At 53.1% G+C, this 67,494-nt stretch overlaps 4 protein-coding genes across 10 annotated transcripts; all 4 read right to left on the reverse strand.

The window, feature by feature from the left end:
* Positions 1 to 27,925: 27,925 nt before the first annotated feature.
* On the reverse strand, positions 27,926 to 31,994 carry LOC111162219 (linker for activation of T-cells). Of its 3 annotated transcripts, XM_022526464.1 has the most exons (12): positions 31,530 to 31,994; positions 31,355 to 31,382; positions 31,214 to 31,248; positions 30,865 to 30,952; positions 30,666 to 30,718; positions 30,536 to 30,565; positions 30,391 to 30,451; positions 30,212 to 30,306; positions 28,724 to 28,786; positions 28,537 to 28,599; positions 28,321 to 28,416; positions 27,926 to 28,197 (listed from the first exon to the last, which is right to left on the reverse strand). In XM_022526464.1, the coding sequence occupies exons 1-11, from the start codon at positions 31,621 to 31,623 to the stop codon at positions 28,328 to 28,330; spliced, it is 699 nt and encodes a 232-aa protein (XP_022382172.1). In that variant the 5' UTR covers positions 31,624 to 31,994; the 3' UTR covers positions 27,926 to 28,197; positions 28,321 to 28,327. The 3 variants fall into 3 exon arrangements, with proteins under 3 accessions (XP_022382172.1, XP_022382171.1, XP_022382173.1); XM_022526463.1 differs by having other exon boundaries at positions 30,391 to 30,565; XM_022526465.1 differs by lacking the exons at positions 27,926 to 28,197; positions 28,321 to 28,416 and having other exon boundaries at positions 28,724 to 28,829; positions 30,391 to 30,565.
* A 531-nt stretch (positions 31,995 to 32,525) lies between these two features.
* On the reverse strand, positions 32,526 to 40,090 carry LOC111162218 (sphingolipid transporter 1 (putative)). Of its 3 annotated transcripts, XM_022526459.1 has the most exons (12): positions 39,736 to 40,090; positions 39,572 to 39,637; positions 37,845 to 37,981; positions 36,526 to 36,677; positions 36,339 to 36,405; positions 35,378 to 35,523; positions 34,929 to 35,084; positions 34,462 to 34,651; positions 34,018 to 34,083; positions 33,661 to 33,759; positions 33,157 to 33,328; positions 32,526 to 32,875 (listed from the first exon to the last, which is right to left on the reverse strand). In XM_022526459.1, the coding sequence occupies exons 1-12, from the start codon at positions 39,974 to 39,976 to the stop codon at positions 32,781 to 32,783; spliced, it is 1,587 nt and encodes a 528-aa protein (XP_022382167.1). In that variant the 5' UTR covers positions 39,977 to 40,090; the 3' UTR covers positions 32,526 to 32,780. The 3 variants fall into 3 exon arrangements, with proteins under 3 accessions (XP_022382167.1, XP_022382168.1, XP_022382170.1); XM_022526460.1 differs by lacking the exon at positions 34,929 to 35,084; XM_022526462.1 differs by lacking the exons at positions 34,929 to 35,084; positions 39,572 to 39,637.
* Positions 40,091 to 43,465: 3,375 nt separating this feature from the next.
* LOC111162341 (nuclear factor of activated T-cells 2 interacting protein) lies at positions 43,466 to 53,405 on the reverse strand. The gene is made up of 8 exons (XM_022526706.1): positions 52,975 to 53,405; positions 52,274 to 52,346; positions 49,941 to 50,058; positions 49,143 to 49,223; positions 48,866 to 49,052; positions 47,628 to 47,772; positions 47,401 to 47,510; positions 43,466 to 45,554 (listed from the first exon to the last, which is right to left on the reverse strand). The coding sequence occupies exons 1-8, from the start codon at positions 53,359 to 53,361 to the stop codon at positions 45,396 to 45,398; spliced, it is 1,260 nt and encodes a 419-aa protein (XP_022382414.1). The 5' UTR covers positions 53,362 to 53,405; the 3' UTR covers positions 43,466 to 45,395.
* A 6,258-nt stretch (positions 53,406 to 59,663) lies between these two features.
* LOC111162308 (CD19 molecule) lies at positions 59,664 to 65,674 on the reverse strand. 3 transcript variants are annotated; one of them, XM_022526638.1, is made up of 15 exons: positions 65,551 to 65,674; positions 65,052 to 65,306; positions 64,551 to 64,754; positions 64,128 to 64,421; positions 62,995 to 63,105; positions 62,715 to 62,763; positions 62,366 to 62,454; positions 61,799 to 61,912; positions 61,560 to 61,664; positions 61,403 to 61,471; positions 61,237 to 61,296; positions 61,085 to 61,141; positions 60,228 to 60,320; positions 60,019 to 60,126; positions 59,664 to 59,862 (listed from the first exon to the last, which is right to left on the reverse strand). In XM_022526638.1, the coding sequence occupies exons 1-14, from the start codon at positions 65,636 to 65,638 to the stop codon at positions 60,029 to 60,031; spliced, it is 1,686 nt and encodes a 561-aa protein (XP_022382346.1). In that variant the 5' UTR covers positions 65,639 to 65,674; the 3' UTR covers positions 59,664 to 59,862; positions 60,019 to 60,028. The 3 variants fall into 3 exon arrangements, with proteins under 3 accessions (XP_022382346.1, XP_022382345.1, XP_022382347.1); XM_022526637.1 differs by having other exon boundaries at positions 64,128 to 64,442; XM_022526639.1 differs by lacking the exon at positions 60,228 to 60,320 and having other exon boundaries at positions 64,128 to 64,442.
* Between the last annotated feature and the right edge of the window lie 1,820 nt (positions 65,675 to 67,494).

Here is a 67,494-nt window from a genome sequence, read left to right on the forward strand (position 1 = left end):
CATGATTCCACATATATTCAGCAAGAAATGTATTACCTTCTCATGGATAAGACCCTTTGCTCTGTTCCAGACCCTTCAGTAGCTCCTTATACCAGTTAAGGTGGAAGTCCTTACAGTGGCCTCCAAGGTCCCACTCCATCCCCTCCCCCGCTCCCCCATGCTGCCTCGGAGCCACACTGGCCTGGCTGCTAGGACCACCCAGCATGCTCTCCCCTTGGGGCCTGTACCTTTGCCCAGGACTCTCCCAAATCTCTTGCTTCCCATCCTTCAGGTCCCTGCTCAAATATCAGGCGATCAGAGAAAACTTCCTGGAGCAGAAGCCCCTTACTCTGCTTCGTTGGGCGCTGAGCGCTCACCACCACTCCTGATTCCATGTTCTTGTTTGTCCCCATCTCTGCCTGCTAGCACAGAAATTCTGTAAGAACAGAGTCAGTGTTTGGCCAACTGCTATCCCCTCCAGACCCCAATGCCTAGGGGAGGGCCCGCCACAGGACAGATGCTCCCGAACAATTTGTCAGCTTAATAAATGAATGCCCAATACTATTTCAGGGGCTGAGGATACAGCAACAAACAAGACAGATAATCCTGGGGCACCTGGGTCACTCAGTTGGGCGTCTGCCTTTAGTTCAGGTCACGACCTGGGATCGAGCCCCACAATGGGCTTCCTGCTCTGTGGGGAGCCTGTTCTCCCTCTGCCTCTTGCTCCCCCACTTGTGTGTGCGTGCTCTCTCTCTCTCTCTCTCTCTGTCAAATAAATGAATGGACTATTTGGGGAATGGGGGACACAATCCCTAGCCCCTGAAGCTTACTTGCTAAAGAGGAAAACAGATATTAATTAGATTACACACTTATCTATGAAATGGGGGTGGGGGGGTAAAAGAAAAATAGGAAAAGAAAATAAGAAATGAGAAAAAAAAATCTACCCAAGCTAGATCAGAGGGGAAAGGACTCGTCCCCAAGCATTTTATCTAGGATACGTTAGAGAAAAACCCTGTCATTTCAAAACATCTACCACTTCTCTGCAATGATGAGGGTGCACACCCAGAGGCTTCACAGAACACTTTGGTGGATTATTAAGGGGTGGAGGGGAAATCTACAAATGCCAACAGTATCCGTGGTTTGCCAGCCTTTGTGTACAAACACCTAAAATTTAAAATATAAATTAAATAAAATAAATAAATAAAATAAAAATAAACTTAAAATAAATATGATAAATAAAATATATATATAAATAAAATAATAAAATTAATAAAATAAAAATTAAATTAAAAATCAAATAAAATAAAAATTTGAACTACCAATGAGACAGAGAATGCCAGGACTTACCACCAGGGGGCCTTGGTTTTCTGCCGACGTTGCTTCTGTCTGCCGCTTAGGGTCACTCCTGAACTTCCCTGCCAACCGGCTCTGTCATGAACCAGGGGCTTGACCAGAGGGGTTTCCAGCCCCTTCTACACACTATATCAGAACCAGACCAACCCTTATAACCCCTTAGGTCCTTCCATTTAGCCTAGGTCACCTACCCTTGCTCTTGGCAAGTGCCTTCTCAAGGGCACTTAGTGGTTTCTCCTGCCCATAGTCTTCAGGCTAGACTCAGTCCATCAAAAAGGCTCCAGTAACATTGAACTTCAGAAAGGAAGGGATTGTATACTTCATATTCTCCCTTTTCTCCCAACATGCTCCTTGAGTTCTATGCAGGTTTTCCTAGCTACTTGCCAGTGAAAGCTAAGCGTGCCAAGACACGGCATATCGAAATGGCAGCCTGGCCTTTCAGCTCAGGTTATGATCCCTGGGTCCTGGGATAGAGCCCCTAGTTGGGCTCCGACCTCAGCAGGGAATCTGCTTCTCCCTCTTCCTCTGCTCCTCCCCCACCCCCCACTCATGCTCCCCCACCGCAACCTGCACTCTCTCTTTCTCTAACAAATAAAATAATTTTTTTTTTTTAAAGGGCAGCCTCAAAGTCCCATTACACCCTTCAGGCAAGGCAGAAGATGACAACTCAACCTACTTACATCGTTGAGGGAGAGAGTTCCCAAGCAGCATTTCTCTCTCAAAAATGTAGAACCTTACCCCCCACCCCCATCTAGTCCTATTTCGGGGTGGAAATGTGGGGGATAGTTCCAGTTATTTCCTGGCAGGTGAGGAGAGGAGAATGTTCGTCAACCCAGCCTTGGTTTTTGGAGAGAGAGGGCAATGGAGAAATTCATGGGTTTTCATCTGGAACCAAAGAAGGGGAGAAGCATATGGTGGTTCCAGAGGCCGGGAGTGTACAGGGACAGTCAAATAAGCAATCTGTGTAATCAACAATAGCGTATTGTACACTTGAAATTTACTAAGAGAGCATATGTTAGGTGTTCTCACCACACACACACACACACACACACACACACTGTGTGAGACAATACATACCTTAGCTTGTGGTGACCATTTCACACTGTACACCTATTTCAAAACATCAAGTTATACAACCTTAAGCATATACAGTTTTTATTTGTCAATGATACCTCAATAAAGACAAGAAGAATAAAAAGAAGTAGGCTGATCATGGCCTGACTCGGGAGACCATGAGCCCCAACTTGGAAATCCTCGGAAAGATCAAGGAGGGGCCTGGTTGTCCCTAATATATGGGAAGGGGGCTCTTTTGATATCAGAGGAAAACAGAGGGTGCCTCCAGAAGGTGGACGCTTTTGGGTTATATATATATTTTTAGAGATTTTATTTATTTGACAGAGATCACAAGTAGGCAGAGAGGCAGGCAGAGAGAGAGAGGAGGAAGCAGGCTCCCCGCTGATCAGAGAGCCCGATGTGGGGCTCAATCCCAGGATCCTGGGATTATGACCTGAGCTGAAGGCAGAGGCTTTAACCCACTGAGCCACCCAGGTGCCCCTGGGTTATATTTAATTACAGCTCTAATAAGGACCCTGGGACGCAAAGAATAGTGTAAGAGGGAGTAGACATCTGCTATTTTTGCCCATTTTGACCCATTCATCCCCCCCTTTTAGTTGCCAGCACCCCAAATTTCCCTTCCATGTTCTCTATCCATGTGGTTCAGGTGGGACTGATTCCTCCCCACCCCACCCCATGGGTTCCATGGTGTGGCCACATGACCCAAGTCTGGTCAACTAGCACATTCCATCCCCTGAGCCACAGCAGTTGGCTCAGACAAGGACATACCCAAGTGAAGCAGCTCCTGGCCTTTTATTACACCTATCCTAACACAAAAGTGTTCTCTTTTCATTAGATTTTTCTAAGTCTGTGGCATGTAAGGCTGGACATGGCCACCACGTGGGGAGATTCTGTCCAAGCACGAATATGCTCATAAATCCATTTGAATCTGGTGACTGTAGCCGGCAAATAAAGGAGTTCTGACTGATATCCAGAGAAACTTTCTCCACAAGACCCCTGAAACACCCGTATCTGCCTTACAGCTACAGTCCTGACCAACAAATGACCTTGATCACAAGAAGCCACTGAGCCCTTCCAGGGGACGGATGCTCACTTCTGAAGCCGAGATTACCAGAGTATTTGCCAGCACCCATTTGGCCCAAAACAACAGAAAACCCAACTCAAAGTCGCTGATGTGAAAACAAATAAGTAAAAGTCCCTAAATAGAACCAACTTCAGGTGAAGCTTAATGCAAAGGCTTCAACTGTGACACCAGGATAGGTTTCTTTCCCCAGTTGCTCTATTTCTTCCGGGAAGACTCAGTCCTGGACTTCGCCCTCTCTCCTCCCGGCGCAGAATGGCTGCCAGCCACCACAACCTCCATCCTCTCCAGAACGATGCCCAGCGGGAAAGAGTGTGAGTCCCGGTCCCAGGCAGGCTGTCCCGGTTGGTGCGGTCCCTGTGTTTGCCTGATTCTGATTGGATCCTGTCCCCATCGCTGATCCAATCACATGGACAGGGCAATGGGGTCTCTGACTGGCCGAGGCCTTGTCACATGCTTCCCTCCCCCAGCTGGGAGTGGAGCCCCACCCAAAGTAATTGACTTTGATAGTGGTTTGGGGGTGAGGCGGGAGGGTGCGGGGGGGGGGGGGGGGGGAGTAGAGGTAGAGGGCAATGGAGGTAGAGGGGGGGATAGACATATCATTTGGCCCCAACTCAGCCTGCCTCCGTGTGTGCCACGTTATTTTGCAGTGTGATATTAGTGTAGCTCCTTCAACCGTCGCCTGGGTGGACGTTCATTTTGTTTCTGCTGGAAATCTCCTACATAATCATCCTTTAAAAAAACCTACAGGGACAGGAGATAAATTATGAAGAACAATGGCTGAAAACTTCCTGAATTTGTTTAAGTTTTTGCTTATTTATTTGAGAGAAAGAATGAGCAGGGGAGGTGCAGAGGGTGAGTGAGAAGCAGGCTCCCCGCTGAGCAGGGTGCCCCATGCTTCGCTGCATCCCAGGACCCCAAGATCATGACCTGAGCCGAAGACGGCCTCTTAACTGACTGAGTCACCCAGGCGCCCCTGAAAACTTATGGAATTTGATGGAAAACATGGATGTGTCCATCCAAGAATCTTATTGAATATTATTTTTCGTTATTTATTATTATATTAGCTGAGGCTTGTAGTAAATTAGGATTACCTTTCCTTTCTGCACAACCTTTATTTTCTAAGCGTTGGTAATTTTCATTTTTTATTTGTGTGGAATCAGCTATGTACTTACTATGAATCCAACCCCAATCTCTTGTTTCTCAAGAGGTTTGGTTTGATTAAATGGTTTCCAAATTTAATCTTCCAGGAAAGGGTTAGAGGGACCCCCCCCACCCCCGCTCCAAGATGAGCCCACTAATCTTCACACCTGTTGCAGGATTGTCCCAGAGTCTGTCTCCTCTCATCATTTCCCGCGGAAAAGTCTCTCTCCCTCTTTTCTACTGGAGGGCCTACTCCTGTATTGAATAACGTTTCTCAAACTTGATTTACTCTTTCGTTTTGGTGGATCACATTCCCCCATAGCCCAATAAAGTAAATTTTTAAAGATCTTCCAAATGAGTAGTATGGGATATTGCCAGATTTCTTTCTAAAAGACCAATTAAGAGTTTGTCTCTCCATCAGCAAAAATGACAGTGTGTGTCCCCTAAAACCCACAGACACTCATTGTTGCCTACCGCTCAGTATAAAGTGCTAACTCATCCGAACTTTAATTTTCCCTTTGGATTTTGCCATTTTTATTTTGCTGTCTGTCTGTATGGGCTGGTTCATTCACCTGCCGGGTTTGCAAATGGAAATCATCCTTTAACTTAGCTTGGGTACCTTTCTCATAATCTTCCCTCCTGAGTTTAACATAGATTCATCTGGAAGATTTTCGCTGGCCTTTGGGCTTAGTTGCTGGGTTTGAAAATTACCCCCAATCCGTAGATTTTAAGTATAGTTCCCTAAGTGTTCTCCTAAGACTTTTATGAAGGGTTCATTCACTTTTTTTTTTAAGATTTTGTTTATTTATTTGACACAGAGAGAGAGAGAGTGCACAAGCAGGGGAAATGTCAGGGAGAGGGAGAAGCAGGATCCCCGCCCAGCAAGAAAGGAGCCTGATGCAGGACTCGATCCCAGGACCCTGGGTTCATGACCTGAACCGAAGGCAGATGCTTACCCCACTGAGCCACCCAGCCATCCCAAGTGCTAATTCATCTTTAACCTACTTTTTGCTGGAATGAGGTATTGATCCGATTTTATTTATTTATTTTATTTATTTCTTCCAATGGACAGCCGGTTGTGTTGCCCCAGTTACTAAGTAAACTGGCCTCTTCTGACCGAATTGAATTTCCAATTTTGTCATGATTTTGACTCCCATAAGATACCGGGTTCCATTTCTGGGTTGTTTATTTAGTTGCCTTGGTTGTGGATTTGTGGCATTTTCCGTGTGCAATGTCATGTAGGGTTATCTGATTTTTTTGAAGGCCCCGTTGGTATTTTGATTGGAATGACACATGGGGACATACGTGCTTTTCTGATGTTTTTAACTTGCTCCAGGTCCTGTTGTGAGCGCTTCTTTATCCTTCAACACGGTTTTCTCCTCATGGAGCTTCTACCCCTTCTCTGTTAGATGTGTTCCCCTAATAATAGAAATTTTATTTGGATGAAATCTTTTCCTTTTCCTTTTTTTTTTAAAGATTTTATTTGTTTGACAGAGAGAGAGAGAGAGAGATCACAAGTTGGCAGAGAAGCAGGCAGAGAGAGGGGGAAGCAGTCTCCTGCTGAGCAGAGAGCCCGATTCAGGGCTCGATCCCTGGACCCTGGGATCATGACCTGAGCCGAAGGCAGAGGCTTAACCCACTGAGCCACCCAGGCGCCCTCTTTTCCTTTTTCTATTTCTAGCCAACGATTTCTTAAAATATCAAGTTGCCTTATCTCTTCTTTCTCAGAAGTGAGCATTTCATTGTTTTTTTATCCTGGTGTCTTTGATTGAACCTCCAAAAACTGTTTTGTTTTGATTCTAAGGGAAATGGCTTTTGTATCTAGAAAGGTGTTTGGTGTTAGTTTGGTCGAAGAACCTCTATGATACTTAAGTAGTTTCTTCTTTTTTTTTTTTTAAGATTTTACTTGTTTATTTGACAGAGAGAGAGAGAGTGAGCACAAGTAGGGGGAGCAGCAGGGCAGAGGGAGAGGGAGAAGCAGGCTCCCTGTTGAGCAGGGAGCCCCGACCTAGGCCTCGATCCCAGGACCCTGAGACCATGACCTGAGCTGAAGGCAGACACTTAAGTGACTGAGCCACCCAGGGGCCCCTTTGTAGTAGTTTTTCTTAAAAGAAAGCAATTGAATTTTTTCAGCATCCATTGATATGATCCCAATGTTACTCTCTTTCAGTGTGATGTAAAGAATTATGTTGATGAATTACTCGATATGGAACCTGTCTTGCATTCTTGAGATAATAAGCTCTATTTGCTCAAACTATGGTATTCTTTTGATATTGAATTTAACCAACTGAGCTAGCGAGGCACCCCCCCTAATAAATAAATACTCTTAAAAAAATAAAAATAGGGGCACCTGGGTGGCTCAGTCAGTTAAGCATCTGCCTTTGGCTCAGCTCATGATTTGGGGTCCTGGGATCAAGCCCCGTACCAGGGTCCCTGCTCAGCAGGGAGTCTGCTTCTCCTTCTCCCACTCCCCTTGCTCAGGCTCTCCATCTCTTTCTCTCTCAAATAAATAAATAAAATCTTAAAAAATAAAGTGGAGGGTTTCTATCTTTTTCTATGTCGTGGAATGGTTTAAGTAACACTAGAATTACCTTTGCTTATGTCAGTTTAAATTTTTGGAAGATCAGCTAAATTCTTCTTTGAAATCATCAAGGCCTGGTACCTTTATAAATAAGTTGATGCACACAAGAAAGGTATGGGGCACCACCACCAACAAACCCGCCATGTAACAGAAATGTAAGTTATTACTTATCTGGGTCACCAAGGTTCAGCTTGGCTAAAAGGGGGTGGGGGGCTCCCCACTGCGTTTTCCTAGTGGCGGTGCCGCAGCGGGCCGGACTGGCTGGAAAGTTACTTGGGAGTTGGTGGACCCTGCGGTGTGATTTCTGGGTTTCTCTCCTCCCTTCCTTTCTTCTCTGTAATAACCCCATACCTGCTTTGAAGTCCTGCCATTTTGTTAACAGGACAAGGCTAGGTAGCCAACAGAGAGAGGGATTCTGGGCAGAGAAGGACACTTGAAGGTTTGAAACCCACCCCTGCCCTGGGCAACTTGGACATCTGTGTGGGGCTGGTTTCTTGGCTGTGAAACAGATTTGTGTGAGGTTTAAAAAAGATAAAGGGTGCACTGAGTCTGCACATATTCCACAAATGTGTCTCCTCCTTACCTACCCCCCACCAAGCCCCTGGCCGACTTCTGGCAGAAGAAGGCTATGCTTCGTTGAGTAGGGGGAGCCACGACAGGTCCTTGAGGTAGGGAGTCACTAACATCCAAGAAGGCACGATAGGAAGGGTTTAGCGCCAGGAGGTGGATTTAATTAGCCTAATGTTACAGGAGAGGACACTGAGGCCCAGAGAGGGGAAGACCCTTGCCCAAGATCACACAGCTACAAAGTAGCAGTGCTGGTATCTGAACCCGGGTCCTTCTGACTCCAGGCCTCTCAGGCATCCGTTCCCCAACCCTAGAATCTGGGAGACACCCCCAGCCCTCCACAGCCCACTGTGCAACCAGCCTCTTGGGAGGGATGAGCATCTCGCCCGGCGCCCTAGAACCTTCCGTACCTGCCCCCGCATGAGTCACTCACCGGAGCCAGAATGAAAGAACCCACCTCCTGGGGGAGTTCTCTGTGTGAGTGCATTTCAGGTTCCTGTCTTAGTCACCACTTCTCTTGGTTCCCACCCCTCCCCCCATCCCCGACTGCCGGGAGCCTCCGTGTCCCCTGCCAGACCCACCTGTGCCACCCCCACCGGGCTCAGGTCCTCACTGTGGTGAGGTTTCGGTGGGGCTGGTGAGGCTGAATCCTGAGGTGACTGGGGGGCAGCAGGCCCCGTAACCACCACTGGCTTCCCTTAACCGAAGTGAAAGCCGCGAACTTGGCAGGTGGACAGTCGCGGTGTTAATAACAGCTGGCATTTCCAGAGCGCCGACTTCAGCCAGGCCCTGCTCAGAGCCCTTTGTGGCTACTAAGACATGTAAACCTCCTCAAAGCCCATGAGACACTGGTGTCCCTATTTTATCGCTGAAGCAATCAAGACTCAGAGAGGGGAAGGAGCCTGCCCAAGGTCACAGAGCCAGCAAAGGACAGAGCAGGGTGTCCCACTCAGGCAGCTGGACTGTCACCGCGATGGGCATTCCAGCGCCGACACTGTCCCAAGGGCCGGGCAAGTCTGAGTCCCTGCCCTGGGCCTGGTCCTGCACCTTGAGCCCAGCCCAGCCAGAGCGAAGGGCCAGCAGGGACCAGCCCTCTGGGGAAAGGCACCAGCTCTCCCCATCCTGGGGTGAACTCTGGGCCAGGCTACGGGTAGCCTCCCCAGCTTGCCAGGCTGGTCAGCCTCTGGGCCTTTGTGGGTGGTTTCCTTTGCTTGGAACACCCTCCTCCTCCTCTCCACGGACCAATCCCCTGTCCCGTACAACTCAAGGCGGCGGCACCTCCTCTGGGAAGCCCTCCGGGTTATGCACCCTCCCAGAACTGTACACTTCCCTAGATTTGGGAGTCCCAAATCTGCCACTTCCTTGCTGTGACCTTAGGCAAATTACTGAATCTCTCTAAGCCTCACTTTACTCATCCGACAAAATGGGGCCAATGATACCTCAAGGGATTTTTGCAAGGATAAAGAGATAAGCTTGGCTGATAACAGGGCGGGGCCCACAGCAGTCACTCAGTCCCCGGGCTCATCTCACGGCACTGATTTGTGTACCCCGGGCTGTAACCATTGGTGCCTGTCTCTCTCTCTGGACCAAGTGTTCTGCAAGAGCAGAAATGGTGTTCTGTTTCTACGCTCGTGCCAGATCCCAGAGCATGGGCTGCCCTGCAGGAAATCTTAACCCATATCCTATGTATTGGCTGAGCGGCCCGGGGTCCAGCTTCCCACTCGTGCTTGGTCCTGAGGGCTGGGCTGGACTGAGAGTTGCCCCTTCCTGGATATGTGACCTCGGACAAATCATTTTTTTAAAAAAGATTTTATTTATTTATTTGACAGAGAGAGAGATCACAAGTAGGCAGAGAGAGAGGAAGCGAAGCAGGCTCCCCACAGAGCAGAGAACCTGATGTGGGGCTTGATCCCAGGACCCTGGGATCATGAACTGAGCCAAAGGCAGAGGCTTAACCCACTGAGCCACCCAGGCACCCCAAATCATTTTTTTAAAAGATTTTATTTATCTATTTGACAGAGAGAGGGACAGGGAGAGAGGGAACACGAGCAGGGGGAGTGGTAGAGGGAGAAGCAGGCTCCCCACTGAGCAGGGAGCCCAATACGATGCGATGAGGGGCTCCATCCGAGGACCCCAGGATCATGACCTGAGCTGACTGAGCCACCCAGGTGCTCCAGGCAAGCCATTTAAATTAACCTCTCTGCTGCTCCTTGCCCTTGATGGCCAAGTGCGGAGGACACTAGTCCTGCCTCCAAGGGCTCTTGGGAGGATTAACGGAACTGCTGCTTAGAAGGCACTTAGGGGGCGCCTGGGTGGCTCAGTGGGTTAAGCCGCTGCCTTCGGCTCAGGTCATGATCTCAGGGTCCTGGGATCGAGTCCCGCATTGGGCTCTCTGCTCGGCAGGGAGCCTGCTTCCCTCTCTCTCTCTCTGCCTGCCTCTCTGTCTACTTGTGATCTCTGTCAAATAAATAAATAAAATCTTTAAAAAAAAAAAAAAAAAGAAGGCACTTAGGACGGAGCCCACCCCCTGCAGGTAAAGGAGTGTTGTTGAAGTGTTGTTGAAATGTTGCACGTTTCGGCCTGTTCTGTGAACACTTGGCCAGCTCTCACTTCCCGCCCCAGGGACCTGGGGTCAAGGTCCCGAGGATCGAGGAGCGCCTCTCCAGAAGCCTCCTCCTTCATGCCACCCCTGGTGTTTCTCAAGTCCCCATTCGCAGCGGCGCCAGCGCCTCACCTTCCAGCATCTGAGGCCAGGGGTCCCGTGTATGGAGCCAGGAGGGTGGTCCCCACAACCCAAGAGCAGAAGACCGTGGAACCTATCCTCCTGCTGAACACCATTATCTTGACTCTGCCTCCCCAAGGCCTCTGAAGATATCATCGAGCTGGGTTTGGGGAAATGCGGTCCAAACTGGTGAGGTTTCAGTCATGTCGAAGACTGAGTCCCAGCCACTAGAGAACATGGTGTCATACAAGGCTTGCCTGTGGGCTGGCCTGTGGACCCCAGGCCCATGGGGCCGCTGAGGGGTGAGTAGGAGCCCCCTAGAGTGACAAGACAGGTCGGTGGTGGGGAGGGGGAGGCTGGGGCTGAGCTGAGCTTGGCTGCAGCTTTGGTCCCATCCCCCACTCCCCTCCCACCTGCCCTGGCTGCTGGGTGACAGGAGTGCTGTGGTTTCTCTTGCAGCTTCAAGGCTTCTCCGTGCTCGCTCTGCTCTGGCTCCCCAGGCCTCCTGCTTGAGGCCCAGTTGGGCGCCAGCCCACAACTCCAAGGTCACGTCACCCCTGAGAAGAGTGAGCTTCTCCCTGGTGGCAGGCGCCAGCCAGCCATTCCCCCAAGTTAACTTCTGGGTCCCCACCAGAGCCTGCAAAAACTTCTGGAAGGCTTCTTCACTATGCAGAGGATGTGGGATACCCCTGCCTCCCCACACCACCAAGTGCTTTCCCGTTCACTCTCTCTGTCCCATCCCCTTCATGCCTGTGTGTGGGCTTGTCGGATAAGCCACAGGACATTGGTTAACCTGGAATTTTGGACAACCAACAAATCATGTTTTGGGACAACTAGTATGTTCCATATATTGGATCTGGAATTTTTATTTGCCATATCTGGCCGTGTGACTAGGAGGCCTGACAAATCCAGCGGCAGGGAGGGACATTGGTCCCCCTTTCCCTCAACAACACCAAACTCCTTGGGGACCTTTGTCTCTGCACTTCCTTCCCTTCCCTCTGCCCTCCCTTCTTCCCCCCTCCCCACCATGGACTGACTCCAAGGAGAGGTAGGGAGGAAAACCTCCGCCAGCTCAAATGTCCTGTCTGCGTGGCCTTCCCAGCTCACTTCGGTTCCTCTCCTCGCACCCAGCCTCCCCTCCCCAGGCCCTTCTGCTCACACCTGGCACAACGCTTTGAACTAGCGGTTTGGGCTCTGTGTCTCCATTCCCAGCTGCTTTTGTGGGGGATGGTAGAAAGCAGAACACATGTTTTGATGTCTCAAGTGAAGAGGCCACCACAGATCAACGCTCCAAGCCAATCTTCGGTACGCACATCCTCTGCTTCAAGTCCTGTTATAAGCTGCCCATTTTACAGATAAGAATACTGAGGCCCAGAGAGGTAGAGGCCTCCTCCCTTGACCCCACACAGCTGGTGAGTGACAGACTGGGGGGTCCCTTTTCTTTTTTTGTTTTTTAAAGATTTTATTTATTTATTTGACAGAGATCACAAGTAGGCAGAGAGGCAGGCAGAGAGAGAGGAAGGGAAGCAGGCTCCCTGTTGAGCAGAGAGCCCCGTGCGGGGCTTGATCCCAGGACCCTGGGATCATGACCTGAGCCAAAGGCAGAGGCTTTAACCCACTGAGCCACCCAGGCACCCCATGGGGGTCTCTTTTCAATCCACAGGATGCCCAGAGAGGGCCCCTGCCTCCTCGGAGACCTGGCTTCCCAGCAGTGGCTGGGCAAGCCCTGGAGGAAGGGGCTGAGCTGTGAAGGTCCCCATTCCCCCCGGGTCCCCTAGGCCTTTTCGAAGGGGATCTGGTGCTGAAGCCGCCTGGTGAAGCCTCATCCCACCCCTCACACCCCCCACACCTCCCCTACACACCCCCACCCCACCCACCCCCATCCCACAGCTGAGGCTCTGTGACATTTCCTCTCTGAGGATCAGCCACAGCCGTGCTGGGCTTGGGGAGAGGGAGGAAGAGGAGGCCCTTCGCACTCATGGGAACCCAAAGTCTGACTGCTCAAGGCAGCCAGACCCGAAATCATGGGGCTCAGGAATGGGAAGACCCTTTTCAGAACCAGTGCAGCTGGGCACCGATATCCCGGGCAAATCACTTCTCAGCTCCAAGACTCCATGTCTTCGTCCAAAAGTGGGGTTAACAATACTTCCTAGAGCACAGAGCTGATGGAAGGATTCAAAATGGCCTTCAGAGCTCCTGGCCGACTCAGTCAGTGGAGCCTGCCCCCCTTGATCTCAGGGTTGTGAGTTCAAGCCCAATGTTGGGCACAGAGCTTATTTAAAAAAATAAAATAAGGGCGCCTGGGCGACTCAGTGGGTTGAGCCTCTGCGTTCAGCTTGGGTCATGTTCTCAGGGTCCTGGGATTGAGGCCCGATGCGGGCTCTCTGCTCGGCAGGGAGCCTGCTTCCCCCTCTCTCTCTGCCTGCCTCTCTCCCTACTTGTGATTTCTCTCTCTGTCAAATAAATAAAAAAATAAATCTTTAAAAAAATAATAAAATAAAATAAGGGTCACCTGGGTGGCTCAGTCAATTAAGCATCAGACTCCAGATTTTGGTTCAGGTCATGATCTCAGGGTCACGAGATTGAGCCCTGCGCTGGGTGTGGAGCCTGCTTAAGATTCTCTCTCTCCCTTTCCCTCTGCCCCTCCCTGCACCAGACACTGTTCTAGGCACTGTTCTAGGCACTTTACATAACACATTAAATTGCTTAATCCTCTCAATGACTCTAAGAGGTAGGACTATTTTTTTTTAAAGATTTTATTTATTTATTTGACAGACAGAGATCACAAGTAGGCAGAGAGGCAGGCAGAGAGAGAGAGAAGGGGAAGCAGGCTCCCCGCTGAGCAGAAAGCCTGATGCGGGGCTCGATTCCAGGACCCTGGGATCATGACCTGAGCTGAAGGTAGAGGCTTTAACCCACTGAGCCACCCAGGTGCCCCAGGAGTTTTTTTTTTTTTTTTTAATTTTGCAGTCTCCCTGCTGAAGCCGAGAGCCCAATGCGGGACTTGATCCCAGGACTCTGGGATCATGACCTGAGCTGAAAGCAGAAGCTTTAACCCACTGAGCCACCCAGGCGCCCTGAGGTAGGTACTATTACTATCCCCACTTTACAGATAAAGAAACTGAGGCAGAGAGTTGAAGTCGCTTGCTGCTGGAGTCAGTAATTCGAACTGAGGGCTCAAAGGTCCAAGGTGCTAACAACTACAACTTCTGTGTAAAACAGCGTAGAAGTAGTCCTCCAGATCCAAGACCACCAGCAGAAACGGCCCATGAAGAGAAAGATGTTATAGAACAGAGCAGAAAATCCAAAAACAGGCCAGGGGAATTTTGAGGATGTGACACCATTTCAGATGGGTACAAAAAACACAGATTAGTCACTAAATGGCGTTGGGACAAGGTTTTACCACCTGAAAAAAAAAATAAGTAAATGAAAGGCTGCTCTGTGCCTCACCCCTTACACCAAGGACAGATTACATTGGAGACTTAAATGGAAACAATAAACCACTATGTAAAAATTTAAAAAACAAAAACAAAACAAAAAAACTTCTCATAGCAAAAGGCCGGGTGATATAAACAGCAATCAAGAACTAACATGGGTGGGAGGGGCTTGCTTTGTGATGATTCACCAAGCTGCACACTTCTGATCTGATACTTTGCTGTGTATGTCACACTCCAGAGGCCTTTGTGTTTGTTCTGATTTGTTTGTTCATTTTTATAAAAAGGGCCAAACTGGGAAAGTGACAAACCGGGAAAATGTATTTGCTCCCTCGAATAACAAAGAGTTAATTTTCCTAATATGTAAAGCGTTCCTAGAAATAAACAAGAAAAACTACCTGGAAAAAAAGGGACAATATATACAAATGGATCGCAGAAAAAAATACGATGACTTTTAAACCCAGAAAGAGATGTTCATCTTTTCTTCATGAAAAGAGAAATGCAAATTAAAAGTGCAGCTAGATGCCTGACGGTTTGGCAAAAAGTTAAAGAGTTCGATAGCACTCTGAGTTGGCAAGGATGTGGGGAGACAGGCGCTGTCGGATTATTGCTTGTGGTGGTGACAGCCGGCCCCCTCCCCCAAAGGGGAATTTGGCAATATCTATCAAAATCCCACATGCTCGTTCACTTTGACCCAATGACTCCACTTCTAGGGATTCGTTATACAGAGATACTCCCACGTATGGTTAAATGGCTTGTGTATAAGGTTGTTCACTGTGACTTTTTTTTTTTGGCAAATTATTGAAAACCGTCTAAAATGTCCATCCCTGTGGAGGGACAGGGTAACAGGGTGATGGAATGAGCACTTGTTGTATGCAACTGATGAATCACTAAACTCTACCTCTGAAACTAATAATACACTCTGTGTTAATTGAATTTAAATAAATTGAAAAATAAAATTACAAATCAATCAATCAATCAAATGTCCATCCCTGGAGAACTCAGGAAGGGACACCCATATCATGGCAAACCATGCAGCTGTGGAAAGGAATGGGCCCCCGGGGAGGCTGTGAAGCTGGCTCGTCTCCCTAGACTGCTTGCCTCACAGGGCACTGTGTCCACAGGCCCTCTGCTCACATGGCTGATCTGTATATTGTGACCATTTTCTGGAATATTCTTATTTGAACAAAATCAACATATGACAACAGTTTTCCAACAAGTGGGAATAAAGTTTCTGGGAAACAGAGCATCTTTTTCTAATTTGTACAAAGACCCAGATGCCTCTCTCCAGTCTTTTTTTTTTTTTTTTTGTAACCTGCACACTCAGCATGGGGCTCGAACTCACAACCTCAAGATCAAGAACGCCTGCACCACTGACTGAGCCAGCCAGACACCTCCCTCCTCCAGTCTTTTTAATTTTTTTAATTTTTTTTAAAGATTTTATTTATTTATTTGACAGACAGAGATGACAAGTAGGCAGAGAGGCAGGGTGGGGGGTGGGGAAGCAGGTTCCCCACTGAGCAGAGAGCCTGATGTGGGGCTTGATCCCAGGACCCTGAGATCATGACCCGAGCTGAAAGCAGAGGCTTTAACCCACTGAGCCAACCAGGCACCCATTTTTTATTTTTTTTTTAACACCCAAGAGAATTAGACTATTATTTTGCCCGAGCTGCTGTAGTCATGTCTTTGTTACTTACAGCCAAATTTAATTCTAATTGATAGAGCAACTGATTTTTTAAAAAAAATTATAAATAGAGGGTCACTTGGGTGGCTTAATCAGTTAAGCATCTGACTCTTGATCTCAGGGTCATGAGATTGAGCCCTGAGTTGGGCTCCACATTGAGCATAGAACCTGCTTAAGATTCTCTCTCCCTCTCCCTCTGCCCCCCACCCTACACACACACTCTCTCTCTTTTTTAAAATTTTATTTTTTAATAAGATTTCATTTATTTATTTGACAGAGAGAGAGAGCACAAGCAGGGGAGCAGCAGGCAGAGGGAGAGGAAGAAGCAGACACCCTGCTGAGCGGGAAACCCAATGTAGGACTTGATCCCAGGACCCTGGATCATGACCTGAGCCAAAGGCAGGTGGCACCACTGAGCCACCCAGGCGCCCCTTACAGCCTCCCTCCAAAGGAAAAAAAAAAAAATTAAAATAGGAAAAAATCCATCTTAAATTCATATGGACTCTCAAGAGACCACAAATACCCAAAATTATCTTGAAAAAGAAGGAGAAATAAGTCTCACACTTCCTCATTTCAAAACTCATTACAGGGGCGCCTGGGTGGCTCAGTGGGTTAAGCCTCTGCCTTCGCCTCGGGTCATGATCCCAGGGTCCTGGGATCAGGCCCCGAATTGGGAATCTCTGCTCAGCGGGGAGCCTGCTTCCTCCTCTCTCTGCCTCTCTGCCTACTTGTGATCTCTGTCTGTCAAATAAATAAATAAATAAATCTTTAAAAAACAAAAAAAACAAAAAAAACCTCATTACAAAGCTACCAAATCAAAACAGTGTGGTACTGGCATAAAGACAGACATAGAGACCAAAGGAATAGAATAGAGAGTCTACAAACAAGCCTTCACATACATGGTCACATGACCTCCACCAAGGGTGCCAAGACTACTCAATGAGGAAAGGACAGTCTTTTCTACAAATGGTGTTGGGAAAACTGGATATCCACATGCGAAAAAATAAAATAAAATAAAATGAGAGAGAGTTAGAACCTTATGTAACACCATATACAAAATTGAACTTGAAATGGATTAAGATCAATTAGAAGATCTAAAACTATAAAATTCTGGCGTGGCGGTCACAAACAGGAAAGAAGCTTCATGATACTGGATGCGCGATGATTCTTGGATACGATGCAAAAGGGTCAGGAACAAAGCGAAATCAAATACGTGGGACCACTTCAAACGTCAAAGCTTCTGCACATCAGAAAACAAAATCGATGGAGTGAAAAGTCCACTCACAAACGGAAGGAAATATCCACTGATCATATATCTGAAATGGCGTTAATATCCAGAATATATATAAAGAGTTCCTACAAGTCAACAACCAAACACCAAAAAACTAAGATTTTAAAAATGGGCAAAGAATTAGAAGAGACATGTCTCTAAAGACAATACACAAATGGCCAACATGCACATAAAAAGATGTTCAGGGGCACCTGGGGGGCTCAGTCGGTTGAGCATCCAGCTCTTGATTTCGGTTCAGGTCGTGATCTCAGGGTTGTGAGATCGAGCCCTGTGTCGGGCTCCGCACTCAGCACGGAGACTGCTTGAGATTCCCTCTCTCCCTCTCCCTCTGGCTCTTACCTAACTGTCGGCACACTAAATAAGTAAGTAAATAAGTAAATAAAATATTTTAAAAGAAAAGATCCTCAACATCATTCATTAGGCCACTGCAAATTAAATAATAAGATATTGCCACATATATGTTAAGATGACTACTATAAAAAAGTAGAAAGTAACAAGGGTTGGCACAGATGCAGAGGACTTGGAACCCTTCTGCCCTGCTGGGGGGAAAGGTAAAATGGGGCAGCCACTACAGAAAATAGTATGCCGTTCTTTAAAAAAAAAGAGAAGAAAAGAAAAATAGCATTACCATAGTGATCCAGCAAGGGCACTTTGGGTAAGTACCCCAAAGAATGGACAGTGGAGTCTGGAAGAGATATTTGCATACCTGTGTTCATTACCAGCATTATTCACAACAGCTGAGAGGTAGAAGCAAGCCCAAGAGTCCCCCAGGGGATGAACGGGTACACAAAATATGGTGTGTACGTACACAGTGGAATAGCTTTCAGCCTTAGCAAGGATGGAAACCGTGTCACCTGCTACAACGCGGATGAACCTTAGGGACGTGCTAAGTGAAATAAACCAGATACAAAAAGACAGTGCACAATTCCAATTATACGAGGCACCTAAAGTAGTCAAACGCATAGAAACAGAAAGCAGTCGGGTGGCTGCCAGGGCCTGGGGAAGGGGGGACATGGGAAGGTGTTGTTTAATGCATACAGAGTTTTAGTTTTGCAAGAAGAAAACGTTCTAGAGATCTGTTGCACGGCGATGTGAGTACACTTAACACAATTCAACTTGTACCCTGAGAAATGGCTAGATGGTTGAATTTTCTGTTATGTGTGCTTTTTTTTTTTTAACCAAAAAAAAAAAAAAAAAAAAGAATTTAAACGCTGCGGTGGGCCACCAGTTTGCAATCTCTCCTTTAGACAATGCTCCCCCACAACCCCACCACCACCACCACCCGGCCCCAGGCCAGGGGCCGGTCGTGTACCACTTGCTAGGATGGCAAGGGGCGGGGCGGAGGGGAACTTGTCACATAAAGGGCTGACCAGCTTGTCTTAGGCTCTTTCTTTTACTTGGTTCATTCTGACAATACTTCACCAGGCATGGACTCCAGGCCAAGCTCCAGGCCCTGGAGCGACAGAGATGAGGAGGGGAGCTACCAGTCTGGGGAGGACAAAGACAGACGCTGAACACAGGAAAAGATCAACGTTGATGATACCCATTCCGTGGGGTAGCAGGATATAGGGTGACTGGGAGGGCCCGAGATTACAGGGAACGGACAGGAAGGGCTCTGAGAAGGGGAACTTGATCTGAGATCCCAGTGACAGAAGCTTGGGGCCCCTGAGGATGTTCGAGAGCTCCAGGCGCCCCGAAGAGGGAGAACAGAGACCTGGAGGCAGGGGCAGGCGTGGCGGCTGCATGGTGGGCAGGAGCTGGAAGGCTGGGCTCAGGATCCCTCCGCGGGGAGAAAGGCTCCAGTGCTCTCAGCAGCCCCGTGTGCAAGAAACAGATAAAGCCCCGTCTTCCATTGACATAAACTTGTTTTGTGGGTTCAAATGTATCATTCTCTTTTACAATAAAAAAAAAATTAGAACAATAAACTATATTTTCCTGAGAAAGCCTGAGTCAACAGACACCCATCAAACTCTCGTATTTGTCTCCACACATCCAATAGCTGCTGAATCTCTGAATTAGCTCCTTGGCACGGTTTAAAAACCACCGATCTGGGGCGCCTGGGTGGCTCAGTTGTTAAGCATCTGCCCTTGGCTCAGGTCATGATCCCAAGGTTCTAGGATCGAGCCCCACATCGGGCTCTCTGCTCGACGGGAAGCCTGCTTCTCCCTCTCCCTCTGCCCCTTCTTCTGTTCCTGCTCTCACTGTGTGTGTGTCTCTCTCTCTCTGCTAAATAAATAAATGAAATCTTAAAAACAAAAAACATGGTTGGGTTACGGACACTGGGGAGGGTATGTGCTATGGTGAGTGCCGTGAAGTGTGTAAGCCCGATGATTCACAGACCTATACCCCTGAGGCTAATAATACATTATATGCTAATAAAAATTAAAAAAAAAAAAAAACACTGATCTGCTTGGGCCCCGTCACCCCCACTCAACAGAGGGGTGGACTGAGGCCTAGAGCGGGTAAGGAGGTCCAAGCAAGCCCAGGGGTGAGCAGGAGTTAGGTCTGGAGGTTAGGGTTGCCTGACTCCCAGGTCAGTGGTCGGGAGACCCTTGCTTCTGTGGGGCCCTGCTTCCTTTATGGGGAAAACCTCCTCCCCAACCTCTGGGCAGTCCGGACGTGGGCGTGGGGCCTGGGAGAGACAGCTAGGGGTCAAGCCAGCAGCCTGCTGGCTGAGCTGGGGATGTCTGGGCATCCCTGGAGGCAGCCGCCGCCTGCTCTGCAGGACCATCCCCTCACTTCCTGCTGGGCGTCCAGGCCGGCTTAGCCCTCTCCCATGATCCTCCGGGCCTGCCTCCCCTGCCAGCGCATCTCTGAACCAAACAGCCCATTAACAGTCTAGTGCTTGCTCCCAGGAACTCCAACGGAGCTGGACGGCCTCTCAGGCTCCTGCAACCTGTGCGGTGGCTGTTAGGGTCCCAGCCCTGCCACCAAGTGGCCAGGAGCTCTGCCCAGCTGGGAGGGACGTGGCAGGGCCACTCAAGGGTTCTCAGTCTCTCTGGGTTTCCTAAGACTCCATCCTGAATCCACACCTAGGACTTTTCACCACAGTCATAGCTGCCCGAGCCAATTTTCTCATGAGTGTTCTTTTAAAATGACTTCCTTTTTAAACTGAAATTCAGGGTCACCTGGGTGGCTCAGTGGGTTAAGCCTCTGCCTTCAGCTCAGGTCATGATCTCAGGGTCCTGGGATCGAGCTCCACATCAGGCTCTCTGTTCCATGGGGAGCCTGCTTCCCCCTCTCTCTGCCTGCCTCTCTGCCTACTTGTGATCTCTCTCTGTGTCAAATAAATTTTTTTTAATTGTATCTTTAAAAAATAAATAAATAAACTGAAATTCATTTCCAAGGCAACTAAACGGAAAGCCAGGGTTGCTTGCCCTAAGTTCAAACAAATCCAGTGAAATCAAGTCAACTTAAAGTCCGTAGCGCTGTCTGCTCAGGGGCCCAGAGCTTGAGGCTTCTCTCTCTATGGGGAAAGGCAGAGCCCCGAGTGTCTCAGGGCGTCAAAGGGTAGCACCCAGAAGAGCCTCTGTCTGTAACCAGACTCGGAATGGAGAAGAAAACGACTTTCTCTCCCCAGGGTTTAAGGTGAGTTCACACTGCCTCGAACGGGCACTGTCTATAGCACATCCAGACTGTGGCCACTACCCCTTTCCTTCAGAGTCCTATCCCCGTGGAGGGTTCCCAGCTGTGACCTTGGGTGGGTCACTCAGCTTCTCTGTGCTCAGTTTCCCATCTGCAAAATAAAGTTGATAACGGCGCCTACCTCACTGGGGCGTTGTGAAGATTAAAGCAGGGAGTAGACAGGACCTTCGGGGAGAAAGTCTGACCCAGTGGCTGTTAAAGACGGAAGCCCGCTGTGGTAGAGAAGGGACAAATGACGGGCAGGGAGGGGAAGGGACAGCAGGAAGGGGAAGGCTCCTGGGAGCCTCTGGGCTCTCAGCCCCTCTCAGCTCCAGCCAGGCTCACTTGCAGACTCCCCTGCATGTGCTTTGCCTCCTGTCCTTCGTCCCCCAACCCCCTGAGCCCCTCCCTGCTCTGCCCAGGCTGCTTGACTGACTTCTCTCACCAACCCTGTGAGACAGCTCATTCATCAGGCCTAGCTCACAGAAGGGGGCACTGAGGCCCAGAAAGGAGACATAATTCCTCTGTCTCTGTGTGCAGCACACAGAGGGCAGGAGGAAGACGCAGGGGATTCTGGGATCCCCCACCCCCATCTAGCCTCAGCCCCCACCCTCCACGCATTATCTCTGGGCCGCAGTAGCTGAGCCTCCCAGTATCTCTCCGATCCCCCAAATTTCCGGTTCCCCAAAGACAACTCAGGATGTGGGGAGGGAGGGGCAGGGAGAGGAGGAGAGAGACAGAGAGCAGGAGAGAGATCACAGAGAGAGACAGCCACAGAGAGATGAGAGAGACAGAGACACAGAGATGGGAGACAGAGAGCTGCACAGAGACAGAGAGACAGGGCAGAGAGACAGAGGAGAGACAGTGCTTCCAAGACGGATGAGCAACAGAGGGAAGAAGGCAGAGATGGCAGGAATGCAGGTGGATAGAGAGAGCTAGAAAGGGGAGGGGGTGCCCCAGAGATGCAGACCCAAAGAGGAGATATGAGGGGAGGCCAAGAGCCTGAGGCTGAGGCAAAACTGAAAGTGGCAAGTGGGAGAGGGAGTCGGTGGGTGTTGGGGTGGAAGGTACGAGGTGTTGGGGGGGCATCCGGAAACAGAAAGGAAACTGGTGAGTGTGGGAGCCAGGTGGGAGAGGGTGAGGAAACCTCGGAGGCCCGCTCAGGTGCACAGGGAGGAAGCCTGGGACAGGGACCCAAACATGCAGGCCAGAGAGCCCCCAGGGAAGGAGACCAGAGGCCCCACTTCCCCTTCTTTCTTGGAACCCAGATGCCTCAAGCGTCCACCCACTGGGCTCATGAAACCCTGTGTCCTCAAGAAAAGGGACTGTGTTCAGACCCAGCCCCTGCAGCCCCAGAGCCAGCAGCCCCTGGAGCTGTCCGGCTGGGTGTGCTCTGAGTGGACCCGGCTGCCCACCCTGCTCAGGGGCAGAGGGGGACTAATGCCTGCGGGTGGACCTGGTGGGCACAGAGGAGGCAGTTGGGAGCAGGGGTAGCCTGGCTGCTAAGGGAGGGAGCGCTAGCACCCTGCTTGTTCCAGCCACCTACCCCCTGTAAGCCTCAGCTTCCTCATCTGTCCAAGGGTGATAAGGAGAAGAACGCACTCAGGGTCACAGCGAGGACCAAACATATGAGAGATGTGTGGCACTGCGTGGGATATGTAAGTGTCTGAAGGTGGGTCTGTTGAAGGTCGATGCTCTCAGCATCCTGTCTAGATGAGTCAGGGCCCTTTCATTTGCAAATGACAGAAACCCAGCCAGAGCTGAGCCAAGTGAACGAAGACTGTTAATAAACTCAAGTAACTAAACACTTCTTGGGTGAATCCAGCTTCAGGCACAGATGGATCCAGGATCTCAACCCCCCATTCCCAAGAATCTTTCTCCCTGATGTGGCACTGCTCACCCTTCTGTTGCCTTCTCCCTCGGGTGCCTTTCTCATGCATCTGGCAGCTCCAGGCTCATGTCTTCCCTGTTGACTGGTTCCAGAAGACAGAGAGAGAGAGAGAGAGCGTGTGCACGTGCGCGCCTTTTTCCCCAGAGTTCTAGCAAACGTCCCTGTGCAGGGCACAATTTACTCTCTGTGGAATTTCTCTTTTAGCTTGCCTCTTTGTTTTCTCCTTTGCACTAACTTTTAACCAGAACTTGGCCTTCCTTCCCCCACCCCAAAGTGGACTTTGGGGTTTGGGTTTGGGATTCTGTAAATAATTTTGGAATGTGCTGTGTGACCTCAAGCAAATCACTTAACCTCCCTGAACCTGTTTTCTTTCCTGCAAGAAGGGCTCCTCTAACCTTATATAGACGAGCGTGTGGTGAGACTCACTGAAACGATGAGTGTGGCACATAGTAATGTGGAACAGGGCATCTCAGGCTGTCTCCTTTCTACCAGCAATAGCCCCTAAGTTTGGGAGACTTCCCATCTCCAGTCCCTCAGAATTGGGGGTGGAGCTTATGACACAAGCCTAAGTCAGTCAGCACATGGCATTCTGGGCCAGCGACTGGTTCAGGAAGTCACATCCCCCAAGTTAGGGCAGCTAGAGTAGTGTAGGGCTTGTGATGGAGATGCTCAGATATCTTGCGCCATCCCCCATGCTGGGAACCCAGGAGCGCATGGTCTCCAGAGCTGCTAGAACTGTGACTGCAGGAGGGGCACCTACAAATGGAGGCATTTGAGAAAGGAGGGCTGAAGCGAAACTAGAAGGTGGTGATAATATTTAGGCCTCTGACTCCAGTCACATCTGATCGTTTCCAACCTTCTCAGCAACCAGAGATCCCTTCTTTCTACTTCCAGGGATGCCTTTGGGGGCTATGGACCTCAGAATGAGAAGGGTTTATGACTGAGGTCCAACAGCCTCAAAGGTCCCCAGAGTTCAGAAATCTAGTGGCAGAGTCGCAACTAAAACGAAGTCTCCTTCCTTGTATTCCAGGGTGCTTGCCACCAAACGTAGTCCTCTGTCTGGAACCATGGCTCATCAGCTCCGAGACTAAGAAAACTGAGTAAATAAAGCAAAAGTAAGGAAAACCTGGAGAGATTTTCCTGAGGGGATTGAGGCAGGAGGAAAATGGGATGTGGGGCACGAGGAAGGGATGCCTGGGACAGATGGGGCACACGCCTTAAAGTGTCTTCCTGGGTGTCTCAGGGGCAGTTAGAAGAGGTGGAGGATGAGGAAAAACGTGAGTCTGGAGTTTTCTCACATGGGTTGCTGGGCGTTCATCGTTAGACCAGGGTGGCCTGATTGTGGTTGTGATTTGGTGGAAATGATAGCAGCCGTGGTTATGTCAGAAATCTCTCTCCTGCAACTGACAGAGAGTCTGGCTCAAGTTAGCCTAAGCACCCCCCCCCCCCCCCCCCCCCCCAAAAAAGCCAATTGGTTCTTTAAGAAGTAATAATGGCTTCAGGAACACTGATCTGGGTGCTCGGATAGACTATCAGAACCCAACTTTTCTATTTCCATTTCTGTCCTCTGCTTGCCTCTGCGGTGCCTTTATTCACAGGAAGACTCTCTCCAAGCAGAAACGTGCAACCCGTGCAAGCGAGTGCCTCTCCCTGGAGGCGCACATGCCCAGTGCGCAAAGAGCTTCTCTTTGCCAGGAGTTCCACCCAAAGTCTCAGGAACGTGTCTCATTGGCCTGAGTTGGGTCACATGTTCCAGTATCAACCAATCACTGGGCCAGGGGGTGGGAGATGACAATTGGCCATTGCACCCTGGGTCCCCGCAGAGCCGCAGGAATATTTCCGTAGCAAATCCGATGGTGCCTCAGCATTGGAAGAAGAAGGATTGGATGGATGGATGGATGCTTGAAAAGGGAAAACAAAAAATGTCCTCCATAGGTGTTATAAGGTGGTCTGCAGATTGCTAATAACTTTTTTCCCCCCTGAAGTAAATAAGTTCGGGAAATACCAGATTAGGCGAAGATAAACATTATTTTATCCCAGGATCTCTCTTGAGCCATTACCTTCCTACTGCACATTTCGTCTCTGCAAGGCGGAACGAGAGAACGCTGCTTTTCCCAGGCTCTCTCAACCACAGAATTCTTTCTTGAGAAGCTTCCCCCAGGACGCAGGGGCCACAAGATGCCTTTTGGGAAGCGCAACACCGAATACCACAAAGAACCCAAGAAGTCACGGTCAGTGTGTCCTCCCATTTTGTGGCGTGCTGGCCCGAGTGGCTGCTGCCGGCGTCTGCCTCCCCCGACTTGAGGCTTGCTTTGGCCACCGGAAGCCAGAAGTTATGGAGAATTCGATGGGGACTACAGGGCGGAGACACAGAAGTAGCCACGCTCCCCCCGGGAGGACGGCATTGCACACAACCCCTGCTAGTGTTTTGGGACCACCTCCCAAATAAACCACTTGCACTAAGACTCTCACCTCAAGGACTGCCTCTGAGAAAACCCAAATCGAAAGAGCTATTGCCTAGCCATGGCTTTTAGAAGCACCAGATGTCTCCTCCAGCAGAACACTCCAGCAGAAGCACCAGTTCTCCTCAGAGAACACTCTCTCTTCTCACTACATCGACCTTTCCTCCGACAACTACAGACTCTGAGGGAAAAAAAAAAAAATCTATTTCTGCTACCCAGCTTCCAGGGGAAGCTTGGAGGGATTCTTTCCACAGGCCACCTCAGTGGGCTCAGATACCCCAACCCCAGCCCCACAGACCTCATTACATTGACTTGGTCTGTCCTGCTTGGCTCATCGACTGGAGGAAGCAGAGCCACGTGTTCTTGCTGGCCCAAGAAGCAAAAATGGGAAGCTGCTCCTGCTTCAGGGAATGCTGCTACCCCCAATCTACCAAGGAAAGAAGTACCACAGTCACCTTGGACTTCCCCAGGCTTCACAACACAGGGCTATCACCATGCCCCTTGCTTCGTCCTCCCAAGCATCTCCTTCTTTTTTTTTTTTTTTAAAGATTTTATTCATTTATTTGTCAGAGAGAGAGAGGGAGAGAGAGCGAGCACAGGCAGACAGAGGCAGAGGGAGAAGCAGGCTCCCTGACGAGCAAGGAGCCCGATGTGGGACTCGATCCCAGGACGCTGGGATCATGACCTGAGCCGAAGGCAGCTGCTTAACCAACTGAGCCACCCAGGCGTCCCCCAAGCATCTCCTTCTACCACCTCTCTCTGTTGTTCCTCCTTCATTAGCTAGCCCACCACCGCCTTTCAAGTGGATACTCCCAACAGCCTCCTCTCTGCTCCCACCTCAGGCCCTTTGCATATGCTGCTTCTGAGGCTGGAACACCATATGCAACTCACCTGCTTGGAGCAGACAGATCCATGACTCTTAAGCCTGTTTATGGTCTCTTAAAACTGCCCCAACCCCCACCCCCTCTACCACCACCCATTCCTTCCTTGGGCCTCGGCCTCTCTTATTATGAAATCACTCAGCTATGCAAACACTTAAGAGAATCATTTATCAAACTCTTGTGAACCCAGCCCTGCTTAACAGTAAGACAGTACACTTATCACCGGGGCCTTCCTGAGATCCTTCCCAACCACTGCCCACACTCTGCCGCAGGGGTGCCTCTACCCTGAACTTGGTACTCCTCGTTCCTTTGCCTACCTTGTGTTCGCGTGTATCCCCGAACCATATAGACCTATTTTCATGCTTTCAACTTTACATAAATAAAACACCTTGCTTTGCTTTTCTCACTCCATATTCTCTCAGTGACGTTAATCCTCCCTGATAGGAGCTGCCCCAGTGGGCTCATTTTTACCTGCTGGGAGCATTTACCCACAGTGTGACGGGGCTACAAGAGCTCGACCCACTCTCCCCGTGATGGCCTCCATCTGCCATCACCATTACCATCGCCAGGCTGCCCCCACCTCTGGTATCCGCCCTCTTAGCCTGAGGGCTGTTTGCTCAGGATTTTTACCCAGGAATTTGCTAGGTAAAGGGACACACCATCTTCAGCCTTACTGATGTTGCTAGATTGTTCACCAAGGTGTTTATACCAACATACCTTTTTGATAAAGCTTCCTCAGCCCAGGCACAAAGGTGCCTCTTTCCTTGTCTGTTTCCTCCAAATAAACTCTGCCTGTTGATGTCTAGCCTATCAGGGCTCTCCTCGGGCCTCCCCTCCCCCACTTCTCCAAGCGGGCCTCTTACAAGCCTCCCTTGGACAGCAGCCAGCACTTTGGACAACAGCCAGAGCAAGGACGTTGGCAGCAGGAACTCCAGAGGCCAACAGCTGTGGATAGAATCCCTGGTTTGCCACTTCGGCTGTGTGGCTTTGGGCAAATCAATTCTCCTCTCTGGGCTTGGTTCCTCAACTGCGAATGGCTATACCCCCAGTAAACCAGCCACAGGGGAATGGCAGTGATTAAATGAGATAAGCGTGGAAACATGGCAGGTGCTTGAAGATAAATTGTTACTATTGCCTTTGAAGCCCACAGAGGACGCCGAGAACTGTATGCATCTCTCTGGGCTACTTTGTCATATGCAAGAGAAACCCCAAGTCAAGCTGGTTGAAGACAATTGGGAATTTATTGGCCCACATAACTGGGAAGCTGGAGGGGGGCATCTTGCTTCAGGTATTACTGGATCCAGGAATTTGGACGCCAGCAGGAAGCTGGTCCTATCCATTTCTGGGCCAGTCTGTCCTTCACATCACCTTCCTTCTCAGGCGGCTCTCCAAGTAGGGGCTCTTGGAACGTGTTCTTCCAGTTTACCAATTGCCATGAATAAGAACAGCTTCGCCTTCCAGATTCTTCCTGCTGGCATCCCAGGGCCAGTCCCCAGTGGCCCAGGTTGGGTTTCATGCCCAGACCAGATCCAGTCACAGTGACCGAGTCAGCCACCAGAAGCTGCTCAAAGTGTGGTTCTCGGAACGGGGCTGTGAGAAGCCCTCGGTAGCTTCTTTGAAATGCACTGTCAGGCCCGGACCTACTCACTCGGAATCTGCATTTTGGCCTGACCTCCAAGGGAATCATCTGCACACCAAGGTCCAAAAAGGCTGCTCGGCACGTTACCTTTCAGCTGCCCCGGGGTCTAGTCCACCCATTGCTTTAAAGATGGATAAACAGGGGGCCGAGGGGAAGTGGTCTTGCTCTAGGCGTCCGCTTCGCACCCAGGGCGCCCCCAGGCCCTGCCCTCCCATCATCCCGGCCATCATCTGCCGCATCCATGGACTGTCTCATGGGGGCATGCATCAGAGCCCAGAAGTGGCAGCCTGGGTCAGACTTGCCTCGCGCCAACATGCCAGAGCCATGTCTCTGCCAACATTCGGTGGATCCCAGGACTGGGTCAGGACCGTCCAGAGCATGGCAGCCCCAGGGTGGGGGGGATGGAGACCCTCCCCCAAGAGGCACACACGGGCTTGTGCACACACACACACACACACACTCCCACATGGCCCCCTCACGCGGACTCCCACCCACTGGGCCCCCTAAACTCAAGAGCGCTACAGACCACATCAGCCTTTATTCTCCTGCAGAATAGAGCCGGGGCCGGGATAGTTCATTCTCAGGCTACATCAGAAGGTGCAGTGCTGGGGGCACACAGGCTATACCCCAAAGTGACAATAAGTTAGGGGGGAGACTCTCAGACTGATCTCAGGCTGGCATCAGGGTGGGGTGCCATGTAGGGCCCCCATCCAGAGCCCTGCCGGCCGCCCAGCTCAGTGGGGGTGGGGGGCTCCCGGCGAGGCTGGTTCCAGGTCGGGCTTGGCCTCATGCTGAAACAACAAGGCAGGAGGAGGGAAGGGTTGCAAAGTCAGGAGGTCAGCGGAGGTCAGAGGGGTCCCTGAAGGAGTCTGAGCATGGGGGGGGGGGGGGGGGGGGGGGGTGGGGCCTCTCACCAGACCCTCAGTTAAGGCCCTGCAGATTCTCATAATCTGGAGCTCCCTCTTCCTCTTCGTCGTCCTCATCCTCCACCTTCTGGGAGCTCAGAACAGCTGGGAGGGGTCGGAGGGAGGTCTTTAGCTCGCAGACCTCCCTGTCCCCCCTTCCCCAGGTGGGCTCCCTGAGCTTCAGCCGCCCCCTCCATTCTCACCCCTCCCCAGCCCCACACACACCAGGTTCGGTCCTAGCCATGGGCGGCAGCTCCTGGGACACGTTCACATACTCCCGGCTCCCATCTGCAAGGGGCAGAGCAGAAGGGGGGGATGGCCACGTGGAGGGTGAGTGAGTAGGACACTCAGAAAGAGGGCCACGGCGGGGTGAAGGACGGGAAGGGGACCCCCGTGGGCACCAGCCACTCACCCAGAGACGCGTCTGCACTCTCCTCGCTCTCAGGAACATTCACATAATCCTCCCCGGACTCCACTGCAGGAGAAGCAGGGCCCCCCGGGCACGGTCACACAGAGCCCTGCGCACAGACTCCCCACAGCATCCCAGCTGGCCAGCCCCAGACCCCTACCCACTGATTCCAGAGGCTGCCTCACTGCCAGCCCTGGGCTGGGGGGGCCCACAGAGGCCCTGGTGACAGCGAGAAGTAGGGCAACCTGGCCAGAGATGATGAGAGGGAGTGGAACCAAGGGAGCAGACAGACGGCAGACCCTGGCATGTCCCCCAGGCTGGGGACAGGGACAGAGAGCCTACACTCTGGGTGCACACAACACTCAGGACCATGCTGAGTCCGAAGTATTGTTCTCCATGGGTCCCATCAGCCAGACCTGCCTGACCCCCCACTCTCATCTCAATGCCTTCCAGCACCTGTCACCATTGGCGCCATCTTGTCCTTTTATGCGGACTCGTTTCTCCATGAGGCCGTGGACTAGGCGGGCTTTGGAGCCAGCGGTTCAAACCCAGCTCTGGCACTAACAGTCATGTAATCTCACATGAGGTACCTAATCTCTCTGGGTCTTGGGGTTTTCATCAGTAAAAGAGGCTGAGCAACGGCACCCGCCTCCCAGGGCTGTCATGAGAACTAAAGCAGAGAATATCAAAATGAGGCCTGTCCTCCAACAAGTGTGTCCGGTAAATAAAGAATCCCTCCTGTCGCACAGCTGGGACAACGAGGCACAAGAGGGGAAGAGCTGGGCTCAACAGCACCCAGGAATCATGAGGTTTAATAAGCTAACGCACAAAACACTCTTAGGAGGGCAGGCAGTAGGCCCCGAGCTAACTCTCACCCTGACATGAGAGGTTTCCAGTAAGTACGGGGCGGGGGGCGGGTGATGATGAACCTCTGAATGACAAGAAGAGCTAGCACAGATGGCGAGCTGGCCAGAGAATGAGGACAGTGACAGAAAACCAGACATGGAAGGCAGCCCCTAACAGGCAGCATGAGACCAACACAAAGGGAGAAAAGCAGCTCAAAGGAAACCGAAATGATGCCGGAAACAGAAGAAAACTTCCCAACCACCCCCCCGACCCCCAGCAGACCAGCTCTAGTCAATATCCTTAGAGACTTACAAGATGACATGGCCTCCGTGAAACAAGACGGGAGACTATGGGGAAGGAATGCCAGGGACCAAGAAAGAGATTCCAGGCGGGAGAGACAAGAGAAGAGTCTAAGAGGCGCGAACTCTAAGAGACCACGTAGACGATAGAAGGGGAAGACAACCAAATAGGAAAGATGACAGGAAAAGGAAGGAAATCAGAGGATCAGTGCAGAAGCCCATCCTGAGGGACAGGGTGTAGAAAGAGAGAAAAGAGAACGTGGAGGGGCGGCGAGCGTCAGAGAAATCATGGGAGAGGGAAGCGCCGGGGGGGCCACAGCCCAGAGAGTCAGGAGGGCCAACTCACTGGAGAAGGCGCTGTCTCGGAGGCCGGGGTTGCTGGGCACAGGAGCTGGTGGGACAGCGGTGCTGGTGGCCGGTGTGCTGTCGGGAAGCACCTCCCTGAGGGGAAGTCAGGGGAGGGGGGAGGCGGATGAGCGAGGACCCCCAGGGCCACGGCCCCCAACCCCCCACCTGGCCACTCACAAGTAGCCTTCATTGGGATAGTCCTCCTCCTCGTCCTCGTCGTCGTCCTCACAGACGGGTGCTGGGTTAGTGACACAGCGATCAGCAGGGCCCAGGCTGGGCACCAGCCTCCCTGCGAGCAGGGCACCCGGGGCCCCAGACGTACCCTCGTTCTCATAGCTTGCCACACTGTTGGCTTTGGAGAGAGAGCAAGAGGGAAGCTGAGTTGGCTCAGATGGGCTCTCTCCTCTGCCCAGCCCCAGCCCTAGCCCTCTGGGCCCGAGCCTCACACTTACCACCATCTGAGTCCTGCCGGGAAGACGGCATGCGGGGCGGCTGTGGGGACCTCCTGAGAGTCAAAGGTCAGAGGTCATGCTGGGATGGGGCTCTGGGGGGCAAGAGGGGTTGTAACCGGGAAAGGGACCCCCCCCACCCCACCCCAGTCTAGAGGTGAGGGGAGTAGAGGGAGGATTCAGAAGGGAGGATGCTACTTACGGGATAGGGAGCAGGTCCGGCTGGCTCAGGGGTGGATAGGAGGTCACAGGCCCATAGGAGGCAGCTGATGGCCAGGGCACGACTGTGGCTGAGGACACATGGGACCAAGCTCAAGGAATGAGTCTGGAATCTTGTCCCTGTCCTCATGGAGTCCTTGGTGGACAGACTCACCCCGGGACCCCTCCCATGCCCCGGACAGGCCCGATGACACCCCTCTCCTTCCCCGTCCCCAGCTCCGGTCAAGGCCATGTGGGCAGCCACTAGGACCTGAATAAAGGCACACGCTCTCTCACATGCCAGGGGACCCTGTCCCCTATGCCCGAGGGAAGGGGACCCCCCAGGTACTCACGAGGTCGTTTGAGCACGATGCTACTTGGGGTCAGGCTGGCAGGAGAGACAGGGCTTGGTCAGGGGCAGGAGAGGCCACCACTCCCATCCCCAAGGCCACACAGGGTAGGGAGGGGCCATAAGGACCCCATGGGCAACTCACCTGTCAGAGGCCGCAGTGTCATAAGAGCCTGGGGAAGAGAAGTCAGTGAGACAGGAAGAGGGGGGACGGGGGGGGGGACTAAAGCAGGGCAGAAGAAGGGAGGGTTAGGGTGGCATGAGGGGCCAAGGAGGGCCGAGGATCCCTGCAGGGGCATCACCGGGTGGCCCCCACTCACCTGGCAGCTCCCGGCAGCGCACGCACAGGGCCACGGCCAGGAGAGGCAGCAAGACGAGGCCCAGCACGTAGGGGATGAGGACCACGGCCTCCATCTGCAGCAGACGTCGCGCACTAGGCCCGGCTGCCCGCCGCACACCCTCGAGGGCTGAGCTGCCGCAGGGTGAGGGCTGGGCCGGTAGGGGTGCGGGAGCTGAGTGGGCACCAGCCTGGAAGCCTGAGCGTCAGCAGCTGTGCCTTCCTTGGGCCCGTCGCTGGGCCCCCTCCCCTTGTTCGGCGGCGTGGGGGGCGTCAGCACTGGCTGGGGGAAGCCCCGTGATCCCCAGGCCCTCCAGCCAGGCTTTGGGCCGGAGTGTGGGGCGCCGGTCCCCCTGCGCAGCCGCTGCGCCCCAGCCCTACCTGCCGCTCGGCCAGGCGTCGGCTTCTCTCAGCGCCTGCCCGCCTGCGGCAGGAAGCTGTGGTGAGCCCCGAGTGAGGGCAGGAAATCATCGGGCTCAGCCTGGCTGCACCCGCCCCCTTCCCACCCCCACCCAGCCAGTGGGGAGGGGGAGGAAGAGGCCTGGAGAGCCACCCCTCCACCCCGGAGCCCTCAAGAGGGGTCTGCTGGCCTCTGGGACAAGGAGCAGCAACTCCTACCAGAAGGGCAAGACACTTACAGGTCAGCCAAGAGCCACAGCCGCCGTAGCTAAGGCTGCAGGGGGCAGCCGGGAGGGAGGCCCTGCCTCTGGGAGTTCTGAGGGGCCCGGGGCAATGCCCACCCCACCTTGCCCTGGTTGGCCTGCCAGGAGGGGCGGGCTCTCGGGGAACCATGGGCGTGACTCACGGTCACACAGAGCTAGCTCACTCCATACCCTTGTTCACCCAGCCCAGGAGGGCAGGGATTAGCCCAAGGTCCCACCGGAGCAACCCCATGGCCGCCGGAGTCTTGGAGCTAGAGAGGGGGCATCCCCTGCCGTCTAGCAGTCAGAGGTAACACCCAGGGAGATTCAGGCAGGCACTCGGGGTCTGGATACAAATTTTATTCAGTTACAAATAGCACCAAGCCCCTGGGGCCGCTCCTAGGGAGGGGAACCCCCCCCTCCCGGACCCGCCACCCCTGGCCCTTGGCTGTTGCCGGTGTAGTGTGTGGGAGCTGGAACGTGGCCCAAGGCCACTCTTAGAAGCTGGGCCGGACCGAAGGTTTGGGCCCGGGCTCCTTCCAGGTGGGCCTGGGCCAGCTGTGGTAGGTATGCAGGCGGCGAGCCACAGCCCCTCAGATGAGCACACTGGACACGGGGACCCGGGTGGAGCGGCCTCGCTGGGGTACCACAATGCGGTCGTCTGTGGGCCCTGTCTCACGCAGCAGACCTGCAGGGGGCAGGTGGTGGTCAGAGCCAGGGCTGGATTGACAGAAAGACGCAAAGCCAGGGAGGGGGACCAAGAGGCAGTGGAAAGTAGACGGGGCAGCAGAGCTGTGGGCACCGTGGGACGTCAGCTTGGTGGACAGGGAGACCCAAAGCCGAACAGGGGGAAGGGTCGTGGGCTGAGAGAAGCTGGGGACACGGGCCGGGACAGACAGATGGACGAGCAGGTAGCATCGTGAAGCTGGGCGAGGCGCCATGGGTGGACAAAGGGAAGCCCCCACTGACCCTGCACGTGCAGCTGGGCCCGCCGGCGGTCCCCCTCGATGAAGATGGCCGTGCCCAGGAAGGCGGCCCCACCCAGAGCCCCAACGAAGGCGCAGAGCATAAGCGAGAACTGCAGGGCCCGGAACTCGGACAAGAAGGAGGGCGGCCAGCTCCGGCGGAGGCGGTCGGAGATCTGCAGGGAGATGAGAAAAGGAAAGCCAGGAGTGTTGGTCCTGGAGAGGGAGCCCCGAACTCCAGAAGAACAAAGTAGTCGGGGCCAGCAGAGAGGGGTGGTCTGGAAGACCAGGGAAAGCCCCGTGGCCTCACTGTGGAACGGGAACGTGCAAAGACGAAATGCCACCCGCCTGGCTGACGGTCCAAGATGAGGGGGGGTCTGGCACAGGGCACAGACACTTCACTGGGCTCAGCCGTTTGAAGTCAGCCCCAGCTTAGGCCGACAGCCAGTGCCAGAAACACGGGATCCCCTGAACCCCACCCCAGGCGCAGCCGAGAGGCAGTGCTCACCAGGCCAATGAGGTAGGGGCTCCCGGCATCACCCAGCAGGTGGGACAGCACAATCTGGAAGGCCTCGGCAGTGGAACGTCGTGTGGGAATCACCACGTACTGGGGGAGGAGGGGCAGAGGGCAAGGACACAGCCAAGGCTCAGCCCAGGCTGAGCCCAGAAGGAACCCCAGCTCAGGGGTGTGAGTGGGCTATAGGCTCAGACTACAGGCCCATCTGGGGCTGACTCTGAAGTCGGTCTGGGTTTGAGTTTTGAAAAAGGGGTAAAAGCTATAATGAAGGCAGGTGAGGCCTCCTGCCCCCCCGCTCCTTGCTCCCGTCAGCCTCTGGGCTAACCCTGCAGTGACCCACCTACTCACCAACAGAATGTCAGCTACAATGGCCCAGTTCATGGACAGCAGTGTCTCTCCAATAAAGATGAAAATCTGGGGGGTTGGAGGGGGAGACCGGGGAGGGGGGGAAGGGGAGTTGTCTCATCACAAGAAGCGCCAACATCCGGAGGGTATACTGTGTACAGACCCACCTGTGGACTCATTTAATTTAATCCTCAGAACAGCCCTGTGAGACAAAGCTATTATTCCTACTTGACAGATGATGAAACTGAGCACAGAGAGGTGAACTCGCTTGCCAATGTCACACAGCTGGGAAGAGCCAGAGCTGAGATTCGAAACCAGGCATTCTGGTTCAAGCTGTCTTCAAACCACTACACTGGGTGACCCCCGTCCCGCCCCCTGTGCACCCCGGTCCCGCCCCAGTGCACCCCAGACCAAGAACACCCCCTTTGATGGCTGCTGGCTACTCACATAGGTGGCCACGATGCTACCACGGGCACAGGCAAGGGACAAGAAGAGGAAGGGCGCGGAGCCCAAGAGGCCAGCAGCGCAGACCAGTGGGTCAGCCCGGGGGTTGGAACGGCGGAGGCGGCGGCTGGTCTCCACACCCAGGCCCACACCCAGGACCCCGGTCAGGCAGGTGATGAGCCCAAAGATGAGGCTGGGGGCAGGAGGAGGGGCATGGGGGCCAGTCCTCCTTGCCTCACTCCCATGGCCTGGAGAAGAAGATGGTCCCTCCCAGCCGCCCACACAACTCAGGTCCATCCAGGACCCCATGGGTCGTAAAGCTACAACGAGAGGATGATATCAGCCCATCGCCTATTTCCCAGCCCAGGAAAGTGCACTGGGAGAGGAAGTAGCCTGAGTCTGAATCAGTGACTCTCTCCACTCCATCCCCTGCTACCTGCAGGCCACCTAGCATCACCCCCATCTGGTACCTGTCAGAGGAAGAGCAGGAGTCTCCAGGAAGGCAGGGCGGGGTCTCCCCCAAGACCACACGGGAACGCAGCAAGAACGCAGGAGCCCAAAGAGCCAGGGAGCCCGTGACAAAGGCCACAGCAGTGAAGCCAAGGGAAGAGAGGATGAAACTAGGACTGCAGACATTTGGGAGGAAGGAAGTCAGGCTCCACTGAGGTGTCAGGGCTCTCTCCCTCCCTGGCTTATTTTAGTAAGGTCAGGACGCTGGGTAGGGAAGCGGTCTTGGCTTCCAGATCTGGGCCTGTAATTCAAACAGCTGCCACAAGGGGGCAGCGGTGACTGAATGCTTGGCCCTGAGGGCCGGCCAGCCAGGCAGAAAACAGACCACACTCATGGAAATCTCAAGCTGGACAGCAGCCCTCCTGCCCCGGGGAACTCAGATGTTGAGCTAGAATGGAACTAAACTCACTTTCTTGCCAGAGCCCTCAGATCTGCCCACCAGGAGGTGGGGTTGAGGGGTGGGGAGTCCGAGTGGCGCTCCACAGCTCCCCTTGGTGGCTCCCGTACTACCAGGAACAGCAGCAGAACAGCCACCACCCCTAGACCTGGAGTCACCTGGGGAAAGAGTAGGCTTCAGGATGGGCACAGACAGGGACACACTGAACCCCTGGGGCCAGGAGGAAGTGAGGTGTACAAAGACAATTCGGGCCCCAAGGCCTCAAACCCCCAGCAGCTGTCTGCTCACAGGCAAGCTCTGAGCCTGCATTCCGAGGGAGAGGCAAATGCCACCAAGGGCCCCTGTTTCCGCAAGCCTAACTGCTCCCTCTTTGGTAACGGCACCCTAATTTCCTTTTGGGAAGCTACTCCCCCCCACTTCTCTTAATCCATGTGGTTCAAACAGGGCGGGGCTCATAACCCAGACTGGGCCGACAAGAGTCATGTTAACCTCCCTGGCCTCCGTGATTGATTCAATGGCAGGCACGTGACCCACGTTCATCTAATCAGACACCATCCAGGACTATTGCTCAAGGATCCAGGGTGCCGAAGTTTCTAAACAGGAAGATAAACGCGTGGAGCTTTCACTGGCTTGAGAAGGACACTGACACAGAGGAAAGTAAAGCGGAGAAAAAGGACGGCTGAATTCCTGGGACGAAGGGGGAGTCCTGGATCCAGCGTCACCAGAAGCTCACCCTGGGACTCTCCATTACAAAAGCCACAGGCTTTTGTCTTCCGGGGCGCCTGTCGCCGGCAACTAAGAGTTCTGTTTAGCAGGTGGCTTCGTGGTGAGGGCAGCCAGGCTCCCTACACAGGCTTGGCAGAGTGACCACTGCCTTAAAGGTGAGGGCGTGGGGAGGATGGTGTCTGAAGGTAGGAAAGGGAGAATCCATGAGAACATTGCTGACCTTCCCCCAGGCTGTGTCCACACTCACCCGCAGAGCCCAGTGCCAGTCCCCGGCCACATCCTTCACTTTGGAGCCTGCAATGTAACCCAGACCACTGGGGAAAGGGGACGGGAGACAAGAGGGGACGGCCGGTCAGTCCGGCCCCAGGCCAGGTCCTTCTGCCTCCCGTGCCCATCCCCCCACGGGACCCCCACCAGCCCTGAGCCCCACTCACCTGCCCACCGGGATGGCAAAATAGAACACGCTGAGCATCCGACTCCGCTGGTCTGCCACGAAGAGGTCAGCGATGAGGGTGGGCGCAATGGTGGAGTAACTGGCTTCCCCAACCCCCACCAGGCCCCGGGTCAGGAGGAGCAGCCAGAATCGCTGGGAAACGAAACATGGGGGAGGTGGCACCCCAACCTGCAGCCAGCCTCCCTCCCCAGCCAGCTCTGGAGAGGTGAGGCATGGATGGCGGGAGAGGCCTGAATTTGACAGACCTGAGCTTGAATCCTGGCTCCACTACTTCCTAGCTGTGACTTTGGGAAAGCAACTTAACCTCTCTGAGCCTCAGACTCCTCATCTGCAAAAGGGGGAAAATAATAGCTTGCTCACGTAACTATCACCAGGATTGGACAATGTAAGTTCTATTTAGTACGTTGCGCCTGGCAGGGGTAAGATAAATCTTGACTTTTACCACCCAAGACACCTCCCTGGTGAGTAAGGGTCTCAGGCAGAGGTTTATTTGTCCACCAAAGACACCTGAGGTTAAGGACAGGGTAGGATCTGGCCAAGGAGAGTACATAGTGCCTGGTACATAGTGTCCTTAACTTGGGGCTAAGGACAGACTTCCAGGGCAGAGAGTGAGAACAGACAGAGGGGCTTTCAAAGGAGCAAAGAAGCAACAGCCAGGGAGGCAGGAGGAAAACCGGGAAGACTGGCATCACTGAAGTCAGAAGAGAGTTTCTGGAAGGAAGTGGGTCAGTGGAGCCAGAGGCTCCTGGGGGATCTAGCAAGAGCAGGATTAGGAAGTAGGGGCCACATTTAGCAACCAAAAGGTCACTGTTGACTTTGGCAATGGAGTGGTGGGAGCAGGCTGGCAGGCAGGGTTCCATGGTGAGTGGGAGGAGAGGAAGTGCCAGCAAAGTGAGAGCCTCTCCCTGACTGCTCCTTCACCCAGATGGCAGCTGGGTCAAGGGGGCCTTGTGGGAAGTCTGATGAGGAAGGAGAAGAGAGAGAACAGACAGTCCAGGTGAGGTCTTTCCCGTGCTGCAGAACTGGAGTGCTGAGGTGTGGTGTGGAAGGAGTCAATAATGGTCGGGGGAAAGAGGGTGATGGACAGAAGAATGTTCTAAAAGAACAAAGGAGAGGATGGGGTAGGCAGATTAACTCAGGCAAGCAGGGGATATACTATGGCATGGACCCAGGGAAGAGCAGAAGTTTCCCAGGCCCAGTCTGCAATGACTCCCAAGAGCAGCAGCCAAGACTGATGGGTAGTTGGGGGCGGGGGGGGGGGGGGGGGAGCCGGAAGTAGGAGCCAGCATGGGGCCTCACCTCTCTGGGGATGAAGGACGACCCCAGTGTCACCAGGGACCAGAAGGCAATGCCCCCGCACATCAGATACTTCCGATTGTACCTGTCACCCAGGTAGCCAAACACAGGTGCCAACACCATGTAACTGGAGATGAACACTGAGGGGAAGCAGAGAGTCACAGCCCGGCCCCAGGACCCCTCGCCCACCCTGACCCCAGCTCAGGGAGGCCAGAGGGGCCAGGATTAACTCCCAACCCTAATACAACCAGAGCTCTGGCCAGAGAAATCCAGCCGCATCTTTCAAACCTTCCATTGTGGAATGAATGGCCCAGCGGACCCATCACTTCCTCCCATCCAGCCAAGAGCAAAATCCAGACTCTGTACCCTGGCTTGCCCACCAGGCACTATCTTATCTAGCCCCTCCCTACCTCTCCGACCTTGTGCTCCTCCACTCTCCCTTCTCTGCATCCCAAAGGCCCCACTGCCAAGCCCAATATCATCCTAGGACTTCTGACGCCCACTGTTCGTCCCCAATGGGGACATTTCTCCTCTCACCTGAGCATCACAGAATCTTCAGCTTGGAAACCGTCCCAGGCCCCACGTGTTCAATCTCTCTTTATCACAATTACCCGGTTCTCTTTTACAAAATACTCCTACCGAAAATTATCTCATTCTTAGTTTAGGTTAAGGATTGGTGCCATCATTCCCAGTACAATGCCAGCTCCATAAGACAAGGGCCTTGCCGGTATTGGCCGTGGCTGTATCGCCCCCACATACAAACAGGTGCTTGGTAAACATGTGTTGAATGAAAAAAGTGAATGGCGCTGACAAAGACTTGTTTCTCCTCTAACGCAACACCTTCTGAAAGCTTTGCAGACCTTGACCTGTAGGACGTTCTCATTCCTCTAGACTGCCTTGAATACCTCTTGGTGTTTTTTCTGGCCTGGGGCAGAGTAAAGAACCCTTCAAGATCTCTCAAATTCCTCTCCTCTTGCTTGTTGTGTGATTCCAGGCAAGCCTGAACTCTTCTCTAAGCCTCAGTTTCTCTATAAAAATGTAGACAGTACTACCTACATTGTCTGTAAAGTAATAATAACACCAACTCTTCAGCTGATGGGAGCATTAGATGGGCGTAAAAGGTCCTGGCCAAGTTATGTGCATGTTATCACCTCTTCCAGGGCAAGTGCTCAGAAATGTCCAAGAAACAAATGAAGGAAAAAAGGAAGGAAAAGAGAATTTGGCCTCGGTTTTGCCTCTTCCATAAATCCCAAGGTTCTGAACAAATAAAACTCAACTCTCCCCACTCCAGAACCCCCTTCTTCCATTACTTATTGGGGGCCTACCAGGCTCTGGACACTGTACCACACATTTTATAAGAATTAACTTGCATATAATCCTCACATCAGCCCTATGAGGTGCTCTGGGTTACGACTAGTTCCACCTCCCCCACAAGAAAAGTGAGCCTTAGAGAGATTGAGGGCCTTGCCTGACATCATACTGAGTAAGTGGAAAGCTGAGATTTAAACCCAGGTCTGTCTTGACCATTACACTCAACTGACTGCCATTTAAAATGTGGTATCCTAACTAAACTGAGGACAGCCCAAAGCAGAATAACGGCCATCTTTCCCCCTCCACTAAGTCTGACCGCTCTACCTCTATTAATGAGGCCACAGGCATACCGGCTCATAACCCCATTTGGGGGAGAAAAGGAAGAAAAGCTACTGTACCCGAAAGGGAACTCCACTCACCGGTCTGGATGAGGCCAGAGCTGCTGTCTCCGATGCTGAAGAACTGCTCAATGTCTGGAAGGACGCCTGGGAAGAAGACTCGGAATGGGCTCGGCGAGGCAGCCGTACCTCCAGGACCTCCCCACTCCCTTCCCCTAGTCTGACGTCCTCCCAGAAGTCAGTACCAGCCACGGTGAAGCGGTCCATGTAGTTGAGAAGGTTGATGTAGCACAGCACTGCCACTATGAGAGCCGAACGACCCGGAGACAAGCCGGTGATGCGCTGCAGCCCCTCCCGGTCCGGGACCTCGGGATCCTCGGACTTGGAGTTCCCCAGGGACCCCGGTAACCCCGGGGTGCCAGGCGCCGGCCCGTCGTCCGTGTCATCCGCCTGGCTGAGGAAGGGCGCGGTGTCGGACCCGGACATGGTCCCCGGGGGCCTCGCCCGCCCGCGCTCCGGTCCTACCGACGATCCCACCTGCGAGGGGAGGAGGCTGGAGAAAGGGGGGTGGAGGGAAGCCCGGCGAGGGAGGTGCGCCCAGACACCCGCAGGCGCTTGCCCGGAAGCACGGAGCACGGCTGGGATGGAACCCGGGCCCTGCCCGTCATGCCTCCCCGTCCCGGCAAACACAGCGCGCGGCGAGTGACGCCGGGGACAGAGCGGGGTGGGAGGGCTGACCCCCAACCCTTGCCCAGGAGGACGCCTCCCCTCACACCGGGTAGGCACCCACTGCAGTCACTGTCGCTCAGCCCCGGCGCTGCACCACGGCCGCCGCCATGTTGCCCTGGAGCCGGTCATGTGACGCTGCAGCCGCGGAGGCCGACAGCCCCTGGAGCAAGCCCTGGACACGTGACCGCCACCCGCCTACGGAGGCGCCGCGCCGCCGGCTCCCCCGTCACGTGACCACCGGCCGGTCGCCTGGGCAACCGGGGCGGGTCCCAGCGGTGCCTGCTACGCCTGCGTTCCGGCTGGGAGTCGCGCGAAACCCGTGAAGTTACCCAACCCTCGGAATGTCCGCTCGCTTATCTGCAGCTCCCTTGGGGCACGCTTCTTATCAAAGAGATCAAACGAGATAATGGTATCGGAAAAGGTTCTGGAAGTAGTTTATCTCCAGAAACTGCACGATCTGTTCTCGCTCTTGGCAGTGACCCTTCCTCCATGTCCGGTTCGGGCTTCAAACACGCTCAGGACGCGTTGAATGGATGAAAGCTGAACAGCTGCCTCGGGAACGGCCCCGTCCCTATGTTTCCGATTCCACAAGCTAACTGCCTGTCAACTCCTGAGCTTCCCCGTGGACACTGAAGGGGGAGGGGTCCCGGACCCTCCGGTTTGCCTCACCTCCAACCGAGACTGAAGCCCTCGCGCCCTCTGGTGGTCTCATCTAGGATTCTCCTAGCTGCGGGTCTAGACTCAAAGACCCCAGACCAGAGCCCTGGTACCAAAGAATAGCTTGGAGTGTGCTAAGCCAGCCCCTGGTCCCGGGCTGAGCTGGGATGCACACAAGAGGACATGACCAGTGCCACGGGGGGCCTCACAGAAGGAATGACGGGGGTCGGGAGACAGGAAGCTGTGAAGCTATCTGGAAAAAAAAACTGCACCTTGCTCCTCCAGGTGTGGTTAGCAACCTGATCCCAACACCTGAGAGCTTGTTGGAAATGCAGCATCTCGGGCCCCATGGCTTAATGCCAACCACACGTGTGCATTTCACAAGCTCCTGGGCTCAAGGGTTCAAGTATGAGAAGCGCTGCTCTCATCATAGGTCAGGCGCACCCGGTCTTCCATCTGGTTCTGCATTCGGTGCCAGTGAGGTCTGGGGCGGGTTCACTGCTCTAAACTTCCTTTTCTCTTCTGGGGAATGGGAATAATACCACCACCTACCTTGCAGGCGCTTGAAGGATGAATGAGATCATGAAAAGTACCAAGGTTGGTATGTGGCAATGAGTAAGTGCCCACTCTAGCTTTGAAAGTTTGTTTCTAATTAGGAGAGTTTTTTGTTTGCTGTTTTGTTTCGTTTTCAGGAGAGTTTAAAAAGACCACCCAGTGAGGCGCCTGGCTGGCTCAGTCCGTGGGGCTCGCGACTCTTGATCTTGGGCTGTGAATTCAAGCCCCACATTGCGTGTAGAGAGGACTTAAAAATAAAATCTCTGGAAGGGCACCCAGGTGGCCCAGGTGGTTAAGTGTCTGCTTTTGGCTCAGGTCATAATCTCTGGGTCAGGCTCCCTGCTCAGTGAGAAGTCTGCTTCTCCCTCTCCCTCTGCCTGCAACCCTGACCCCGGCTTGTGCACTCTCTCAAATAATAAAATCTTTAAAAATAAATAAAAATAAAAAACAAAATAAAAAAGACCACCTGCCAAGTGATCCTTTGATCAAAAGGATGAATAATCTTTCTCATCATAGAAGACACACAAATTCTTTTTTTTTAAATTTTTAATTATTTATTTGACAGACAGAGATCACAAGTAGGCAAAGAGGCAGGCAGAGAGAGAGGAGGAAGCAGGCTCCCCACCGAGCAGAGCCCATCGGGGCTCTATCCCAGGACCCTGGGATCATGACCTGAACTGAAGGCAGAGGCTTTAACCCAATGAGCCATCCAGGTGCCCCAAGACACACAAATTCTTTTAAAATGAGTGGTCTTGGGGCGCCTGGGTGGCTCAGTGGGTTAAGCCTCTGCCTTAAGCTCAGGTCATGATCTCAGGGTCCTGGGATGGAGCCCCGCATCAGGCTCTCTGCTCAGCGGGGAGCCTGCTTCCCTCTCTCTCTGCCTGCCTCCCTGCCTACTTGTGATCTGTTAAATAAATTAATAAAATCTTTTAAAATAAATAAATAAAAATAAAATGAGTGGTTTCTAGGGGTGCCTGGGAGGCTTAGTCGGTTAAGCGCCTGCCTTCGGCTCAAGTCATGATCCCAGGGTCCTGGTATTAAGTTCTGGATTGGGCTCCCTACTCAGCGGGGAGCCTGCTTCTCCCTCTCCCTCTCTCCCTGCTTGTGCTCTCTTGCTCTCTCTGCCAAATAAATAAATAAAATCATTAAAAAATAAAAAATAGGGATGCTTGGGTGGCTCAATCAGTTAAGCAGCTGCCTTCGGCTCAGGTCATGATCCCAAGGTCCCAGGATCAAGTCCCACATAGGGCTCCTTGCTCAGCGGGGAGCCTGCTTCTCTCTCTGCCTCTGCCTGCTTGTGCTCCCTCTCTCTCTGACAAATAAATATATAAAATCTTTTTTTTTAATTTAAAATAATAATATTAAAAAAATAAGTAAAATGAGTTGTATTTCTCATCTCCTCCTGAGCCTAAGTGCTGGGGAAGAAGAAACCGGAATCTTCTAGCACTGGAGGTCCAGTCACTTTGGTGAGCAATCTGGCAGTTACTGAAGAAAGGACAGGGGCAAGCACATTCAGTGACTGGCGATTCCACTCCTGGATAGAAACCTGAGCAAATTGGGGGTCACTACAATATGGCTTATAATAGACACAGCCAGGGTCAGAAATCCTCAAAGAGCACTGATTTTAAACAGGATGGAATTTCCCCTTCCCATGAAAGCCTGGAGGTCAGCAGTGCAGGGCTGGTGGGACCTGGGCTCCTTCTCTCCTTGTCCTGTCCCAAGTGGCTTCCTTTCCCAAGATCATCTCCTGTCAGCAGCAGGAAGAAACCAAAGGAGAGGGGCTCACACTTGGTCACTTTTGGAAACACCCTGCCAGGCGCATCCCTCCCCAACTTCCATCCATGAGGCTAATTTGGCACCCGGCCACGACAGAGGCTGCCAGGAGCTGTCCTCACCGGGGGTTCCGTTACTCTGGAAGGAGGAAGAATGGAGGCAAGGGGACAACTAATGGTCTCAGTCAGTGGGGCCATAGCAGGGGTCCCACGAGGGCCAGAAAGACAGAAATCCTCAAGTAGACACAAGGTGAGTATACTCCCGTTTATTGGCTAAGACTGAATACACATTTTTAATGTGTCCAAACATTAATGGATATAAAAGATCCTGGAAACAAAACAAAACAAAACGAGAGTCATACCATATTGTGGATTATTTAAATGTTATACAGGCTTCTTTCTGTTTTTCTCATATTATAAGATCAAAGGAATGTCGTATTCCATCGAAAGAAGGTTTTAGAAAGTGACATACTTTTGCCAAAATTATACCACGTTATCAGTGGACAATTGATGGCTTTATTAGTAGACAGCACTTGAGAAGACTGGCTCGTTTCGGGGTGAAGACAAAACTTGGATCTCACATGTGAAGGTGAAACCAAACGGTTTAAAAGTACCACTCAATAGTCAGCAATGAGTGCGGCCCGGAATCAACCAAGGAGAACCAATGTCTCATCGGGCAGGAGACAACGCCAGCCAACGGGCACACTGGGCTGTACTGGCTGGACTTCAGCCCTAGCTCGCGGCCTAAAGGTTAAAGGACAAGCTGACAAGCCAACGGCAGGAAACATAAACCATCTAAACTACTTTTAAATAAGAAAACAAAAAGCAACAAATGAGAGCACAAAACAGTTCATACACCTACATTAAAACTGAGTGTTTCTGCCTGGTGAAGGGCACCCCCTAAATAACCAGACACGAGTGCCGTCCTGAGAGCTGTTTTGCACCCGTCGGGGCAGGCACAGAAAGCAATCCCCAAAGGGGAAGAAATCCCCCCCAATGACTGGCGATCAGATGAATGGACACTGAAACGTGCCACTACCTTCCACCCAACGGACTGGCAAAAGTGAGAAAGCAGGGCAGCAACAAGCACTGGTGGGGACCTCCCCACCCCGGGGGGAGGCTCAATGACCAATCGAAAGAAAAATTTGGTAGAACCATAGGAAATTAACCAGTCTGACTTGTCCTCCCATCCCCGGTGGCTATGCCGGAGAACGTTCCATGCAAGCGTGGAAGGGGACCCACGGAGGACGTCATCGTGGCTTTGTTTACAAGCCTCGGAGCTGGAGGCACCCAGCTGTCTGCCCCTTGGAGAACATGTGGGACGCCACGGAGCGGTCCCGGCACCGAAGCGCATGGAGAAGGAGCGACACGTGTTGAGTGAGAAGAAATAGCCCAAGGTCTGCAGCAGAGTAAGACCACATGTCGCAGAAGTATATCCCCACAGGCGACAGCACATCTGACAAGGATACATTCGTGTTCAAAGTGAAACGGGCGCTCGGCGTGACAGGAGGAAAACAGGGAAGAGAGAGCCCTAAGCCTGGAGAAGCCTTTCATGGACGAGCACCCCAAGAGCCAAACAGAAAAGCTCGGATGTGCTCGACTATGCCTTTAACAATGTGTGTGCATCAGGAAGTCTGGCTCTCAAGGTGTGCTGGGGTGAGGAAGACATGCAAGGCTGAGAATCCACTCTGTCCTAGAGAAGGGTGACCTGCCATCTGCCCTGCTTGTGTGACTGTGTGTGTGAGCTGGCTCAGTCCCGCAACTAAGCACATGTATGCCTTGAGCCAGCTTCATCCACTACCTGCTGAGGGCCACTGCGGGTCTCAGGCAGGGCAGAAACCCCAGGCCTGGAATTCGCCCCCGCCCCCGCCATGTACTTCCACTTGCTCTAAATTGGAGCGGTTTCATACAACAGACATTTTGAGGAAGGAAAGGCTGGGGATGAGGAATACATTCTCTGGGTCCCGGGGGGCTGCCAATGCAGCATACCATGCGGATGGAGTCACAGTCCCCCCAGGGTGGCAACAACCACCATACAGCTAACCAGGGAACTACAGGCTTGAAACCAGGGTCAATGGAGAGGGGTGTCAAAGGTCACTGCTCAATTTTGCATCAATTTAAGGATAAACCCATATAGGGCCAAAAGGGGCAGCTGTTGTCCCCAAGTCCAGGCTGGGCCTCAGGGGGGGTTTTCAGCCCCAGACCTCGATGAGGTCCCCGGATTCCATGCCCAGATCAGCAGGCAGCTCCTTGCCTGAAAGTTTTGTCCCATCAAAGAAGAAAGAGAGCTTGTGGCCTGAGAGTCCCATGGCCTCCTCGTACCGGGACATGAGGTTCTTGAGAGGAGAGTCCTAGACAGAGAGGGAAAAAATGAAGGTTAAGAATTTGAAAAGAGGGGGCGGCACCTGGCGGGCTCAGTCGGGAGAGCATGCTACTCTTGATCTTGGGGTCGTGAGTTTAAGCCCTACACTGGGTGTAGAGATTACTTAAAAACAAAGCTTAAGGGGTGCCTGGGTGGCTCAGTGGGTTAAGCCTCCGCCTTCGGCTCAGGTCATGATCTCAGGGTCCTGGGATTGAGCCCCACTAGGGCTCTCTGCTCAGCAGGGACCCTGATTCCTCTCTCTCTCTGTCTGCCTCTCTGCCTACTTGTGATCTCTCTCAAATAAATAAATAAAATCTTAAAAAAAAAAACAAAAACAAAGCTTAAGGGGGCACCTGGGTGAGTCAGAAACCCAGGGTTTCGGCTGGTTTCGGCTCAGGTCGTTGGGATCGAGCCCCGTATCAGGCTCCACCCTTGGCGCGGAGTCTGCTTGTCCCTGTCCCTCTACCCTCACCCCGCCCCTCTCTGTATCAAATAAACAAATCTTTTTTTTTTAATTTTTAGGGGCGCTTGGGTGGCTCAGTGGGTTGAGCCTCTGCCTTGGGCTCAGGTCATGATCTCAGGATCTGGAATCGAGCCCCTCATCAGGCTCTCTGCTGGGTGGGGAGCCTGTTTCCCCCTCTCTGCCTGCCTCTCTGCCTATTTGTGATCTCTCTCTGTCAAAATAAATAAATAAAATCTTCAAAAAAAATTTTTTTAAAATACAATAAAATCTTATTTAAAAAAAAAGAATTTGAACGGAGGGGCTGAGAACTTGTAGAGATGGACAGAGGACTCGGGACAGGGAGACCACAAGGGGAAGGCAAGTGGACAAAGAAGCCAGCACAGCTGGGCTCCTCTCTAGGGGACTGGGCCATGGAGCCCAAGGCTCAGGATGTGGGCTCTGGGTCAGGCAGGTTCTGCAAGCCCCCAGTTCCTCACATCCCAGTGCGGCATCTGTCACCATGAAGCAGACAGCCCCGACCCCAAAGCAGAGTGAGGACGACCTGAGCTGGAGGCCAGGCTCTCCCACTCTACTGATGCCTGACCCTGGGCAAGTGTTATGAATCCTCTGTGGTCCCGAGCCCCGGTGAGTGCGAGTGGGACCTTATTTGGAAACAGGGTCTTGGCAGATATAATCGGGTTAAGAGGAGGGCACACACTCGGTGAGGGTGGGCCCCAGTGACTGATGTCCTTGCAAGAAGACACACGCACGGAGACACACAGGGACTGCACTACGTGACCACAGAGGCAGAGACCAGGGTGATTCAGCGGCAGGCCACCCCCAGAAACCAGGAAGGGTTTTGCCCGGGGTCTCTGTGGGTGTGTGGGCCTGCGACACCTCGGTGTCTGACTCCAACTCTCCAGGCCCTCAAGGGAATACATTTGGGTAAGCCACCTGGCCTGGGACATTCTATGACAGCAAGCCTAGGAAACCAATACTTCAAGTTGCACCCCTTCTCTAGACACGCGTCCCTATTAGTTAAATAAGGGTAACAACAGCAGTTTCCATCTAACTTGGCTGTGAAACTCACTAAGCCCCTGACCATGAATTCTCTCTAGCATGGGGACTGTTGCTTAGAAGCCTGGCAGTTACTCTGACGGGTTTCATGGTCACAAGGGGCCTTTCCATTTTACACAGGAGGAGTCAGGAGATCAGAGCAAAGGTTCCTGGCGCAATGGGGAGAAAGCTGAACAGCGGGTTTTTGCCAGGCTCTAGGATGGGCGGGAACCCGAACCACTCGGGACCAGAGGGAAGCCCCCTGGGTTAACTGGTGGGAGGGACAGGAGGACAGATGGCAGGGGGAGAGGCATGCACAGCCATGCCTCCCACTCACCGGAGACAGTGAGACTTCCAGCGTCTGGTGTTTCTCCTTTCCCTGCACCCGCAGCTGGAGCAGTTGGGACATCTCTGAGGTCTCGGGCGAACTTGCTAGCACCACGCAGTCTGCGGGAAGGAGGATCAGGAAGCCAGGCCTGAGCGGAGCCTGGAAGCCCGGCCAACTTCATCCCCTCCCTGTGGCGAAGGCCTCCTCCAGGCTCCACCTCCCCGCCTTCCTCTCACCGATGATGTCAGCCACTCCGAGCTTTAGTGTCCTGGGAGTAGCAGTAGGGGACAGCTCTGTCTCTCCAAAGAGCAAGAGGATCCTCCTTGGGGACACCCCGAGACGGGTGGCCATGTGGTCCACCACACGCTGTAGGGGCTCCGACTGGGGAGGGGACAAGAAGCAAAGGAGGCCACCTCCTGACATGCCCTGCCCCACCCACCACTCCAACATGTCGCTGGCCTTTGCTACTGGCTGAGCTCTTCAGCTGTGAGCTCCATAGATTTCCCTGGAGAAGTACAGAATAAAGCCATGTCCGTATGGGGGTTGGGGAAGGAAAAAGGACAATGGCGCAGACCACAGCAAAGTGGACCTCGTGCGCCCCCTGCGACAGGCCACTCTCGACAGGTCCCCAACTCTCGCAGACGGGTGCAGCTACGTCTGCCTAGGTAAGAGAAGCCAGGAAATCACTCATGGTGCAAGCGTTGGCAATGAGCTCCTATGTTTTAAAAGCATTCTGCAGGGGAGCCTGGGTGGCTCAGTCAGTGAGGGAGTCTGCCTTCAGCTCGGGTCATGATCCTGGGGTTCTGGGATTGGGCTCCCTGCTCACTGAGGATCTGCTTCTCCTCCTGCCCCTCCCCTGGCTCATACAGCAGCACACACACTCTCTCTCCCTCTCAAGTAAATAAAATCTTTCTTAACAAATAAATAAAGGCATTCTACATCTGCAGGGCAGACGAACAAAGATGCGCTTGCTAAAGCCATGGGCTGCATGTTTGCGCAGTCTGGTTTAGCTGCTTCCAAAGCGTGGTTATGGCTCAACCAATGGTCGCTTCTGTTACCGCTCTTGTTCCGGCATCAGGCTCATCCCTACAAACATGGTCCTTTCACCAGGGAGCCAGGGGAGCTCCGAATGAATGAGTGACACCCGTGTGCAGAAGGCTGCCATCAAAGCAAGTGCTCGTGGGAAGCACAGGGTCCGAGGGAAGGAAAGAGGGAGGGGGCTACCAAGCCAAGCCTCTCGGGATGCTTACATGGAGCACTGAAGGGTGGGTGGGCGGTCTGCCGGAGAAGGGAGGGTGAGGGAAAGACCATCGAGATAAAGGGAAGAGTGAACCCAAGGCACGGGGTTGTGGGGGCCTGGAGGGGCACCAGCAGGATGGGCGAAGCGGGACACTGTCCCCCTTTGCCCACCCACCGCGCTCGCTCCACCTACAGCTCGGGGGAACCTTCTCCCACGGGCCCTCCAGGCACTTGCCATTCTGACGGGCAGTCTAACCACATCAGCCCGGCACCGGATTTTCATTGGGAAGAGTCGGGGGCTCTCCGGAAGGGTGGGACCCTCCACCAGGACCACCTCGTCCTCTTGGTGCTGGTGATCCTGGCCGTGGCGCTGCTTGGGACTCAGGCAGGAACGGAGATCTTGGAGGCGCTTGCTCACCTCCCTGGGGTGCAGAAAGGACTCTGGGTCAGGCAGGGGGCGGCACCCGCCAAATTGCCCTTCTCTACCCCAGCGAGCCCCCTGCCCTTGGCACCTTAACTTCTGGAGTGCCCGTGTATGCTTTCTGCTTTTGGTCCTTGGCAGAGGTGAAGGCAAAGGAGAGGTGTCTTGAACCCTGCAAAGAGAAGAGAGGGCTGGGCTGGAGGAAGAGGAGGGGACCCCAACCCAGTATCTCCCCTCATGAGCTATGGACCACTGCGGAGCAAGAGGGGGAGAGCTCGAACCAAAAGGGAGCATCTTCTAGCAACATCATCTTGTGGACAGGGGGAGGTAAAGTCAGGGAAAATCTGAGCCCTCATTTTTATACTTACATGACCTAAATATTGGCAAGGAAAATGCCTAACACTCATTCATTCCTTCATTTGTTCATTTATGTATCTTAAATGCCTAACATTTAAGGTAAGTCACTTCCCAGGTGAGTATCTGGTAACATCCAATGGACACCAAGTACTTACTACATGCCAAGTGTTAATCTACTTGAAAATTTTGACACAGGTGCCATCGTTGTCCCCATTTTCTAGAAAAGGGAAGTGAACCACAGAGCTAGTTAAAGAGACAGGTAGCCGGGCTTGAAACACAAGGGCCATCCCCACGGCCACACCTGTCAGAAGCAAAGATGCAACATTCCACTCCCATGGGTGGTCCTGAAGGGCCCAGCGCTCCTCCCAAGACCCTCATTCCTCACCTGAGCCTGGAGGCTCCCTCCACTCCCTCCATCCCTTCTCCTTACCCTTTCAGGAGCCACCCGAGGATCCTGCCCGCACCTCAGCCCAGCCCTCGGGCTCCCTTTCTGCTGGGGAGGGGTGGGGGGCAGTGCCCCGGCCTCACTCACAGAAACGCCTCCTTTGTCTTCTCTTCTGCATCCTTACTCCTGAGCTTCTTCTTCCAGGGAGACTCTGGAAACAGGGCATCCTCAGCATGGGGGCTGCTGGAATCTGCCATATCCGTCTCTGGGAACAGAGAAGGAAAAGCGGACGAGGTCAATGAAGGGAGGGCAGCAAGAGGCCAAGCAGAGGCATGCCAGGGGCTTCTCGAGGTCCCAGGAAAGGAGCAGACCGAGGAGCCCCAATATGCGTGCACACACACACACACATGCACACACACACACACACACACACACACACACACACATAACCGCGCAGTAACGCTGGGGAAGTGCTGGTGGGGCGTGAGTCACAGGGAAATGCCTGCTGCAGAGAAAAGGACAAGCCCGAGTCTGGCAGAGCAGGAGTGTCTGAGTCTCGCGCTAAGGTATGAGCCTGCGTGGTGAGGATGGACAGTCACAATGTGACCCTCTCCAGCTAAGCCATGATTCACTTAATCTCTTCTCACTTTTTTGTTCAGCTGCATCCCACAAATACAAAATAAACACAACCTAGGAAACACGTACTTACCTAATACACATGTACTCCTTATTACATGTGTATGTACTATTTATGTATGTGATAAAACATACTTCAAACCAGATGCTGGCATTTTTTAAAAAAAATGGTCCTCTTGGGGGACCTGCGTGGCTCAGTTAGTTAAGCATCTGCCTTCGGCTCAGGTCATGATCCCGGGGTTCCTGGGATCGAGTTCCACATTGAGCTCCCTGGTCAGCAAGGAGTCTCTTCTCCCTCTCCCTCTCCCTCTGTGTGCTCTCTCTCTCTCAAATAAATAAATCTTAAAACAAACAGACAAACAAAAGTTCCTCTTATGTCCTTCCTGTTCCCAACTGGATGGGCAGAGCAAGACTATGGGGTAGGGGGTGGCAGGGCGCAGGGAGGGAAGGAAGTAGAGGTAAGTACAGGTCCTCTGAGCATGTATTTCTCAAATTTCCTCCATGCGGGCATCACTATCACATCATGCCATCCATACCTCTATAATGTTGAAGACCTTTCTTTAAATCCCTCACTGTAACTAGGATTTTTTGTAATGGGAAACTAGAGATTTATTTTAGAACATCGAGGATCTTTCCCATTTTGTTAGCCACCCACAAAGGATCATCATTAACCACAAAAATAAATATAAATACTGCAAAAACAAAGCAATGATAAATAAGTCCTAGATCAGTGGTTCTCGACCCAGGGGACATGTGGCAATGTCTCAAGACAATTTCTGTTGTCACAGTGAGGGGGAGAGGGGGTTGGAGCGTGTGATACCAGCCTCTGGTGGGCAGAGGTCAGGATGCTGCCAAACATCCCACAATGCCCAGGACAGCTCCACACGAAGAATTGCTCCGCCCAAATGTCAGCAGTGCCGAGGCTGAGACATCCTGTCCTCGATAAATGCGGCAGCTGCTAGAGACCCGAGATTCCGCCTTTCTGACAAGCTCCTGGGAGATGCCCAGCACTACTAGGCCCACATGTGGAGCAAGGGCAGAGGGACCCTTGGACTTATACACTCCAGGTACTGTCCTAAAGCATAAATGTACCCCAAGAGAGGGCTCTCTATGCATTCTCTTTAATTAACTCTCACCAAAATCCTTTGACACGGATCCACTGTTATCCCCATTTTCCTGATGACAAAACTGAAGCACTGAGAGAGGAGCCTGCCCCAGGTCACACAGCTAGCTACCAGAGGGTAGAGCTGAGATTCAAACCCGGGCCAGCTGATTCCGAAATCAGCTCCTGATCATCCTACCATGCTTGCTCATGGTGTAGAAGTCTTGGTCCAAGGTCTGCATTTGCCCACTGGATCACTTCCCTATCAAACTTGATTCCTACGCACTGCCTTTGGGTGGTTTGGAAAAGCCACATCACTGGGGGAGGACCAAGGCTGGCAGCCCTGGTAAGATTCAAAGAACACCACGCTGGCTCTAGAATGTTCCCAAGGAACTTGTTGCCGATGTACCAAGATGTTACAGATTCTCAACAGCTCCTCCTCCCCGGCCCCCAGGATTGCAGAATCAGAATCTTTGGAGATGGCCTAGAAATCTGTAGATTCGCACACTCTTGTGCCTATCGGGCAGGGGTTAGGACGGTCTGGCAGCATTTCCTACGCCTCCTGGTTAACACTCCATCTCAATTCAGGACTGGAGCTTTTTTCTGGCTAGGATGCAGGAGTCAACCCTCCCATCCCCTTCCTCTGAGCTTCAGGGGAAAATTGGCCACAGGGTTGTAAACTCCAGGAATCTTCCTCAGAGAAGTCAGCACTAGGCTCCTCTCCCTGGAAGCCCGCCCCTACCTTCCTCAGCCTCTGGGGGACAGAGTTTCAGGAGGGACTGGTGATCTGGGATGAGATGAAGGCTGCTTTTCACCTGTAAAGACAAAAGTGAATCAGTCCCAAGTCCTCCCTCCACTGAAAGGGAAAGCAAGATGACTCTTTCCTTCTTCCAGCTCTCAAGTCCAAGTCCTCTCTGGGGGAGTTAAGAGCCCAACTTCCCCAAGATCCAAAACTGAGTACCCTTACGACTACACCCCCTTTCCCCAAGACATTCTGAGGATGCAAGTTTAGTTCTTCTTTTACCTTCTTACTAGGTTGCTAGCCATCCCACTTTCTCGGAATCCTGGGAAATCCCAGATCCCTAGCTCACCCTACCACCTGGAGTCCCCAACCTTCTCTGAACTTCCATGACCCCAGTATGATCCTTAGCAATGGGCCCCAATCTCAAAAACCGACAGGCCCCAAATCCCAGTCCCAGGTTCTGCCAGCACCTCTCTGAAGCATCAGGGATCCCGGCCCCTAAGCCTCTCTCTCTGCTCCCAACACTCCAGCTCCCGGAATCCCAAATTCCCAACACACTGCAAACCTCTTCACAAACCCTGCATCTCTCTGCCCCACCCCCTGCTTCCATTTAGTCCCCCAAGACCAACCCCAGAAGCCTAACCTCAGCCGTCCCCAAACCCAGCCCTCCGCCCTAGCCCTCCCGGGGACCCCGGCTGCACCTTCCCGGAGTACACCGGGACAACCGGTGCCTCCCCCGGATCCAGCAACAGCCGTCGCCGTCGCCTGACCGGGGCCCGCGGGGCTCCGGCTGGTGGTGCGTCCGCCCCTTCGCTGTCGTTGTCGCTGTCGTCCCGGGGGACGGCCGGCCCTGAGGGTTCCGGGAGAGGGACCTCTACCGAGTCCGCAGCGCCGCGCGCCGTTGCGACCTCCAGAATATCCTCATCGCTGTCGCTGACCAAGTCCACAAACTCCGAGTCCAAGGTGCGCTGGGCTGGAGGTGGCGGGATGCGAGGACGACGACCCCGACCGCCCCGGGACCCGCGAGCCCCTCGCCCGGCACCGCCGCCCCGAGGCCGGCGGCCCCGTTTCCTCACCGGCTCCGCCATGGCACACACCCGCCGACCACGGTCCCCCGCCTCTAGACGCCTCGTCCAGCCCCCTCCAGCGACTTCCGCCTGTCATTGGGTGAACCGTCTGCTAGTCAACGCCTCTCCCCGCCCACAACCCGTGGCTTCCCCTCCCCGCCTTTTCATTGGTCGCCGCTCCCGCCCATCAAGTATCCACCACTAAAACCAAAGCGCCAAAGATTCCAACCAGCCTCGGCGCAATCAGCCTGGGTTTCTATTCGTTCCAGCTCACCCATTGGCCGGCTGCCTCCCTCTTAACCAGCCCACTCCGGTCCCATTAGAGATCTGGGTACCCGGTTGGTGGGGGAGCGGGGCATCCTGGGAATTGTAGTCCTTAGGCCCTCAGAACACAAGGTGTTGGAAAGCGGCCTCCCGAATTGCCTTTCTTTTATTTATTTATCGTCTATCATTTTTTATTTTTATTTATTTTTTTAAAGATTTTATTTATTCATTTGACAGAGAGAGATCACAAGTAGACAGAGAGGCAGGCAGAGAGAGGGAGGGAAGCAGGCTCCCTGCCAAGCAGAGAGCCCCATGCGGGACTCGATCCCAGAACCCTGAGATCATGACCTGAGCCGAAGGCAGAGGCCTAACCCACTGAGCCACCCAGGCGCCCCGTCTATCATTTTTTAAAAGTAATTTTTACACCCAAATTGGGGCTCAAACCCACAACCCTGAGAACAAGAGTCACCGGCTCTACCAACTGAACCGGCAATAGGAGCACCTGAGTGGCTCAGTTTGTTAAGCCTCTGACTCTTGACCTTAGCTCAGGTCTTGATCTTGGGACGGTGGGCTCCACAGTGGAGGCTACTTAAAAACAAACAGGCGAACAAAACAAAAACGAAAAACCCACGGTGGAATTAGGCTTTAGCCCTCTGGGATATCCTCGTGAATTGTTCACCGCCACTAGGTTGTGGGCTAATTCCACTAATCGCCATCCCCAACCACAGGTGCAGAATCCACATGGAACACACCCCGGCCCAGCACTTCAACCCCACTCAACTCTGAAAAGCCTTCCACGTCACACATAGCTTCCCTCGCCCCCAACGCCTACTGACCAGCCTCACACGCAGTCAACACAACCTGCGCCCACGCGACACCCGCCCACCGCGGACACCCGAGCACAACACGCCTCGCAAACAACACCTGGACGGGCAAATCCAGAAGAAAACTAAGAGGCTTAGTTCTCCCGGTTGAAAAGAAGGGGTGTGACTTCCCCCCTCTCCCTGCTTTTGTTTCAGAATTTTTCTTGGTCCTTTCCAAATGTATGTAAATCTCTACCGTGGCTAAGTCAGCCTCTAGGAATTCTCATAACTCAGGGACTCCGGGGAGCTGGTAGTCATCATTTTGAAATGCAAACCTCTAGGGAGGTAGTTCCGGATCTCCCCCCTCCACTCCCCCCCCCCCCCCCCCCCCCCCCCCCCCCCCCCGTCCTGGGGAGAATAACAGCCTAACTTTGGTGGGGGCCTTGCTGCTAGATGCGAACCACTTCTGGTGATAAATAAGCGAGAAGCTTGTTTCTCCCCTGGAGAGAAGCCCACGGCCATGATAAAGTTAGCGTGAACTCTGCGGGACAAACTGTGTTGCCAAATCCCCTTACTGGAGGCCTAGTTATTGTTTATCTTGGAAAGAATATAGGGTTTTTGAAATTTTATGTTGAAAACAGGTTAAGGGGTTGTATCTGCTTTGGCTACCTGTAGAATTCCTTGTGTGAAACCGAAGGGAAAAAGTCGTATTCACAATGAAGTTGGGGGACACCTGGGTAGCCCAGTGGGTAGAGCGTGTGACTCTTGATTTCAGTGTCCAGAGTTCAAGCCCCACCTTGGTAGTAGAGCTTGACGTGGAGCCACGAGTGGGTGGTCAAGGAAGAATTCTTGAGATGTTTTCAGTGCAAAAAGGTGATTTTTATTGTAACCCGGTGACAAGACCGGTGGGCGGAAAGAGCAGCACTTATGGCTGTAGGAAGCTGGTGGCTTATGCTTAGTGCTCAAGGGAGAGGGGACATGCAAGGAATATGAAATCATAAATGCCTTCTTCAAATTTATTTTTTTTAAAGATTTTATTTAGTTATTTTAGAGAGAGGAAAGGAGAGCATGTGGGGTGGGGGTACAGAGGAAGAGCGAGAGAATCTCAAGCTGCCTCCTCACTGAGCACAGAGCCCCACTGGGAACCCACACGGGGCTCAGTCCCAGGACTCCGAAATCACCACCCAAGGAGTAATCAAGAATTGGGTGCAGAACCCACTGAGCCACCCAGGCACCCATGACAATTTTATTCTTCAGGTGAATGCCTGTAATGTGCATCACATTCTGGTTTAATGTTTTCAAAAATAAAAACTGTTTTTGTGGGGACGCCTGGGTGGCTCAGTCAGTTAAGCGTCTGCCTTCGGCTCAGGTCGTGATCCCAGAGTCCTGGGATTGAGCCCAGCATCAGGCTCCGTGCTCAACCGGAAGCCTGCTTCTCCCTCTGCCTACCGTGGGCTCTCTCTCTCTCTCTCTCTCTCTCTCTCTCTGGCAAATAAAGAAAATCTTTATTAAAAAACCTGTTTCTCGGGGCGCCTGGTTGGCTCAGTGGGTTAAAGCCTCTGCCTTCGGCTCAGGTCATGATCCCGGGGTCCTGGGATCGAGCCCCACATCGGGCTCTCTGCTCCGCAGGGAGCCTGCTTTCTCCCCTCTCTCTCTCTCTGCCTGCCTCTCTGCCTACTTGTGATCTCTCTCTCTCTGTCAAATAAATTTTAAAAAAAAATTAAAAAAAAAATTTAAAAAACCTGTTTCTGTGTCTCTGCTACCTTGGCGGAGGTTTTCCGCCTTGGAAGATTTTGTTTTTTCTTACCATTTCCCAACACACCCACCAACCACACCGCGCGTCTCAGAAGCTACAAAGCCTCCGCATATCTGCTTTATTTGCAACTCCTGCTCATCGCGCACCCCAGCGCGGCGCAGACATGCCCCTTCAACGCTTCACACTTCCTACATCACCTCCAACTGATGACCCCCGACACCTCGCCCCACACTTCGCACACAATACGCACACGGCATACGCCCAGTACCAGTGCCTCTCAACACGATGTTCACATCACTTGTACTTCATCTGTCCATCCATCCAGGGCAGCATCCTAGCCACCACGCACAGCCAGTCCCTCCCCCTTCCCCATCACCTAATATCCCCAACACAGGTGCCCTATTCCGTGTAGACGGGGCCCAGCCCTATTGTAGGGGCATAGCCCCAGGAGATTGCGCTGTGTACCAGGGGACAGAGGCCCCCCAGGCTCCCGTAGAGGGGACCCTAAGGAACTCCCAGTCCCAGGAAGCCTTCGGCCACTCTTGGTGACAGGCTGAGAGCAGAAAGATTATACCCAAAACCCTTCTGCCAGCCTCGGGCCCCACCCAGAGGCCGCTGTCAACCATGGAGGCAGAGGGAGGTGGCCCCAAGGACCTTGGAATGTCCCTCAAGCCTCCTTCTCCAACTTTGCTCAAGAGCTAGAAGTGGTCAGGCCCCTGCCAAAAAGCAGGTCATGTGGACACAGAGAAGCTCTGGAGTGTGACTTCGTCCTGGACAAGTCTCTGCCCTGGAAGGAGCCCCAGTCCAAATGATCTTGGTGCCCTCTGGCTCCTGGCACATCATAATACTGGCTACTGGCTGAGTGCTTACTACAGCAGTGTCAAGAGCTTTCCATCTCATTTAAGACTCATTAAGGTAGGTATAATTATTATCCCTATTTTACAGACGTCTGTCTGCAGCACGAAGAACTTGAGGCACAGCTAGAGAGGGCTGAGCTGGGATTCAAACTCAGATAGTCTGATCCCAGAGGACTGGACTAGAGCTGGAATACCTCTGCGGCTCAGCTCTGCTCCCGCCCCCTTCCGCCAGACCTCCCTGGGTGGCCCAGGAGGGGCGCCATCCTCTAGGGGCTTTCCAAGGCGGTCCTTCTCTCCTCCTTCCGCACTCATTTCTGGAGATCCTGATCACTGCCACCACCTGGCTGGGTACCAGGGGCACAGAGAAGACCCAGACATGGATTCACCCCCAAGAAGGCAGGATGTTTTCACATCTCTGTCAAATAAATAAATAAAATCTTTAAAAAATTTTAAAAATAAGCAAAATCTTAAAAAAAAAAAAAAAAAAGCATCTGCCTTCAGCTCAGGTCATGATCTCAGGGTCCTGGGATCGAGCTCTGCATTGGGCTCTCTGTTTGGCAGGGAGCCTGCTTCTCCCTTAAAAAAAAAAAAAAAAAAAAAAAAAAAAAAAAAAAGATCTTATTTATTTGACAGAGTACAAGCAGGGGGAGTGGCAGGCAGAGGCAGAGGCAGAAGCAGGCTCAAGGCAAAAATCCATCAGGGATGCTGGGATCCCAAGGATTGGGGTGTTGTTGTTTTTAAGATTTTATTTATTTGCCAGAGAAAGAAAGTGAGAGAGCACAAGAATACAAGCAGGGGGAGGGGCAGACAGAGGAAGAAGCAGGCTCCCTGCCAAGCAAGGAGCCCAGTGCAGAGCCTGATGTGGGACTCGATACCAGGACCCTGGAATCATGACCTGAGCTGAAGGCAGATGCTTAACCAACTGAGCCACCCAGGCATCCCAGGATTGGGGTTTTAAGCCCCACATGGGGACAGAGGTTAAGCGGAGGCCCCAGGAACAGCCCAGAATGGAAACCGCACACCTCGCACAAAGCTAGGAGCTGAGAATGGGCTGTCTGTCCTGGGCGCAGAAAACAAGAAAAAAAAAAAATCCATCCACAGACCTTGGGATACAGTATGGAAGCAAGTCACCCAACAGGGAGCGGATGGGAAAAGCCACAGCAGGAAATCAGAACCCCAAGGTTCTCCAAAGCATGGACTTGGATTCCAACCAAACCTCTGGAATGAACGCCTACTCTGAGAGATTTGTGAATGAAATGGTCAGAAACCTGTGTTGCATGTAAGATGGTGGCAGAAACCAAAGCAAGCTGGCCCCCAGGGATGGCAGAGGAGCCCAGGGGATTCAGGGGACTCCTGGAGGCAGGAGAAACACAAAGAGGTCAAGAAACCTTCTAGTGGTGAAATGAAACTCACCAGGGGTAAATCCAACCCATTGTACAGATAATAGTAACCACACCGTGCTCCCTCCCTCATGCTGTTTTATAACTGGGGGTTACGCAAGTTACCTAAGGTCAGTTAGCAATCGAAGTGTTTCATTTCTCTGTGACTCCATCTTCTCAGATGGAGAATGAGAATAATTTTAGCATCCCTCCCTCATAGGAGTTGCAAAGATAAAATGAGACACGACCTGTAAAGCACTTATTAGAACAATGCCTGGTACGTAGTAATAGTGTTAACACAGAGAAAGTTAAGTTTTAAAGGTTCAGAGATAAAGAAGGAAGAGCGGCTCTTAAAAAAAAATGGGACATGAAGAAAAAACTGGTGCATTAAGAAAAAGAATTCTGGAGGGGCGCCTGCGTGGCTAAGTCGGTTAAGTGTTGATTCCTGGTTTCAGCTCAGGTCGTGATCTCAGGGTCTTGAGATTGAGCCCCACATCAGGCTCTGTGTTCCGTGGGGAGTCTATCTGTCCATTTGCCCCCAAATCCCCACCCCTGCTCATGCTCTCTCTCCCCCTCAAATAAATAAAATCTTAAAAAAAAGAAAAGAGGGGTGCCTGGGTGGCTCAGTGGTTTGAGCCTCTGCCTTCGGCTCAGGTCATGATCCCAGGGTCCTGGGATCGAGCCCCACATCGGGCTCTCTGCTCAGCAGGGAGCCTTCTTCCCTCTATCTCTCTGCCTGCCTCTCTGCCTACTTGTGATCTCTGTCTGTTAAATAAATAAATAAAATCTTTAAAAAAAAAATGTAGTTTATCAGAGAGTAGGCATGATGGCTAGAACTACAGCCAGATTTCTGGATTCACAACTAGCGCTGTGAAGCGCCAGTCATGTGGCCTCAGACATGACACTCAGCCGGACATTTATTTTCCCATCTACAAAATTGCAACAAGGGAGGGTGTCAAGACTGAGTATAGGCTCTGGATTAAACTGTCAAGAGTTCAAGTGCGGACCCCAGTGAGGCAAGCCGTGGGCACATTCCTTAGCTTCTCAGCCTCCAATTCTCAGCTCTGAACTAGGGTTGTTTATGAAGATAAAATGAGCTAATATACAAGTGAGGGAGATGGGCACAGGTCAAGCCATCGGAGGGAGAAGGCCCCTTTGTACCTATGATGCAGCTCTCCCTCCTCTGCTGGATTCCAGAAGCAGATGGGAATACAGGCATCCTCCCTTCCCTCCTCCTCCCATACAAGGGCATTACATCAAAGGATCGGAAGAAGTCATTGAGTTTATTGGGGGAGTGCAAGGGGAGCCAAAGTTTCACTGGTACATACACACACACACACACACACACACACACACACACACAGATACACACATCTGAGGCATCGCTGCTCCAGCAGATGACTTGCTCAGGGTCCCAGATTTCAAAATCAGATATGGATCTCCAGGGCCTAAGGAGGCCCAGGCTATGGAGAAGAAATGGTGACGGGGAGGTTCCAGAAGCCCGCACCCTGAGCACCAGGCCTTGGGAACCCTTTCCCCTCTCCCTGCCCGAGAACCAATCCCACCCCTACTCATCTCCCTCTTTCTCCTCCTTCCTTAAAGGGCAGTTCCCAGCTCACCTGGAGGGACTCATCTAGTGCTCCAGGTGCCCATATGACCTCCTCCTCTCCAGGCTGGTTCTGGCCCACTGGGATTATCCATGTCCATGTTCTCATAGGAGTCTGCATCTGATTAGGACCAGGAACAGCGTGATACAACTAGAGCCAGCAGGAGGCTGAGAGGGAGGTGAGACCCAGGGGACAAAGGGGACAGAAGCAGAAACACCCACCTTCCTCATGATTGGGACCAGGCTGGGCCCGAATGGAACGGACTTGGGGGGCTGAATACAGGATTCCTCTCATATCCTCATAGGACTGGGAGCCTGCTTGGGCAAGAGAGTTGGAGGCCTAGAGCCATGCTGGGCTCGGGGAAGGGAGATGCAGCCTAAGACACAGAGGGAATCTGAGGGACAGAGGAAGGTGGAGGGCTTGACCCAGCCTGTACTAGGAAGGAGAGAGTAGGGTCGGCGTCAGATTCAGGACCCTTGTTAAGGGTCTGGTCAGATGTGGGTTAGATTATGATCACAGTCAAGAAGAGAACCTGCAGGGGCGCCTGGGTGGCTCAGTGGGTTAAAGCCTCTGCCTTAGGCTCAGGTCATGATCCCAGGGTCCTGGGATCGAGCCCCACATCGGACTCTCTGCACGATGGGGAGCCTGCTTTCCGCTCTATCTCTGCCTGCCTCTCTGCCTACTTGTGATCTCTGTCTGTCAAATAAATAAATAAAATCTTTAAAAAAAAAAAAGAAAAAAAGAAGAGAACCTGCAGAGGTCAAAGTCAGAGTCGTGAGGCAGTTGTAGAGACAACTGGGGTCAAGGCTGCGGTTTGTATGGGGCTGGGGTGAGGTGGAGGTCAAAATCCAAGTAGGAATTGCACTGGGATCAGAGCTGATGTTCATAGTTAGGGGTGGGGTAAATACTGGGATCAGGATTGCGGTTGAGGTTAGTGTTAGGATATGATTCAAGGCCAGAATTACACCAGAAGTCAGAGTCAAGGTCAAGGTTGAGGTTGAGGTTGAACCTGGAGGCGGGGCTGAGCACCAGGTCAACCCAATCTGCCCAAGACAGGATGGTTCTTAGCATTTCTCACCAAGAGAGGTTGCTTCCCTGCTGGGGTCCCAGGCTGACCCATGGGGGCTCAGGAAATCTAGAGAAGAGAGGGAAGTTATTTCTCCTGGCCTCCAGGTCCCCGATACACACACATCCCACCCCCCACATTAATGGGACTATCTTCACACATACCTGCCGTCCTGGTGACTGGCTGGGCCAGCTCTTCATCCTCGTTCTCGTAAGACTCGGCTGCTGCAGGGAAAAAAGAGAACTCCAGGGACCATTCGTGAGCCTTAGGGGCTCCACAGCCGTCTGGGTCCTCCCAAGCCTCCGAGGCCCCGCAAGAACCCTAAATTACCGCTGGAGAAGGAGTCTTCATCCTCAGGACCCAAGGCTCCCTCCTCAGGGTTCTCATAGCCGCTGCCATCTGGTGGAGAAAGAGAGGGGGGTGTCCAGCGAGGCCCCACAGTCCACTGGGGAGAAGGTGGGGGAGCCGCGGGGGGACGCAGTCTTACCCTGGGAGAGTCGGTCCTGCCCGCGGTTGGAGTCATTCTCGTAGAACTCGGAGCCCTCCTCACTGTCTGGCTCCTCGTAGGCCTCCCCTTCCTCTTCTTCTGGGCCTGGGGTTCGGGGATGTGAGTGGGAACCGAGTCACTGCCCCCTTCCTTCAGGCCCCAGCCCAGTATTCCTGCCGCAGACCGCTCCACCATCCCTCACGTGAGGACACCGCGCCCCCCAGCCCCCAATCAATCACCTGCCGGCGGTGGGCTCCGGGACCCCGCTGCTCCAACTTCCGGGACGTCGCTGCGCGGGCTTGCGTAAGACTGGACGGCGGCTCCCAGGCCTGCAGCCCACCTCAGGGCACGTCCTGGCGGAGGAGCGTTGTAGCGGGAGAGAAGAGATGGGGGCGGTCACGACTAAGGGTCTGCGAGGCTGGGCAGGGGACGGGAAACTACCGGCTCCAACGGGGCCTTTGACTCTGGGCCCCGAACCCTCGCCCTGGGCGGGGAGGGCGGGATCTACACCTGGGGGCGCGGCCTCAGTCTCCCGGCTGGGAGGTGCGGCCCTCGGAGCCGGACTTCAGGTCCCGCGCCCTGGGGGCGGGGCACTGAGCTCTGGGGGCGGGGCACTGAGCTCTGGGGGCGGGCTCAGGTGCTAGGGGCGGGGCTCGAATCTGGGCGGGACTCCGCGTCCCAGGGGCGGGCTCTTTTTTTCTGAAGGCGGAGCTCCAAACTTGGGGAGGCTGGGCGCTCCGGCGATTGGAGTGACGAGAAAAGGGGTGGGGCTCTAGCTCGGAGAGAGACTCGGCGGTGCCTCCTACCTGTGCCAGAGGTGGGCGTGGGAAGCGAGAGCACGTTCCCGTACTGATTGTGGGCCCCGCTTCCCGGGGGAGGCGTCACTTTGAAGAACCTGGCGGAGAGAGCGGAGTTGCACTGTGAGGCCTGGCCCTCGATTAAAACATAGTCATGTGTATTTAGCTCCTCTGTTCTTCCTCAGCCTGCAGAGGGCTCTGGGATCACTCCCAGGAGATCTTCACAAGGGAAGGTAGCTTTAGAGCTGGGCTTTGAAGCTTGGGCGGTATTTCAACGGTAAAGGAAAGGAAACAGTAAGTGCAAAGCATTGAGCAAAAGTGCAGGGATGGGAGACTGCGGGGGCGCTGGCGTCATTACCTTCTGGTGGGATCGGTCATTCGCTTTCTTTTCCTCCTGAGTATTAGGGCTGGTGAGAGTTAAGGGGCGTGATCAGAGGAGGCAGGGTGAAGATTGGCGGGGCGCTGGGGAGGTCCCTTGGGTCAATGGAGGGGAGGGGACTTAAATGTCCAAGGGGCCCGGTAAGTTTGGAGGGCGGTTAGAGGTATGGGAGGAGAGAGGTGGTTGCTGGAGTAGCGGGTATGAGCTGTGCTGGGGAAGATGGGTAAGTTGGGCAGAGGGGCTGGGGGACATGACTGACCTCTTCGAAGTCGAAGAAAGCTCACCAGGGAACCCAGGCAGAAGATCAGGTAAAGTAATGGCACAACAGGGACCTTCCAGCCACCAGTCTCCAGCAGCCAGTACCGTATTGCTGGGGAGAAGCAGCTATGAGACGGGGACCCCAGGCTGGCGTGTTGGTTCCCAGCCTCAAGACCTCAAAGGGCCAGAAGTCTGGGAGACATGGACAAGACACAGATCCTCAAAATGACAAGCTACAAGGGGGAATGGCCTCCCTCCCTCTGAGGTCAGGGACTGCGCCCCAGAGCCTGAGCTGGGGCCTGGGGCAGTATCTGTGCAACAAACCACGACCATAGTCAGACTCTATGTTAGGATTCAGGGGAGCGTGATGATAAGCTTCCTGCTGCAATTGAGGACAGTCGTGTGCAAAGTGAAGGTCAGAGTCAAGTTCACAAGATTAAAGGCGGGAAGCAGCAATGTCCTGGAGGGAAGTGTAGAGTTAAAGTCGAGGTTGAGTTTGAGAACTGTTGTTAGGGTAGCATGGGAGGATTGAGTTAAGGGAGACAGAAGGAGCAGCACACTGTGACCAGTCTGATGGATAGATGGGTGAGGAAAAGGAAGGATACCCAGGTTCCTGGCTTCGGCCCATGGGCAGGTGGTAGTGGCTTTCATATACTCAGAGACACCCAAAACACTACGCTTGGGGAAGATGTCACCGATGTCGCCTTTGGTTTTGTATATGTTGAGCAGGGACATCAGATGACAGGAAATGGCCGGGCTTGAGGTGTATGGAGCCTGGAATTGAATCACTAAGGCATGGTGGCCTAAGGAGGTCAGACAGAAAGAGAGTGTAGACAAAGACAAGAGAAAAGTGCTGAAGGGATAAGATGATGCCTCAGAGCTCCAACAGTGAAAAGTGGGGGAGGGAGAAAGACCCTAGAGAATGGGAAGGAGCAACCAGTGGTAGGAAAAGACCCAGAAAAGTAGTGATTTGGAAACAAGGGAGAACAGAGGTAGAGTCAGTGGTCAGTATAGAAGCCGGGATTTGGGGTGGGTCTGGTACTAGCTCTCAGTTTGGGGGTGCCAAGGTTGACCGACTCCCAGTTCTTCCCAGTAGCCCCCACCCAGGTGCCCCACAATTGAGAGAAACTCTACCTGAATGGGCAGTGACCTTCAGCTCCATCTCCATGGTCATGTTGCCGTGGTAACAACGATAGATGCCAGCATCTCGAACAGTGGCCTGGGGCAGCAACAGAACAGCCCCTCCCCTGAGGGTGCCCAGGACCCACATCTCTCTGCCTGGGGCGTCCTCCCTCAGGTTTAAGCTCAGCAAGGAGATGTTATGCTTCTTGGGGTGCACGTGGGTCCAGGAGATGGGGCCTCTGGCCACGGAGGCAGGGGGCACCTCACAGGGCAGCCAGAATGTGGAGCCAGGGGCCACGGTGAGGTCTGGGGCAGGGAGAGCCAAGGCTAGGAAAGTGTCAGCCTTGGGGTCTCCTCCCCACAAACCCTCCAGTTCCCAGTCACCGTCCCCCATCCCTGGAATCCCTACTTCCTGGCATCCTCCCGGCACCCTACCTTGCTTGAGGCTCTGATTCAGACTGTCCCTGGGCAGGGCACATTCAGGGTCGGTCTTCCAGGTCTCAGGGTGGTCTTGGGCCCACACGTACAGCTGGGAGCTTGTGGGATAGCCAGAAGGTGGCTTGGGGCCCTCTGAGGACCTGTTCCCCAGGCTGCAGCCTGAGTCATTTAGGGCCGAAGCATTCCACCGGAACACCTCCCCTAGGAAAAGACCCAGAACCAGATACGGACACATCCAGGAGAGGCGAAGACATACAGAGACCCAGAAAAGCAGAGACAGAGACGAAGACCCAGAGAGAGATGAGAGTGAAACACGGAACAGCTCAGGGTTGAAGTCATGAAGCTACAGGAGCTCTGAGGAGCCACCTAGAACAGCTGCATGCCAGTCCCTCGGCCCTTCCACACCCTCCCTACAAATCCGTTTTCGCCGGTCTGCCTCCATCTACGTTGGGCCTCCCTCTTCTCATCCACCCCTCCCTGCCCCAGCCCAGACCTCACCACTGCCTGCCACGCTGACTGTCCAGCCAGACTGCCAGGCCTGCTTGGAAGGGGGCCCCAGCTGGCACAGGTAGAAGCCCCCCATCTGGTCGGAGACGTTGAAGACAAGCAGCTGGACGCCCAGGGACCCCTTCTGGATGACCACGTCTTGGGGCCCGTGGCCCAGATCTGACTGAGACCCCTGAAACCAGGCCTGCCGCTCAGGGGGACCATCTGAGGGACGGTTGAGACATGGTAGCTCAGCTTTGCCTCCCTCTGAGGAGAGAGAGAGGGAGGGAAGAAAGGAAATCTTCACCCTCTTGATTCCTCACACCAGGTTAGTACCCAACGACTCCACCAGCTGGGAGTGGAAGAGCTCTCAGAGTCCTCCCAGCCCCTCCCTGAATTTTACAGATAACAAAATGAAGGCCCATAGAGGGTAAGTGACTTGGCCAAGGGCACCCAGCCAGACCTGAGTTTCCAGCCCCAACTCTTTTCCATCTGTACCTTCTGGACATACCTTTAGCCATCACCAGCAGTGTTTTCTGGGGCCTGACTCCCTCGGGGGTAAGGAAGAGGAGGAAGAAGAGAAGGAGAGGAGGTGGCATGGCGGCCAGACTCCCCGGGGCACCCAGCTTGGCCGCGCGGGGGATGCTGGGGCAGGCGGGGGCCTGGGGGGGCACTGAACCATGAGTGTCTGTGGGGGCGGGCGGGCGGGCAGGCAGTCCCCTGAGGGAGGAAGGGGTGGTCACACCTTCAGTCCCCTTCTCCATGCACGCCTCCAGACCCACAAAACTTGTCTCCTCCCTGCCACACTTTTATTTTCATCCGGACGCTTACCACCGTGTGAAAATGACCTTGGCTGTGTGTCTGCTGGTTCACTTTCTGTTCCTCCCACTAGAATGTAAGCCCTTCGGGGCAGAGCCTTGGTCGTGCTCAACGCTGTACACATCATGGCTCTGGGATGGTTCTTGGGACATCACAGGCACCCAATAAATATTTGTTGAATTGAGTGGCTGCACACAGTAGGCCTTCAGTTAATGGGAGACAGTCCCAGCCAGCGGCTGAGAGCACAAGCCAGGTTGTGTGCTCAGCCGTCCTGAGATGATCAGTGCCCTTTAGTGTCCCACTTCTCCAGGAAGCCTCTGCTTCAGTTATGGAAGGAACCAATTTGGAAACGGGGAAATCGAGGCCCCCCAAAGGGCAGGGTATTGCCTGAGCTCACACAATGAGCTGGTGGTCTAATAAGCACTAGAACTCAGGGGTCTTGACTCTGAAATCTGTGCTTCCACCCCTCCCCGCCCCAGTCTCTCTCCTCCTTCCTCCTCTAGCTCTCTCTCTCTCTCTCTGCCTGTGTGGATGTTATGTCCATCTTTCACTCTGCTGTCACTCAGGGAAAGGGGTCCAGAGACCCAGGAGACCTGCTCACTCGGTTGCCGGTTCCCAGGCCCGGCTCGCTATGCTGCAGCTTCCTGTTTGCTCTAGGCAAACCCCAGGGGACCCTCCAGCTGGCAGGGCCCCCACTTCCCTTGGTTGGGTTGGGGTGGCTTGGAGGGGGAGAGTGAGGCATTGGGGAATGCAGAGGGTTAAGTGGCAGGACTCCGTTTGCCTTTCAACAAAATCTCTCCAGTCCCCTTCCTTAACTTTTAGGCGGCCTTGGGGCCAGTTTCCTGACTGGAGCGGATCAGTCCCCAGCTCTGAATGCTGTGGTGGCTTTTTCCGTGCCTCAGATAAACACTGCAAACCATGGCCTCCAAAAGCCTGAGTGAGGCTGCCGTGAACTACAATTCCCACCTCAGCCCTCCACTGCTCTGCCCCTCACTCCACACAAAACCTTTGCACTTGCTTCTCTTCCTCCTGGATCCCTCCTTGGCTCTTTGCTCCCCTGGCTCCTTTTCATCCCTCAGGCCTCCATTCAAATGTTACTTCCTCAGAGAGGCCTTTCCTGACCCCCTTGGTACTTTTGATTTCACACCCCTGTTTTATTTCCTTCCCAGCATTTGCCCAGTTCCCAAACATGCTTGCTTCTTTGTTGATCTCTCATCTGCTTCCTGCCCCAGAATGTTCGCTGGCTCTTCCACAACAGGGATCTTTCCTGTCTTGTTCTCTGGCATCTAGTAGGTGCTCAGTAAGTATTTGTTGGATCTAGTGGAAAAGTTCATAAAGGGAAACTAGGCCAGGAGGGGGAGCTCTCATGCTGAACCACTTCCCCAAATATAGGAAGCTAAGTCAGTTACAGACCCAACAGAAAACCCCTCATAGGAAAGAGTTGTCAATTACAGGCCCCAACAGGAAAAGATGTACATCTGTGGTTGCATGTCCTACAAGAAATTGATCACCCCTGCAACTCAGCCAATGAGAAACCATCATCACCCTGAACTGCTTTTCTCCAATGGACTTTCTTCCAAACAACTCCTCCCAACTTTCTCCTTCTTTTCCCTAAAATAACATTCCTCTCCCTTGT

Source organism: Enhydra lutris, unplaced genomic scaffold (genome assembly GCF_002288905.1).
Source record: "Enhydra lutris kenyoni isolate GAN:26980312 unplaced genomic scaffold, ASM228890v2 scaffoldscaffold90, whole genome shotgun sequence".
In the NCBI taxonomy this organism is placed as follows: domain Eukaryota; kingdom Metazoa; phylum Chordata; class Mammalia; order Carnivora; family Mustelidae; genus Enhydra; species Enhydra lutris.

Coding starts and splice junctions, on each gene's coding strand:
- LOC111162219 (XM_022526463.1), bottom strand. CDS start 31,623: ATGGAGGCCGTGGTCCTCATCCCCTACGTGCTGGGCCTCGTCTTGCTG. Junction 31,383..31,529: donor GCGCTGCCGGGAGCTGCCAG/GTGAGTGGGGGC, acceptor TCTCTTCCCCAG/GCTCTTATGACACTGCGGCC. Junction 30,719..30,864: donor CCGGACCTGCTCCCTATCCC/GTAAGTAGCATC, acceptor TTTGACTCTCAG/GAGGTCCCCACAGCCGCCCC.
- LOC111162218 (XM_022526459.1), bottom strand. CDS start 39,976: ATGTCCGGGTCCGACACCGCGCCCTTCCTCAGCCAGGCGGATGACACG. Junction 33,329..33,660: donor GCCCCTACCTCATTGGCCTG/GTGAGCACTGCC, acceptor ATCTCCCTGCAG/ATCTCCGACCGCCTCCGCCG. Junction 32,876..33,156: donor GGCCCAGCTGCACGTGCAGG/GTCAGTGGGGGC, acceptor TGCCCCCTGCAG/GTCTGCTGCGTGAGACAGGG.
- LOC111162341 (XM_022526706.1), bottom strand. CDS start 53,361: ATGGCGGAGCCGGTGAGGAAACGGGGCCGCCGGCCTCGGGGCGGCGGT. Junction 52,347..52,974: donor TCCCGGTGTACTCCGGGAAG/GTGCAGCCGGGG, acceptor TTGTCTTTACAG/GTGAAAAGCAGCCTTCATCT. Junction 45,555..47,400: donor TGGAAGTCTCACTGTCTCCG/GTGAGTGGGAGG, acceptor CTCTCTGTCTAG/GACTCTCCTCTCAAGAACCT.
- LOC111162308 (XM_022526637.1), bottom strand. CDS start 65,638: ATGCCACCTCCTCTCCTTCTCTTCTTCCTCCTCTTCCTTACCCCCGAG. Junction 61,297..61,402: donor TGAAGACTCCTTCTCCAGCG/GTAATTTAGGGT, acceptor TTTTCCCTGCAG/CAGCCGAGTCTTACGAGAAC. Junction 60,321..61,084: donor CAGGGAAGCAACCTCTCTTG/GTGAGAAATGCT, acceptor TTGCCCAAGCAG/GCTCCCAGTCCTATGAGGAT.